The 69,984-nt window shown below is 45.0% G+C and overlaps 6 protein-coding genes across 9 annotated transcripts; 4 read left to right on the top strand and 2 right to left on the bottom strand.

The window, feature by feature from the left end:
• The first annotated feature begins 1,114 nt into the window (after positions 1–1,114).
• Positions 1,115–8,390, top strand: LOC307238053 (solute carrier family 22 member 13-like). Its single transcript, XM_080010898.1, has 10 exons — positions 1,115–1,741; positions 2,864–2,967; positions 3,124–3,278; positions 3,665–3,833; positions 3,964–4,084; positions 4,751–4,845; positions 4,945–5,159; positions 5,373–5,481; positions 6,925–7,131; positions 7,495–8,390. The coding sequence occupies exons 1-10, from the start codon at positions 1,367–1,369 to the stop codon at positions 7,568–7,570; spliced, it is 1,626 nt and encodes a 541-aa protein (XP_079867024.1). The 5' UTR covers positions 1,115–1,366; the 3' UTR covers positions 7,571–8,390.
• Positions 8,391–11,749: 3,359 nt separating this feature from the next.
• LOC307237706 (solute carrier family 22 member 13-like) lies at positions 11,750–17,492 on the top strand (the record flags this gene model as incomplete). Its single annotated transcript, XM_080010469.1, has 10 exons — positions 11,750–12,124; positions 12,925–13,028; positions 13,144–13,298; positions 13,856–14,024; positions 14,211–14,331; positions 14,591–14,685; positions 14,883–15,097; positions 15,181–15,289; positions 15,803–16,009; positions 17,420–17,492. 10 exons carry the CDS (start codon positions 11,750–11,752, stop codon positions 17,490–17,492), a joined length of 1,623 nt encoding a protein of 540 aa, XP_079866595.1.
• A 6,841-nt stretch (positions 17,493–24,333) lies between these two features.
• Positions 24,334–35,568, bottom strand: xirp1 (xin actin binding repeat containing 1). Of its 3 annotated transcripts, XM_080010830.1 has the most exons (5): positions 35,435–35,568; positions 32,749–32,900; positions 32,464–32,505; positions 27,277–31,752; positions 26,690–26,828 (listed from the first exon to the last, which is right to left on the bottom strand). In XM_080010830.1, exons 4-5 carry the CDS (start codon positions 31,750–31,752, stop codon positions 26,826–26,828), a joined length of 4,479 nt encoding a protein of 1,492 aa, XP_079866956.1. In that variant the 5' UTR covers positions 32,464–32,505; positions 32,749–32,900; positions 35,435–35,568; the 3' UTR covers positions 26,690–26,825. The 3 variants fall into 3 exon arrangements, with proteins under 3 accessions (XP_079866954.1, XP_079866955.1, XP_079866956.1); XM_080010828.1 differs by having other exon boundaries at positions 24,334–31,752; XM_080010829.1 differs by having other exon boundaries at positions 24,334–31,752; positions 35,468–35,566.
• An 11,747-nt stretch (positions 35,569–47,315) lies between these two features.
• LOC307238155 (cysteine/serine-rich nuclear protein 1-like) lies at positions 47,316–54,165 on the top strand. 2 transcript variants are annotated; one of them, XM_080011034.1, is made up of 5 exons: positions 47,316–47,443; positions 49,930–50,120; positions 51,137–51,399; positions 51,516–51,818; positions 52,216–54,165. In XM_080011034.1, exons 2-5 carry the CDS (start codon positions 49,937–49,939, stop codon positions 53,248–53,250), a joined length of 1,785 nt encoding a protein of 594 aa, XP_079867160.1. In that variant the 5' UTR covers positions 47,316–47,443; positions 49,930–49,936; the 3' UTR covers positions 53,251–54,165. The 2 variants fall into 2 exon arrangements, with proteins under 2 accessions (XP_079867160.1, XP_079867161.1); XM_080011035.1 differs by having other exon boundaries at positions 47,346–47,443; positions 49,908–50,120.
• A 420-nt stretch (positions 54,166–54,585) lies between these two features.
• On the top strand, positions 54,586–59,503 carry LOC307237995 (Golgi reassembly-stacking protein 1-like). Its single transcript, XM_080010827.1, has 9 exons — positions 54,586–54,766; positions 55,664–55,744; positions 55,885–56,088; positions 56,185–56,271; positions 56,504–56,634; positions 56,833–56,971; positions 57,081–57,189; positions 57,310–57,453; positions 57,851–59,503. The coding sequence occupies exons 1-9, from the start codon at positions 54,704–54,706 to the stop codon at positions 58,354–58,356; spliced, it is 1,464 nt and encodes a 487-aa protein (XP_079866953.1). The 5' UTR covers positions 54,586–54,703; the 3' UTR covers positions 58,357–59,503.
• A 143-nt stretch (positions 59,504–59,646) lies between these two features.
• LOC307237994 (WD repeat-containing protein 48) lies at positions 59,647–69,542 on the bottom strand (the record flags this gene model as incomplete). Its single annotated transcript, XM_080010826.1, has 18 exons — positions 59,647–61,229; positions 61,364–61,556; positions 61,739–61,815; positions 61,966–62,053; positions 62,545–62,650; positions 64,320–64,415; positions 64,508–64,604; positions 64,763–64,870; positions 64,980–65,077; positions 65,185–65,287; positions 65,546–65,620; positions 65,805–66,029; positions 66,148–66,249; positions 66,345–66,433; positions 66,558–66,770; positions 66,932–67,010; positions 67,166–67,306; positions 69,471–69,542. 18 exons carry the CDS (start codon positions 69,540–69,542, stop codon positions 61,134–61,136), a joined length of 2,058 nt encoding a protein of 685 aa, XP_079866952.1. The 3' UTR covers positions 59,647–61,133.
• Between the last annotated feature and the right edge of the window lie 442 nt (positions 69,543–69,984).

The raw sequence follows: 69,984 nt of genomic DNA, 5'->3' as shown, positions 1-69,984 counted from the left end.
TCGGCTCGCATCTCCATCGCTTCCTCTGCCTTCAAGTTGGATGATGTCACAAACCGCCCCGCTTAGTGGAATTGGGTGATGTCACAAACCGCCCCGCTTAGTGGAATTGGGTGATGTCACAAACCGCCCCGCTTAGTGGAATTGGATGATGTCACAAACCGCCCCGCTTAGTGGAATTGGATGATGTTACAACGCACAGAGTGGCCTGCTGTTCTGTTGATTATTCAAAGTTTATTAACATTGCACGTGTGGTGTGTCCAAATTGCACCAAATTCGACACCACACGTCCCCTGGTCCCCAGCGATACACCCGCCAAGTGTGAAGTCGATCGGATGAACGGTTGTCGAGATAATCAGACATACATACAGCATAATCCTAGAATTATAATTAGATATGGAGGAATATAGGCCATTTGATCACAGTAATAATACAATACCAATTGCAATGTGTCACGTTTTAGGATTATATGTATGATAAATCCTTTAAAATAGTATTCCTATGAACCCTTCAAATCTAAATGCAGTGAAATGAAAACATTTCACTCCATATATGTATGAATGTATATGTATGTGAAAAATAAACCTCTTGAAATCTCTCAAGGTCGGTTGCTGAAAATGTTACATCTGAGAGTAGCAAATTTTATTATTATTATTATTATTATTATTATTATTATTATTATTGTTATTATTATAAAACCATGTGACACGGGGCGGCTCTCGGGGTGCACTACCGCCGCCGGACCGTAGAACGATCCCCTTGGAGCGAACCAATGCGTTTCTTAAAGGATCCGCGGGTGGACGCTCAGGCACCGGGCGCCGGACCGTGGAACGGACCTCCCGTTGCCAACCACCACCTTTTTTCAAAGGTGTCGGGGGCGGTCACTCCGGCACCGGCCGCCGGGGAACCTCCCGCGCACGGCTTGGATAAGTTACATATAAGCTGTATAGACTGGCACTCAGGGGCCCGCGCCGACTGTCTCAAGTCGCCGCCGGTCGCCCCCCGACCACCGCCCCGCTCACTGGGTCCAAACGACCGAGTCACGAGTAAAAGAGTCGAACCTGCCGCCACACCGCGGGACACACCCACCGCGTTCCCACGGCTCGTATTACTTTACGTGTTATTGACTGTGATAAGATAGTCGCACCGCGTGACACCGGGAGCGTTCCACCAAATTGTGTAAATGTCTTTGGCGGCTCCTGGCTCCCCGGGCCCCCGCACGCCTCACTACCTTCTCTAAAGGGCTCCTCCCAAAGCACCCCGCTGGTGGCAAACACGGCTGTTAAACATTGATGGGTGTCATGCGAAGGAGCCACGTCGAGGCCCCCCGTCAGACGCGCCGGGCCCTTCGGTCCCCTCGGGTCCCATCATGGCTGATTTCGCGGAGATCCTCAGGTCCGTCGGGGAGTTCAGGCGGTTCCAGAAGCTGCTCCTCGTCGCCCTCTGCTTCCCCAACCTGCTGCTGCCCTTCCTTTTCGCCAGCGTGCTCTTCGTCCAGTCCGACCCGGACCGCCACTGCCACACGGACTGGATCCTCCGGGTGGCCCCCAACCTAACCGGGGAGGAGCGGCTCAACCTGACGGTGCCCCGGGACCCGGGGGGCTCCCTCAGCCGGTGTCTGATGTTCGTCCCCGTGGACCGGGACCTGGACTCCATCCGGGAGTACGGGCTCAATGAGACGGTGCAGTGCCAGGACGGATGGGAGTACGACAGGAGCGTGTACCAGGCCACCATAGTGACGGATGTGAGTTCCATTCATTATTCGTTCATTTATTAATTACCTTTTTTTTGCTATTTATTATTTTTTTCAATCATTTGTTTATTTATTATAATCACCATTTGCTTGTTTATTATTATTATTACTACCTTTTTTTTTATAATTTATTTATTATTATCACATTTATTTATTTATTTATTTGTTATCATCACCACCATTTATTTATAATTATGATCATCACCATTTATTTATTATTACCACCATTTGTTCACTACCATTTTTTACAATGTGTTTATTACCACATTCATTTATTTATAATTATCACTATTATGAACACCATTTATTTATTTATATATTATCACAGTTGATTTATTATTATCACCGTGTATTTATTCCCATTTTTTTACCATTTGTTTATTCTTATCACCATTTATTTATTATAGCCATTAATTTGTTATCAACATTTATTTATTATTACCACCATTTATTTATTACCATTTATTTATTAATATTATCACCATTTATTTATTTATTTATTTATTTATTATCACCATTTATTTATTTATTTATTATTAGCACCATTTATTTATTTATTTATTTATTATTAGCACCATTTATTTATTATTATTATTATTATTATTATTATTATTATTATCCTCACCATTTATTTATTTATTTATTTATTTATTATCACCATTTATTTATTTATTTATTATTAGCACCATTTATTTATTTATTTATTTATTTATTTATTTATTTATTATTATCGCCATTTATTTATTATTATCACCATTTATTTCTTAATATTATTACCCCATTACGGTCACTTTAATAGGAATTGTCACAAATATTAATTCATTCATATGCCACTTTGCACATTGCTCATCTAATTTCTATAAATAGTCCACAGTATTCTGTTTTGTATTTCATTTAGAATGACCACACTGCACATGCTTGACCTGTTTTGCTTGTTTGTTCCTGTTGAGTAGAGCTGCAAGTTGCAGCTCCTGAGCACAGGATCACTAATATACCATCTTATTTTATTACACATCGACATAATCCAAAACTATGTGCAAGTGATGTGATAATAGTGCTATTCAAATATGGATGTGTTTTTTAAATTTTTAAATTTTTTAATCGTTTCAACAGTTCAATCTAGTGTGCGACAAAGCCAACTTAGTGCAAGTGGCACAGGCAGTGTTGATGGCTGGCATCCTGCTTGGCTGTCTGTTATTTGGACCTTTAGCAGAATCGTGAGTGTTTTATCCATATTACTAAAGAACTTCACTATTTATCCATGCTGTATGGTTTGGTTGGATCACCCATCATTGAAGAATACAATTCTCTAAACATTTATTTTTTTTAACTCCTATCCATACAACTAATGGAACACGTTGCATGTTTTACAGGTTTGGCCGCAAACGCACAACCCAGATCCCTTTGGTGCTCATATTCATATTCACCGTGACATCCGGGCTGTCTCCAAACTACTACTTCTATTTGGCGTCCCAGTTTATGGCGGGGCTCGGATACGGAGGGTTCCGACTCAACTGCATCCTGCTGGGTACCTTATCCTCAGCTGACGTCCCACCGCTGGTTAAAAGCTGCCACCGAAAATCCTGCAACCACCTTGCATGAAACCCCGACCCTTCTATCTCTCCCCTCCTCCGTTCCGTACACTTCCTCTATGCAGTCGAATGGCCGTCATCCTCCAAAAATCTCCATGGCAACCGTCAAACTTGACATTCTCTATTCCAAGCATAATTATCCGTCGGAAATTATTGAGTCTTGCGCCGATTGCCAGTGAAGGTTAAAGTGCTGATTCATGTGCGTGTGCTTGACGGACGGACCCTGAACAAATCATTCATTTGATTGATTATCATTTTGTGTGTGAGAATAATGTCAATTTCAGAAGCCCGACACCTTAAAAACCACGTTCTTCCCCCGCAGCTACTGAGTGGATCGGGGCGAAGAACCGCTCTCTCGGCTCGTGCGTGAGTCAGATGTTCGCCGCCTTTGGGCAGGCGATACTCGCTGGCGTGGTCTTCCTCATCCGAGACTGGAGAGTCGCCCAGTGGGCCATGGCGGCGCCGATGGCCATGGTTGTTCTCTACATATGGTGTGCATTCATCCCGATATGTCGTTCAGTAACCGCAGCAGTGTTTTTACCGGTGAGTTGTCGATGTGTGATCACCGGGGGGGTGGGGGGTTTCCTCCCGCTTGTTTTTTTTTTTCCGGGCGCCGGGCAGGTTCATCCCAGAATCGGCCAGGTGGCTGCTGGACAGAGGACGGACGAAGGAGGTGAAGCAGCTGATCCTGAAAGTGGCGGCCGTCAACAAACGCACGGTTCCAGAATCTCTCCTGGAAAAGGTATGATGAAAAAAGCGCCGCTTGCTTTTACATGTTCTTGACTTGTAGTCTTTGTTTTATTTAAACGTTTACCCGGCCCTTGGCGATTATACTTGTATAAAATCAGAATTATTGAAGTAAACAATAACTATCCAAGATAAGACCTGTATGAGGTATGGCCTTAAACAGGAGGTGAAGCAGCTGATCCTGAAAGCAGCGGCCATTGAAATTCGAATTGAAACATGTTGTGGCTCAATAATCAAAACAGGCAGTCAAAAGTTAAAGTTTCCCATTGGTCATTACAATATTTCATTAAAAATGAACCAAACAAGAAAGGCAACACAAAAGGTAACTCTGTGCACTCGCTGGGTTGCTAGCCAATTTACCGGTTTCTCAAACAAAATTGGGTTTTGGCGCCCTCTTCTGGCATTCTGGGCAGGCGCAGTAATAGTCCGTCATTGCCCGTACGACCCCCCTGTCCAGTGGAACCCATTGATAATCCTCTCCTTTGTTTTTGTTTTTTTCCCCCCACACCCAAACGGGGCCCCCCGAGAACACGGCTGTGGTCGAGGGTGTGAAACCGTCGATACACATCCTTTGGGCACCACGAGCGAACGCCTCACTTGGTTATTTATCGTTTGGAAAGCAATGTGATCATCGAATCCGTCTTTGTCTCGTCTACAACAGATTATGGTCAATAAAAGTGTGGAGAAAGGAGGAATCGGAGCTCTCTTCGGATCGCCCGTGCTGAGGAGGCGTTTCCTGGTGATAACGCTGGCATGGTGAGTTCGAGTTGCGCCCGAAAAACAGCTTCCCTGCCTGGCATCCAAAAATGTGAGTGTTCTGCTGATCAACCCATTCGCCCTGTTTGTACATCTCAGGTTTTCCTTGAACCTCTCCTACTTCTGCGTGACGCTCAACGTGGGGAACTTCGGCCTGGACATCTTCCTGACCCAGACGGCGTTCGGCCTGACGGAGGTCCCGGCTCACCTCCTCTGCATCTGGCTGCTGGAGGTCCTGGGCAGGAAGCGGAGCCTGATGTCCACCCTCCTGACGGGCAGCTCGCTCTGCATCCTCATCCTCGCCGTCCCGCGCAGTAACTTTGTTTTCCCATCTTTTTCCCCGGCACGATAAAAACATTGTCACAGCTGCGGTCCGGTGGTGGTGTTTTTATTATTTATTTTTGGCTGTTCTTGTTTTTTTTTCCCCACACATCTCTCTCTCTCTCTCTCTCTCTCTCTCTCTCTCTCTCTCTCTCTCTCTCTCTCTCTCTCTCTCTCTCTGTCTCTGTCTCTCGTTTAAATTCCAGGTAACGCCGTTGCCGTCACCATCCTGGCGACTTCGGGGCGTTTCTTCATGAACTGGGCGGGCTCCATATGCAACGTCTACATCCATGAGCTTTTCCCCACGTCCTGTCGGTACGCGCCGCCCTCCAGTTCAGTTCAAGATTCTGTTTATCTTTAATCTCCAGTGAAAGTCAGGTTAACCTGGATCCTACACCAATGACAAACACGTTTTTTCAAACATACTAAGAGCTACTTATTTGCCATGGTTTTAGGATTTGGTTACACAAGGCAGTGGAGCAATTGAGAGGTATGAACCAGGGCTTTTCAACTGCATTCGGTTGGGGGTCCGATTTTCACCCAGTCGGTGGCGGTCAAATTCAATAATCCATTTTTTTATTGTCGAAAATGAAGCTGAACTTGTAAAACGAGGAGGGGAAAAAAAATGAACAAAATGAACCAAATACTTAAACCTTAAAATGAACGAGTACATCTCCAGATAACGTTCTCTCGGGTTTTATATCCTGAAATAAGCACGGCTTCTGCACCGCGTGGGGGGGAATAACTCGGTTCCTCTACTATTCAATGTGGTTAAGGGGAATTATATTTATTTCATATTTAGTCATTTAGTAGATGTTGACAGAGATAGGACGTGAGAGAGGCTCTTGTCGCGCCTCCTCACTGGAGACACACAGACATTCATACCCTGTCCCCGCTCGAACAAAGACAGCCGTTGTAGACAACAGTGGGTTTTTCCCGGGCGCACCGGGACACCGGGCCACGCCCTCTGCCTCGGTTTCATACCGAGCGGAGGAGCCTGGGAACGGTGAAGGTCTCCTCGGGTTTCGGGGGGAGGGAGACAACGGGGGGCCGTCGTCCCGGGGCTGATTTGAATGCCATGTGTGTGCGTGTGCGTGTGTGTGTGTGTGTGTGTGTGTGTGTGTGTGTGTGTGTGACACACACACACACACACACACACCCACACACACACACACACCTTTGATCGACCGGATTTCCAGACGCTGTTGTCCTGGATCGGTTGTTTGGAGGTTGGTACTTTAATTATTTCTGAAATAAATGTGACTACAATTCATTGCCAAACTTGGAATTTAATCAAACAGTCGGTGTGGCAGGAATAGGTCGGGCCCCATTTTGCCCCTAGGGCTGTCAGTTGAATAGGACTAGTTAATTCAATAAATATATTAATTTATTCATAATAAATTAAATAAGAATAAATGAAAGAAAAAATAATAGGCCTGGTGTAGGTGTTTTGGGTGTTCATTTTTATGAAATGCATTCTGCTTGTTTGCTTTGCTTTCATTGTTACTATTGGATGGCTTTCTATCAGTGTAGAGCACTTTCAGTGAGTGCAAGTAAAGACTGTCATTACTGTATTATTTTATTCATTTTCACTGAGCCATTCGATCGGAACTATGGTGATGCCGAAAAACCTGCTGAGCCTGAAACTTCATCCGTAGCTGCCCTGAGGTCCTAACGAGAAACCACGACGGTGCTTGTGATTGCCTGAGAGGTTTGTGTTTATTTGAGCGTCTGACTCCTCTTGCGTGCCGCTTTCAGACAGACCGCCTCGGGGTTGGGCTCCATAGCGATCCGCGTCGCGGGGCTGTTGTCTCCGCTGCTCAACCTGGCGTCCGTCTACCACTGGAGCGCACCCACCGTCGTGTTCAGCGGCATCACGCTGGCGAGCGGCGCCCTGGTCTCCCTGCTGCCCGAAACCAGGCGGACGGAGCTGCCCGACTCCACGGACGAGGCTGAGGGGCGGAGGTAGAGCGGGACTTGTTTAAAATCCGCCGGTTGGTCGGAGGGCGTCAACCAATCATTTAATAATAATAATAATAATAATAATAATGACAACGATAGTAAAAATAATCATTCAGAATCTGGAACTCATGCAACTAAGCAATTTGAAGTCTTTCTGTTTTTTGGTAAATGATGGAAGATATGATGAAACATGTTCAAATATGTGTTTCCCATTAGGAAAAACAGCACATATTCACATATTCTGCACAGCAGGTCAAACAGCATATAAGCCCGAATCAGCTGTTTATGTGAATAGTTCTATGGGATGTGGAGGGGGTGATAACATTGGGGCTCCACTGATCTACAGTATCTTCCTTTTCCCTACAGAAATGGTTTCACCGTGAAGAGTGGAAGCGCCTTGATCCTCGACAAACCCGGTCGTATCGAAACCACCAAACTGTAGTTTGAAGGTTTTAGTATTATTAAAAAATTTTTTATTTTTTTTTTGTTTCTGTGTGGAAACATGTGCAATATTGCAATTAACAAAACCGAATCGATCAGGACATTCGGACTTATTCCAGAATACAGTCTCACACTGTCGTCCATGTGTAGAATGTCAGGTGAGCCTGTGTGTGTGTTTAGGACTCACTGTGCGGATGCCGTGTGGGAAAGGCTTTGCTTTCCCTTGACTCGTTCCGTCAAGATATTCAAGATATAAGTTTCTTGTTTTTTTGTTCGCGTAAAGCCTTTGCTCCTCATTCAACCGATCATCATTTTCTTTCTTTCTTTTTATTTTTATTTTATTTTTTGCTAAGTTGCATGATTCACATACGCATACATCCACACCTACAGTACACAGACTAATCAGAAAGGACTCGGCTGCTGGGTCACAGGACGAGCGTCTGTCTCTTTGCACCCAGCAGACGTGGACTTGTTCCTTTACGTCTCTATACATAATTGTATCGACGTCCGGATAATGAAGCAAACGACAGGACTTGCATAGGCACAGATTATGAAGCAGAAATACTTTGTTATTACATAAAATATTACCTGTAAAGCCTGCTTGGAGCTGTTAGAGCACAAAATACTTACGTAGACGTCAGGTTTATAAAGCGTTTAACTCCAACACAGCGAAGACGTCATAGACGTCTAAAAACCATCGTTGCCGGATGAGATGACGCTTCATCGATCCCCACAAAGGCATTCCGGATGATCTGCCGGTGAGAGGGATGCGCTCATAATCAAGGAGAGAGTGGGAGAGTGCAATATTTTATCACTGAGAATTGTTATTTTAAGTCCTAGAACTGTTGGGATGCGTTTGAAAAATAAAGATTTCTTCAATGAAAAGTCAGTTTCTTGTGCAAGTGTTTGACGATGGCGGAAAAGCCTTGGAACAGTAGCATGGTACCGCAATAGAGGAGGCTGCAGATTCTGGACTGCAGTCCTAGGATCCCTGTAGGGCCGTAGTTTTTTACAACAGCACCACCTAGTAAATGAAAGTTTTAAAGGTTTATTCCACACAAATACTACTTTCTTTCAAGTACTTACAGTTTTAGGTATAACGTGAGAGATGGTTAAGTTTAAGTATAATGTTAGAGATGGTTAAGTTTAGCTATAAGGTTAGAGATGGTTAGGATTAGGGTTAGAACATCTCGGCTCCCTGGACTGCAGCCTCCTCTGCTACTCCCTGGAAAGGCCCCTGGACATTTTCCGAAAGAAGTTTGGTGGAAGCTGCATTTTCTCCCCTGAGATTGTACTTGTTTCTTCCTTCTTTCACAGGGTCTTAATTTCAACCTCCTGCCGTAGCACTGAATGGGGGTGAAATCCCTTTTACAATTTACAAATAAAATATTCTCCATCCGTTTGGCCAATAGTTTATTAAGTAAAATACATAACATTTTGTCTGTATGTTTTGGTACAACAGCATTATTTGGCCACATAGATAGATACCCACCTACCAGACCTGAAGGGAACATGCTCACATATGGTACATTTAGGTGTGTGTGTGTGTGTGTGTGTGTGTGTGAGAGTGTGTGTGCGTGCGTGCATGCGTTTTCATCTTTGCTGGATCTGTAATTGTGGACATGGTGTTTTGACGCTGAGCCCTTCAACTGCTTGCCTGGGTTTAAATCCATATCTTATATATTTTGTGTGTCATGGTGTCTGCTTAGTGGAGCCCACTCCCACCCACGGACTCCCTCTCAAATCATTAAGTAAACACAGAAGAGAAAGGGTAAGAAAAGTGAAGGTGAAATGGGTTTCATGTTCACGATGCTCTGATTGAATTGGCTCGTGTATCCATGTAAGATATCGGCTGTGGATTTTGGCTGTGGACCCTCTTGTCAGTTTTCAGGTTGGTCAACGATCACATGTTTTCTTTATCTCTTTGAACCTTGGTGTTTGTTTCTCTTCGTCTTTTTACCTTTCCATTGGTTGACTGTTCTTATTTTTCTTGCTTCACATTTCTTTTAGATCTTCTGACTAAAGTTAAGTTAATTCTTAAAAATGAATGTGTTTTTGCATTATGGTCTTATTTTGTATTATTTTGATGATTTAGATCCTCACATAACATAATATTTGTTCATGCAGTTTTATTTCTACCATTTTCTGGTGATTTATGATTGTATTGTTAATTGTATTATTAATATCCCAAATAAGTCATTTTTGTATTTTTGTACATATTGATTGTTTGGCTTCTAGTGTGTCATCAAATTGATTTTAAGATTCCGCTGCTCAACCGCTCATACTCAGTGGTTTGGGGCCAAAATACATCTGTGATTTGCTCTTCAAATATGAAGTGTTCAGAACTCTCGGGTCTTGGCTCATAGGTCTACTTGCTTTATCTAGAGTTATTATTCTTACAAGACAGTTATTTGTCACACGCAGTCAAGTACAAGTATGCTGCAGTGAAAGGATAAGGGGCTGCTTTTTCAAAGGCTGTGCAAAATAACAAGGTAGCAGGGAAAATAAATAATTACATTAAAAAAATCATTATCAGGAAAATAAATACAACCATGAAGCAAAAACATATAAGCATGTGTGCATGCACAGAATGCAAATTGTTCAACAGGGAATAGCTATGTAGGCAACAATGTGCAACGGGGAAAAATAAATAGTGAGATGCACAGCGGCAGGATGTACAGGCTTAATGTACAATAAACATGTGCAATGATGCAGCTTGCGAGCACGTGGTTAGGAGCCCGTTTTCTCTACAGGACAACGCGATAGCGCCCTCTGCCGGCCACCGCGCGGTCACACAGGCCTATCACATCATCAGGGCTATTGAAGATATTATTAGCGACTATTAATACTAGTTAATGGTAACTTTTCTACCTAAATGAAGGTGGAAAAGTCTTGAATTAGAGCCACTGAAAAATACATAAAAAAAAAAAAACAAGTGCAGCAACGGTTTACTTGATTCAGGGTGGATTATCATTATTGTAATGACCAATCTGAAAGTAAACTCATGTTGCACTTGTTTAAAAAAAAATCAATTTTGGTTAAATATAATTTTTTTTTAATATAATCAGTAAATGTAAAAGTAATCAGATTACAAAAAGTAATAAGGGCACGGTTTGGAAATCCGAGACCACAGTTTATAAACAGGGGCACAGTTTCCGACCGACTTTTTTTTTTTTTTAACATGACCCCAGTGGGCTCCCTCCGTAATCTGCCGATGTGGGCCGGAAATTTGCAAATCCATGATAGGGGCCCGCATTACGTCTTTTATAATGTACAACAAAATCCTTTCACTTGACACTTACAAAATTGGGTCCACACATCCCTTTGCCAGGTGAGCGGCATACACTCGCCCTGGGCAAAATGCTTAAATTGGGATTGAAAGTGGGAACGCAAAATAAGCTATTGAATGGTGTAGACTTACACAGTATTCGAGACTGTAGTCAATCATTCACATAAATCAGGCTCTTACTCTTACTTAACATCAGATGTGAGATATGCTGCATGTGCGCCTATAGGTGTTGCAATTGTTTTGTCAGCGTTTTACAGCAACATTGTTCCTGCAATTAAAAATAAATGTAGGATGAACCATTTCATGAGGTGAGCAGCTAAAATGCAATGCGCCTCGAGTCGCCACGCCCCTTATTTTAAGGAGTTGATCGCCTGAAGTATTCAGGGTAACCCTTGATGGGCCGTGTGTCTTAGTGGGTTATTTTCCTCTCCATCCCAAATTAGAGGCACGTATATAGAACCGTTTTATAACAGCGGGCCGCGAAATCCACAAAAGGTTGGAAATAGAAACTCGACATTTCTCTCCGTTACACAGAAGCACACAGACCTGGCGGCAGACCCTCACCCTTTATTCAAGATTTTATTCTTATTCACAATGCAACTTGATGTTTATATAATCCCAACAGAGAACCGCGGCCCCTCGTTAATGTTTGTCTCCGCAGCTTTCTCTGTCCACGCAGTGGCTGCGAGGGGCCCGAAACGTGGACCTGGGGCCAATCACAGAACGTACTAAAGCCATCCATTTTACGGTTCCTTACGTGACTGAGTTTATAAGCAACATTCAGTCATCTCGCCCGCTCGCAACTATTGGTTTATGAGCTTCCAAAGCGTTAAACATTGATGGACACGCTTTAAATTTGAAAATTAGGGCTGAGGCGGCAACACAAACCTCATGGCTGATTTTGGAGAGATCCTGAGGAGCGTGGGGGAGTTTGGACTGTTCCAGAAGTTGGTTCTTTTTGCTCTTTGCAGTCCATGTATCATCCTGCCGTTTGACTTTGGTAGCTTACTCTTCATCCAGTCCGACCCGGACCGCCACTGCCACACGGACTGGATCCTCCGGGTGGCCCCCAACCTAACCGGGGAGGAGCGGCTCAACCTGACGGTGCCCCGGGACCCGGGGGGCTCCCTCAGCCGGTGTCTGATGTTCGTCCCCGTGGACCGGAACCTGGACTCCATCCGGGAGTTCGGACTCAATGAGACGGTGCAGTGCCAGGACGGATGGGAGTACGACAGGAGCGTGTACCAGGCCACCATAGTGACGGATGTGAGTGGTGCTGTGAGGAACCATCGTAGGGTGGTGTTCACGATCCTGGCTGTAATAAGATAAGAAGACTATGAATCCCCCATAGGGAAGTTCAGGCGTTACAGCAATGCAGTCGAGAAAGAGATAAGACATATACAGTCCTATATTCATACAGTATATACATATATACAGTACATATCTATCTAAACAGGTTAAGGTAAGTTAAGATAAGAAGCAGTTAGTCCACAGTAAATACTGTACACGTTACAGTATTGCAGCAATACAAATAAAAGTGTGTATGTGTGGAGGGTTTCTCCTTGGGATGAATAAAGTATCTGCCTGTCTACCAGTCTATCTATCTATCTATCTGTCTGTCTGTCTGTCTGCCTGTCTACCAGTCTATCTATCTATCTGTCTCTCCGTCCATATTTGCTAAGTTGGACTTAGATGTATTTTTTTTATATTTTCTTTCTTTCTTTCCATCCTTCCTATCCTCCTTTCCTATCCTATTAATAGATAGATGGGTACATCTATCTATCTATCTATCTATCTATCTATCTATCTATCTATCTATCTATCTATCTATCTATCTATCTATCTATCTATCTATCTATCTATCTATCTATCTATCTATCTATCTATCTACTGTATCTATCTATCTATCTCCTGTATCTGTCTGTCTGTCTGTCTGCCTGTCTGTCTGTCTGTCTGTCTGTCTGTCTGTCTGTCTGTCTGCCTGTCTGTCTGTCTGTCTGTCTGTCTGTATTTACCAAGCATCTAGTTGACATACATGTACTGTATATTTCATATTTTCTTTACAGTTTAATCTTGTTTGTGACAAAGCCAACCTGGTCGCAGTGGGCCAGATGGTTCTGATGGCCGGGGTTCTCACCGGCTCTCTCTTATTTGGACCTTTTGCTGAATCGTGAGTTAATTCAAAGTCAAACACGTCGTCCTTTCCTTACGACTCATTCGAGACTGACTCTGACCAAAAAGTGTTTTTTACTTTTTATATTTATTTTTGTACATGTTTTTTTTAGATTTGGCCGGAAACGGGCAACACAAATTTCACTGGTGCTGTTGGTGTTGGGCACTGTGATTGGAGGACTAAGTCCCAACTTCCCTGTGTATTTGGTGTCCCTGTTTGTTGAGGGGGCTGGAGCTGGAGGCTTTCGGGTCAACTGCGTTGTACTTGGTAAAGTGTTGTTCAGCTCATGATTTTTTTTGTAAAATTCTCAGTAAAAAACATATATAGGAAATATGACTGGAACATACAGTATATTAACAAATATATCAATTATGAGTTGTATTCCTGCCCGATGTGTGGAATATTCTCTGTGAAATAAAAAAAGTAATAATAATAATAATAATAATAATAATAACAAGAAGAATTAATTATTAAAAGTAGTACTAACTGATTGACTATAATTTATCACTTTAGTCATTCTTATATCATTTGTTTTTCACAATAGACCCTTCTAAGTATAAAAGGACCTTTAATGTACCAAATTCAAGTCTTGAAACAGAATTTCAAAGTATTCATCGACAAGTAAGTTCTATGCTGTTTGTGCTAAAACAAACAGACATAAAGTGGATTGAATTCTCAAAAATAGAACAGTAACCAAGGCTTTGGGGAGTTTCTTCCAATAAAACGTTTAAACAGATATGTTAAAAAAAATGACTTTGAAATGACATTGCTTCTCTTCTCTTCATCTTCCTAAATTTCCATCCATTTTTTTCCCTTCTCCCCAGCCACTGAATGGATCGGGATGAACAAGCGGTCCCTCGGTGCTTGCTTGAGTCAGATCTTCAATGCGGTGGGAAACTGCGTCCTGGCCGGAACAATCTACTTCATCCGTGACTGGAGACTGGCTCAGTTCATCTTTGTAGCTCCGATGGTCCTGGTTATGACTTACATATGGTGTGTGTGTGTGTGTGTGTGTGTGTGTGCGCGTGTGTGTGCGGGTGTGTGTGTGTGTGTGTGTGTGTGTGTGTACATATATCTGTATCACATATCTCCATTCATGACCCTTTTAGAGTTCAAGGAGTGCTTCCATTATGGGAAACCGTTAAAGACAATTATTTTTATTGTTGTTTTTTTTACCAGGTTCATCCCAGAATCGGCCAGGTGGCTGCTGGACAGAGGACGGACGGAGGAGGTGAAGCAGCTGATCCTGAAAGCGGCGGCCATCAACAAACGCACAGTTCCAGAATCTCTCCTGGAAAAGGTATAATAATATATAATACAGTTTATTGCACTGTAAACTCATTATTTTATTATATGCCGCCTCTGATGCCCCTAAACGGACATGTCGCTCGAAAGGAAGTGACAAAAACAAGTGCAATAACATGTACATTATATAGTAAATACCTAATAAGTGGATTTATTACACCAGAGTAAACTTTCTAAGGTTTTGAAATGAAATGTCGATAATTAGAAAACATTATTGGCAAACGGGCAAAGTTGAGCCGTGTCCTCCTTTTCAGATTGCTGCAAAAAGAACAGTGAAGAAAGGAGGCATAAGAGTTCTCATCCAGTCAGCCGTACTTAAGAAGTATTTTTTGGCCATAGCATTGGCCTGGTGAGTCACATTTTCATACACTTGCAGCAAAGTCAACGTAAATAATGATGTAAGGCCTTCAGGAAAAAAAACAACGCCAATAATCCAATGAATTACCGTTATGTTACCGCTATAGCCTTTACAGCTTAATATGAATATGGAGAAATATTTGAAATGTGTTGTCAAACTTTACATCATTTTCCTCCTTTACACCGCAGGTTTTCAATAAACCTTTCCTGCTTCTGCCTTTTATTCAACATTGGGAGCTTTGGCTTGGACATCTTTCTGACTCAGCTCATGTTCGGCCTCACCGAGTTACCGGCGTATATTCTTTGCATCTGGCTGCTGGAGGTTTTGGGCCGAAAATATTCCCTCATGTCGACGCTGCTGCTCGGGGGGTCCCTCTGCATCATGGTCCTGGCCGTCCCCCGAGGTTCGGGTGTCTTGCAGAATGTGACGGAGCCTCGGCAGCCGCCGGCTCTTCTTTTTGATAACGCCGTTGTGTTTATTTTGCAGACCAGGCCATCCCTGTTACAGCTCTCGTTCTCACGGGACGTTTCTTCTTGTTGTGGGGGGCGTCCATTTGCAACGTCTACATTCAGGAGCTGTTCCCAACATCGGTCAGGTACGGTGACCGTGGACTCCCACTCGCTGTGTTTCCTTTATGATTTAAGTATTGAGCTGGGAGTGTACTTACTGCAAGTGTAAATCATTGCAAACTTTCGCCAAAATTTGAGAATGAGCAGAAGGCATCTGAATGGCTATTCGGGTGTGTTTTTATACTTTCAGCTTATAGCGTGGAAATGTCTTCCAAACTGTTCTACAACAATAACACATGCACATCAGGTGGGCAAATATATGTTTAAACAAATCAGGGATGATACACGCACGTTTCTTGTATCCAGAAATTTGAGGATGCATGCGCAGCGCGAGAGGAAGAAGGGTCCGGATGTGTTATCTGGACCTTCTGGATGTTGTGATCCCTATCAGAAATGAATGGAGGTTTTCCGCATTTAAAATGCCTGCAATGTGTGTGTGTGCCTGCGTGACTGCGTGCGTGTGTGTGTGTGTGTGTGTGTGTGTGTGTGTGTGTGTGTGTGTGTGTGTGTGTGTGTGCTCCACCTCCTCCTCCCTCCAGGCAAACAGCCCTGGGGTTAGCGTCCGTCGTGACGAGGACCGCGGGGCTGTTGGCTCCGCTGCTCAACCTGGCGTCCGTCTACCACTGGAGCGCTCCCACCGCCGTGTTCAGCGGCATCACGCTGCTGAGCGGCACCTTGGTCTCCCTGCTGCCGGAGACCAGGGGAACCGAGCTGCCCGACTCCACCCCAGAGGCCGAGGCCCGCAGGTAAGCAACGGAAACTACCCTATACCGATATATGTGCATGGTAGTGTCATCTTTATTCATTTTTAATTGTGTGCCCCCATAGGACTTCAACGAGCACAGAGATCGATCACCCGATGGACGTTTGTTGGCATCAACATTCAACTAAACTGTAGAGACGTGTCCTGTGGTGTCCTGCATCAGCACAACAGCCGCCCACACTGTCTGGGTAAACATTGCATATTATATAGTTTAATACTTGTTAAATAATGCTAATAAAGTACCCCGATGGAATTCCCCCCTTTGACACTGGATGAAAGGCTTTATAAATAATATTGACTTCTTTACATAGTCCCATTGGTGTTGTGTAATGTTGTATAATGACCATGAAGTATAATTATATGTTATATGTACAGTGATCTATTTGATTATATTTAATGTTTTATTTTTTTTTAAGATTTGTTTTGGAACATAAAATGTTGCATTATATCCACTTTTTACCCATCATTGACATTTTTTCCTTCTTTTGTTTTCCTCTTATTTTGTTTTCCAGTGTAAGTAATGTTTGTGATGTATTGTTTCTACAGTGTGAATGATGATACTTTACCATAAAGATCCTTAACAAAGTATTCACGAACTGCAGGATAAACAGCAACCAGCAGTAGCTTATTTTTGGGTAATGAATGAAGTAAAGCCGGCTTTATAGTCGCTGCAGCCGACACAGACTGGTCAGGGGGTGTATAATTTGTCCATTAATTACTGTAATCCTTCCATTAGTGCGACACATCTACATCATTACTACATCACTCACCTTCAATGACAACTTGCTGAGATTTATTATTCTGCCACTGAACCATCTTTCTCTGAAACACTCCCTCAACATGAATCATTCCCAGGGATTAATATTATGATTATGTAACTCACAATTTGTCCATAACTAGCGCTATTCATTGGCGCTTCAACATTAGCTCCTGAATTAATGATATTACCACACAAAACGAGCACAGACGACGGATTATTCATTATTCATGAGGAGCGCTTCATCACAGTCACATTTCATGTAGGAATCAGTGATGAGATTAAGCTCAGGCTTCTGCTATAGGGAACATTTGAAAAAAAAAAGTATTATTTGCGACTGTGATGGAGTCCAACAGCACTCCTCAATACACATATGAAACTAACTTTATTCAGCCATGCTGAACAATGGTGGAGAAAAATATAATATATACTGTATATTGGTGTAAATTGCTTGACTGTCCTTTGATTGGTCATATTTATTCCCCAAAATTCTGACAGTTGAGCGACCTTCCCAGATGTAAACAACAGCATCAAAAACAGAGCATCAACAGCATGTATCGGTCATGGTATTTGTGGCCGTTCTTTGGGTTGTACATCAGTGTTCGTGTAGAAAATGCGTCCCCTTCCGGTTGCCAGAGCTGGCCCTCCTCACCTGCAGATGGCGCCGAAACCACTCCCCACTGCCGCCATCATATCATGCGTCGCGTGAGCACGTTGTTCCGATTTATTCCAGAATTGCGTTCCCACTGCAAGCGAAGCGGCGCTCAGCACGTTTGGAAACGCGGCTGGTTCCGCAACAGTGTGATTGCTGTGTTCTCACGTGGTCAAACGAAAAATTGATCCCTTCCCATGCAATTGAGCCTCATTGCAAAATAAAATACAATACAAACACCCGTACAAAAAGTCACACGCATTTAGAGTTACGTTATTAAATCATGGAGCGGCTACGTTTTGTATGAGCATTATTACTGGACATTTTGACCGGCAAGTTTATAATTGATCCTTTTTTTTTAATATATATATACATTTTACCAGGCAAAAAAACTGCAATTACCAGAAACCAAACATCAAGCAAGTGATGTAGCGCCGGAAAGTGTAACGCACTCTTCCTGCGGTTTCGAACCCAAACACAGAACATAGTGCAAGAAGAGGTGTCATTCTCCATATTAAAAGTTATTGTACCTTCAAAATGATTCAAAAAGCTGTTATTTTAAGGTGAAAAAGTTACACAGTGTTGCTTTAACTGTCATAATTTTAGGTAAAAAAAATAATATATACAAATTGTATGAAGGTAATAAATGAATGTGTGGGAAGAATAAGTTTTATTAAGGATTTACTTATACTATTTAAATATGTTATAGTCACTATAAACCTAAAAATAATAAGTACATTTTAATTGAAAAACAGAGTGTGTTTGAATCCGCACATCTCTGCGGATCTGCGATCAGATCAGCAGCAAAACTTAAGGCCGTGTTTGCACAGTGATATCATTAGCACAATGTCTTTTATGACTCGGGCGCTGAGACGGTGCAGATGGTGGACACAAATTGATGCGCAATTCATGGTGCTATTATAAGCAGCCGCAATCCATTCTTTGTGAATTCGCCCCTGAAAGTGCTGAACGAGAACTCGAACATTGATCCATCAAAGAGGAATCATGTTGTGCTCTCCGAGGCAAATCATTGTCGTCATCCTCTTGATCAGGGGTGGGCAAAAATATTTGGCTCGAGGGCCACATGTTTTGAAAACTGACTGGCGGGTCAGACCATTAGTAGATGAGGTGAAAGATGAGCAAACGTGAAGTGTAAAATATAGGGGAAATCAATTTCCTCTTATCCCATTTTTTTATCAATAAATTCATTTTTAAATAAAAAATACAACAACCCACCATTGATTGGATGGATTTAAGAATTAAGTATTAGGAATTCTCCATGCAGGTCGTCCAGCGAATAAACTATATTTGCCCGCATGTTCGGGGGCTTCTTTCAGCGGCGCTATCGTGGGGGAAATGCGTAAAGGATTTGTTTGTCCTTTGTTTGGAGAACAAAGTCAGTTTTACCTTGAAGGCTTTCACATTTGAATACATACCATATACAAACTGATCTTTCCCTTGTAGCTTCATGTTCAGCTCATTCATGTGTGCCAGTATGTCCACAGCCAACGCCAAATCACAAAGCCAGTGTGCGTCGTTCATCTCGAGAAAATCATCGGCTTTCCCCATTAACTCTAAAAATGAGCCAGTATATCCAAAATATTTTGCAATCCAATCTTTGTTGAAAACCCGACACTCGCTGTCAATTTTGCTTTTTTTGTCCGCTCATTTTGTTATGGGTGACGCATAAAGTGAAGAAGAGTGACTTGACATCAGAGAAGGCTGGACAATGCGCCCTCTGGCAAAATAACAGTGAAATCAATACTAAAAATTTAAATATATTATAAGATTGTTGTAAATGCCTCGCGGGCCGGATTACACAACGCTGTGGGCCGGATATGGCCCGCGGGCCGTAGTTTTCCCACCCTTGCTCTAGATGATCAACTCATGCAGGCGGTGCCAACACGGAGGCAGAATATAATATCATATTAAAAACTTGGGATTAAACAACGAGGACGAGTAGGCCTCAACAACCAGTGATTAACAATGGACCAATAAACCCCCCTAAATCCCCCCTAAAATGATGTATTGAGTGTTTTGTTTTCTAACTTCTCCCGTAGTGAACAAGCCTGGACTGGTTGCTGCAACGAGCCACTTGTGGTGAAGAGTGTGGTGCACCCACATAACTCTCCATAAATGTTTCGCTTTCAGGCTCGGTGACTTTTTATGTGCACAAATATCGGTGCCTGGAACGGCCACAACCACAGCAAAACTTAAACTTAGCTGAACCCTTTATTTAGGTTTCATTACACGTTGTGCATAACATAGAATGTCAGTTTAGTATATTAAGCAACGCCATCTAAACGACATCGACTTTAAACGGTGTATTAATTAATGCAAGTCGGTCAGGTTGTGTATCAGCTATTTTTTGTTTGAATCTTTTATTTGGTTTAAACGTTGTGGTAAATACGCAAGAATCAGCCATGGTTGTCGTTTGCATCTCAACTCCGTCAGCGACCGTGAAGGTAGTAGGCCGCCTAAAATACAGAAGTTAAAACACATTTCCAACATTTGTTTGACATTTCCACAAGGAAAATACTGCAGAGATTGTGGTAGTTATTTAACAGAACAAAACCAGAGGAATAAAATGTTTGGCGGCAAAATTTGATTTTATTTCAAAATTTTTATCAGTTGTTTAACAAGCAAAGGTCCTTTTCACAGTAGCACACCTGCACTTTCTACCTTTTTTGAGACTCATCATTAGTGTCAGAAATACATCATATTGTAGCGTTAATTATTCTAATTTGCTTTTTCAAATGCTCTCATAAAAATTGATTTTCTATTCATTCACTTCTGAAAAAACATTATTATTATATTCTAATTATTAAATAGTATTTTTGTTTGTCAAATAATTGAAATGGTCCTGATTTATTTATTTATTTATTTGTTTGTTTGTTTGTTTGTTTATTTTTTATTTTTTTTTACTTCAGTACAGGCATTTATAACCAAGGCTGTGCCTTTTCAACCCAATGTCTTCAAACAGTTGTTTATGGCCAACAATTTGTCTCTAAATCATTTCTGAATCGTTTCTGTAAAAGGTAAGAGGCCAAATCATGTGACGTATGATTGAAGCATTTTCCAGTCAAATTTAAACTGGACTGAGGCGCCGCATCTATTTAATATGTTACAAAAATCAACACGTCACTGGTGTCACTGGTCACCCAAACAAGTCATCCATCCAGCCGCTGTTTGCAGGAGGGTTTTCGGTTTTTCGGTCACTGCTGAGGCCAACAGGCTCCAAAAGCGTGTCCAGCAACACGCTTGCATCAGTTGGTTTAGATATCGCTTCAACTTCTGGCACTAGCGTGGATATGTCGTCAGCAAAAATATCTCCCTGACCCGGCTCTGCCAAAATAGACAAGCTATCCAAACCCAAAATATCACCGAAAGTATCGGAACTAGTGGGATTGTGTGGCCACGCGGCAAAAATATCCGCACCCGTTGAGACGCCGCCGACCCCGAAAATATCACGGCCGTCATCGGGAACGGCGGGGACCTCAGAGCCCGGAGACGCATCCGAATGACACCGATCGAAAACATCGATCTGCCGACCAAAAAAATCGCCTGCAGAGCTGAAGGGATCCAAGTCGTCTTCCTGCTGTCCTGCGTTTGTGTCCCGGGTTGAACTCCAAGTGGAATCATTTGCGGTTTGATTTCCCTCTTTATCTGCGGTGGCGAAATCGATGCCGATGAGACGACCCGCGACTCCGGACACGTCGTGATTTTCGTAGGGCTCGCGTTGAGAATCAACAGCGCAGAGAGCTTCGCCCTCGGGTGGATTTGCGGTCAGGAGGCTTGCGGTCGCGGGAGATTCCGCCAACGCGGCGTTCCCAGAGCTCTGCTGAGAGTTTGAAGGGGTAGAAGGATTTTTGGGCTCTTGAGCTCTCTCAGCGTCCGGATCTACAATCGGCGCTCCGTCACAAAGGTTTCTTTCCGCCACCTCTGGTGCCTCCTCCATCATTTTGCTCTGGGTTTGGACGGCGTTGATCTGAGCGGCGAATGAACCGGGCGGAAAGTCTTCAAAGATGTTTCGGGGTCTCTCCTCAAAGGAATCAACAGGAATTTGGTCAAAGCTGTTCAGAGCCGTTGACTGGTGGATGGAGGACACCTCGCGTGGGTCGGTCGACCATCCCGCGGCAGCAGAGGTGCCACGAGAGACGGCCTTTCCATTTCCGATAAGAGCCAGGCCGATGATTTCCACATCCTCCACACCGGCCGTTTGTTCTGGAGCTGTTAAGATGGGTTCTGCAGCGGTTTGGGTATCAACCATCACCTCACTACATGTTGGTTCGAGCCCTCGGGCGTGGTCCGTATTCTGACTCTGGACCGCGACGCTCTCCAGAGGTGTCGGGGCGGTACGGCGGGAATCGTCCATCATGTCAGGCAATCCCTCCCGTTGTGGAAGTGGCTCTGGAGGTGTATCTCGGAAGTTTGCCGTTTGTCTTGTGACCCCTTCACCCTCCTTCCCTTCCTCTGGTTTCTCTTTCAGCAGAATTTTTGGGACTTCCCGTCTTTCCTCCCGCTTGGCCGAGTTGGCCTCGTCGGTTTTCCTCTCGGCTGATTGGAAGAGTTTTCCAAAGATTCCCCCCGATTTGCTTTCTGGCTTCTTGCCGTCTCTGAGGTGGCTGCTGTTGGTTTTCTCATCACCGACGCTCGATGGGAACAGTTTAGACAGAGGACTCTTCCCCTTGGACCACGAAGCCCTTTTCATGGTCTTCTTGTCATTCGGTTTGTCGCCAGAGCCCTTCAGGGAATCAGATCTCTCACTACCCGCGTTCTGTCTTTCGTCCGGTTCTTGCTTTTTCAAAGAATCTCCCTTTTCGAGCAGATTTGGACTCTCTTCCAGAACCCCCTCTGCAGAAGTAAGGCGTGGCTGCTGACCCTCCACCTTGTTTGGCTCTGGAGAGTCAGTTGCCGTCGGTTTTGCAGCTTCGTTCTGTAACTCCTCTGGTGTCTCTGGGTCGTTCGCCGCTTTTTCACCACGGTTTAAACGATCAGTCTCACCGCTGGCACGTGATTCGCCGAGGTCACAGTTCTCAGGAAGCAGACTCACATTTGTATCAATGATCTCTTTACTATGTGGGATCTTTTGATGGGTCAGCAAGTTATCCGGCTCTCGATCTGATGCGCCGGCCGTTGCTCCGCGGCACTTCTGTTCATTGGGGTGACAAGTTTCTTCCCTTTCTTCCTGCTCTTCCCTGAGCCCAGATGTAAGATTCCCGGGCTCCATTTTTGAAGTGTCGTCGGCCATTGCTTTTGTGGCGTTCAGGTCGGATAGGCCGATGACGTGCTGTTCGCCGTTATCTTCACTTCCCGTTCCTAACCTGGGCGCCGCGGGAGGCTGTTCATTTTCACCAGTAGCGTCCGTGGCAAACCTCACAGTTTTCCTGGTTTTGCTCTGAGAATCTTTGTGCCCATCGGGCGTCGAATGATTGCTCCTCATTATGGCCGCTCTCGTATTTGCACATTTTGTGATGCCCGTGCCGTCTCCCAAGTACGGTAATGCAGAGTCCGCCTCTGTAGAAGGGATGTGTTCTTGGAAAAGTGCCTTTTTCGTCGAAACCCTCCATGAGTTTGTTGGGCTTGGTGGCGGCTTCTCCGCTGATTCAATGCTTGTGCTTCCTATTCCTTCCTTTGCTCCAGAAATCAGAGCGCTTGGCCATCTCTTCTCCCTCTCTGTTTTCTTCACCTCGCCTTCAACAATCCTATGTTTGTTTCCTACCATGTCGTGATGTTTTGCATGGAGGATAGGGAATCTGTCTATTTTGTCTGGTGTTTTCACTCTCTCGATGGGCAGATGTGCGTGCTGTGCAGGACTACACACTGTGCGCTTTCTCTCTGCGGGGGGCCAAACCATTTTCAGCTTCCCTTTAACATCGTCGGCTGGTCTTGCAGATGACTTTGCCGCCGGCACACCCGCAGTGGTTTCTCCGGAGCCGGCACTAAGGCCTGTGCCTCCCGTTGTTGTTTTTTTGGGGGGGATTTTCTTTGCGTCCGGTTCGTCAACGTCAGTGCTTTTCTGAAGCCAACGATCTTTGTGTTGCTTGTGTCCGAATCCTTCATCATAATTGCCTTTCCTTTTGAATAGTTGTTGGTAGTGAAAGATGCAGTAGAACTCTCCGTAAAGAGATGAATAGTTGTGCATGCTGCAATTAGATAAAGTTAATTATTTTGCAATATAATATACAATCTGAGACAATCCCAGAGAATTAATCAAACATTAATTTAATTTGAGATGAAAATATAACAAATTAAGGCTGGTAGATGATTATAATGCAGTTGGGACAATCATTTACTGAATCATTTTAATGATTTAATCTCATTGAAATTCCAGTATTTAAAGGGGCCTGCTTATTCAAACAGTTGATGGATTTTGATTATATGTGTACTTTATGCATAGAAATCTCACCTGAGTATCTTTTTACAGTGTTTACAGCAGAAACAGTTATTATGCAGGATGAGCTTGTTGGCCACCATTTTCTCCATCGGATAAACCGGAGTCAAACAGGCAGAACATATTTCCTTGGAGGGTAACTGGAACTATAATGATAAATATTTTAATTTAGTGAAAAACAAACATCCTAATTTAATATCCTCCACTCTTTATTTCCACTTCCTCGCTCCAGTTTATCCTCTATTAAAAAAAATTGCAGTTGCATTTTAATGGTGTAGTATTACTAATTACACAGCAATATATTCACAATGAAAGCCTACCTGTATTATCATTATAGTTGGAAAATTTGCCAACATAATTGAATAAGAAAAAAGGCACAATCCTTGCATATTCCTATTGGTTCATGACATTTCTTATGGATTACATTTCTTATGTAGTATTCTAAATCCGTGCTACAAATGTTGATGGTCCGTGCACAATTAGTTACTCAACAAAAATGCATGATTGGGGCTTCATGGTGATTTTTATTTTCAAACTATAAAATAATCACTTCCTGCACATCATAACACATTTATTTGGCTTTCTCTACTGGACAAATTTGCTGTATTGTTGATATTTAATAAAAGAACTTAACATTTTACAATATAGCTAGGGTATAAAATCCACAACACATCTGTCTTTTATTTAAAGTATTTAAAGTTAACATTGTCATGTTTTCATGAGAGGAAAAATAATTAATATGACACAAATGACAGAAGCTACATTAAATACATGTATTCATTTAAAAAGTACATAAAAGTGATAACTATTCTTTAGATAAAATATAAAAGTGCCATTTTAGTGCTTGTCCATCATTGGTTGGCTAAATGTTACTGTGACCGTCTCTTCGTCTTTAGCATTTTTCGGCACATTTTGGGCGAAAGGGCGACCGGATCTCCTCATCAAGGGGGATGTCATCACTTCATATCTAGTGGGACTACCCACCACTTCAAACAACGGGGAGGATTTACTGTCTGATTGCTTGGTGACGAACGTTGACGTTTTGGAGGACATGAATGAATTACCGAAGCTATCCGTCTCCTCGTAGGTTTCACTGACAGTCTTGGTGCCGATTATTCCCGTGGGAGCTTCCGGGATGGCTTTCACCTCTAGCACGCTGACCTTGCGCCGTGGACTCGTCGGGCTGTGGAAATTACCCGGGGACTCGGCAGCTGCAGGCACGTGGCCAAGGTCGCCATTGGCTCCATTAGAAGAACTGCCTTCCGTTTGAGACTTGAATGTTGACATGGGTGGCTGCGGTTGTTCTCTCTGCTTCCGTGCAGCAGAGTGAATGGAGATGAACGACGGGGAGGACGGGGCGCTGGACTGTCTGACGAGCGGCTTCTTGTGCACCGTTGTCACCGCACCTTCAGATCGCCCGGAGGTACCCTTTGGAATCGCTTCGCCCGTCTCCTTGTTTTGGTCCGGTTTGGCTTTGCTGGACACAATACTGATTTTCCTGATGTTGTTGGAAATTTGGCCACTTTGTTCGGATTTCAAGGACTCGTCGAATAGTCCCGATAATCCTGCAATGTCGGACTCGGATTTCAGATTGGAGACAGAGTACAAGGCCTTTTTAATTGCCTCTTCGATGTCGATGAGTTTGGCCAAGGTCTGTTCCTTGAGCTTTATTATTTCCTTGCTTGCCTTTTCCAGATCTTCGAATGCCGTCTCGACTGAGGACGTGCTCTCTATGTCGTCGTCGCGGGTCTCCATTTCAACTCTGCTTCCCTCCCTCTTGCTGCTTTGCTTGGCGGTTCGACTCGGCACAGCCATCCAAGTGGGGACGTTCTCAAACAGCGTCTTCAGAGAGCCGACATCTACCTCGCTGGTCTCGCCCTCCATCTCTTGCACCTGCGACAAGATTGTCTTGAGTTCCTCTCGCCTTCTTAAATTGTCAAAAATCTCCATCGCCGCCTTGACGTTCCCTTTCATGATCTCCTCTTTGTGGACCGAGAGCCGCTGGATCCGCTCTTCTTCCGTCTCTTTTGCTCTCTTCTTCCTCAAAACGACTTTATCCGCAGGCTTCTGCTGTTCTCCCAGACAGACAGTTTGCTGGATCGGACATGTATCGGCTCGAATGTGGGCCGCTCCTTTCTGCGACTGGTGGTCACAGTGTTGTTGGTTGAGAGCGTTGGCTCTTGATTTCTCCTTCAGTCTGGTTGCTTTTTCGTGCTCTTTTTCTTGGCTGGAATTATCATTCACCACTTTGACCTTTTTGGACAAAACCGGGGCAGTGTCAGCAGTATGCTTCTCTCGTCTTCCAAAGGTCTCCAGAGCAACCTGAAAACCCACGTTCAAGTCTTTTCTTCCATCTTCTGCATAGCTCTCCATGCACATCCGTATTTCCTCGGCTGCATTTATTTTATGGATCACGTTTTTGTCCATTTCACTGCTATGCCCGGTGGTTGGCGAACAGGGGGATTTCCTCTCAACATGAGACTCAGATATCTCATCCTTATGTATTGCTGCACTCGTTTTGGCATTCATCTCTTCGGTCTTTAAGCATTTTGCCGGAGTTTCACTCGTAGCACTGATGCAGCCTGAGCTTTGTATTGTTTCGTGAGTCAATTTATGGTGGCATTTCTCATCCAATGTCCCTTTGTTTGGCATCCTTGTGCTATCCTTGGCGTTTTCTTGAAGGGTCTGTGAGGATAATACTGGGGACTGATTACTTTGGTTTATATTTTCAGAAACCACAGGGTTTTGTTCACTATTTTTGGTGTGGCAAGGAACTTTGGGAGCTGGTCGCATGCTCTGTCCATTGACATCTTTTGATTTTGTCCATTGTGGCTTTGGTGGAAGAGCTGGTCTCTGGTCCTTTGGTTTTTCGCAAGTATTTTCGGGGGGTTGAGTTGTTACACCTTCAGAACTTGGGGGCGTGGGGTTTCCACTGAGGATTGCTACGGGGTCTGGTGTTGTGTTCTGTGTTGTGAAAGGCGGTGCCTCTTCATAAGTTACTGAAATCGAAGGAGACAGTTCATTGTCAGACAGAGGCATAGATACTACAACACTCTGCTTTTGAAAACTCTTGCTTCCTGAACAAGCTCTCCCTGAATTCCTGTATATCATTGCTGCTTTAAAGTCTCCTTTGGACACATTTACACTAGATTTCTCAAGGGACTGCAGAGCCAACCGCATGTTACCTCGCACAACATCTTCTTTGTCTGGGAGCCTTTGCTCTGTTGCAGCACTCTGCAGTGACCTAATCGCTGCCTTCACATCACCCCTGACAACCTCTGTTTCTGTCTCATTCTCCGACGTATGAACATCACACTCAGATTTTACAAAAGGTGGCAGCGCATCTGGTGCACAACAAGTCAATCTAACCGCACTCTGTGACATTTCATCCACTTGACAAGACTGAAATGTGGCATGGCTTTTCTCATCTTTCACGGCATCACTGACCTTTTTGTAAGTTGTTCTGATCTGCTGGCCTCTGGAGGAAGAGCTCGATGTGGTCTGCGTCTCGGTTGAGGAGCATTGCTCTTCTGCTGAGACATTCACATTGTATATTTTTCCAGGAGCAATAACTTCACGCTCCATGCGCAGGCTTTGGTTTTTTGCCATTTCAAGGGACTTTTTAGCTGCTTTTATGTCTCCAGATATAATTTCCTCCTTTTGGCTTTGGTTTCCCTCCATTTCGGGTCCTTGTGCTGACAGATCCATGTCATAAATTGTTCCTGGTGTTATGACCTCCCGCTCCACATACATGCTCTGTTGCTTTGCACGTTCTAAAGACTGCAATGTTGCTTTGATGTCACCACTAACAACTTCCTCTTTTTCAACAAACATAGGTTGCTTTACTGCAAGTTGTTGCTTTGCCGATGAGATATTGCCAGGAATGATTTCCTCCCTTGGGACTGAATTATCAACGTCGCAGGAACCCTCTGACGAAAAAACCTTTTTGGCGTTCTTTACGTCCCCTGGCAGGACATCAGAAATGGTTCTCTCGACCTGGTCTTTTTGCTTGTAAAGGCTTCTTTTTGCTTCTTTAACATCTCCCTGCACTATTTCAATCTCGTCTTTGGCTGAAAGGCACTGACTTTCATCGTCCTCCACCGACTCCGTTTGAAGGCTCTTTAGGTATTCAAGATCTCCCTTCTCAATGCAACTTTTGTATAAGTTCACATTTCCTTTTTCCTTTTCATCAATCCTACAGAACGATTCAGTCCTCTGATGACTGGCGGTAGCTAAGAGATTTCCAATGGCAGACTTAATGTCACCCCGTTCTACATCTTGACTCTCAATTCTATTTTCACAATTGTGAATAAGTGAGTAAACGGTCATCTCAGCCTGTCCCCCTGTGGTCTCTTGCATTATGATTCCTTTTTTCAAAGGTTTGGTTTGAACAAGTAAGCCATCAATCACCTGAACAATGTTTTGTATTCTTTGATTCCTGTCCACCTCAATGCCTGATAATGGCCGATTGGCTGGGAGCTCTACTACTGTGGTATTGACTTCACCCCTCGCCATCTCTCTGAGGAGAGTAATCTGAGGCTGAAGTGATGGCTTGCATAGTAACTGTAACATTATGTTTCTGATGTTTCCCTCAATAACCTCTTCATTCTGTATTTGAATACCCTCTTCGCTGGCAAGTTGATATTTTGCCATGGTGACGTTCTTTATTCCATTTGCTTCTATTATAATGCCACTTGAGTGAACATGCGCCATTTGATGGAGACAGCTCAGAGTCTCAGCAACACTGTTGACTGTGATTTTGTCCAGCGGCGTGGTTTCGAACAGCCAGGTAGTGCTCTTCACATCGGTCTTTGGTCTGTCTTCCTCAACATTGTGCACGGTGGTGTCATCGGCCTCCTTGATCTGGTCCAGTGGCCGTGATTCGAACAGCCAAGTGCTGCGCTTAACATCCCCTTTCTGGTTGTCTTCTCTGAGGACAGTATTTACTATGCTTTGATCCTGGGGCTCCCCTTTGAGGCTGTCAATGGGCTGATTCTCAAAAAGCCAAGTGGAGGTCCTGACGTCACCTTGCTGGACATCGGTAACACTGACCATTCTCACATACTTCTTGTTGGTTGACTGGTCGGATTCAAAAATCTGTTTGTTGAGCTGCACGTAGCTGCTTCCCATTTCGTCTACAACCCTGACAAAAGGCTCATCGTGGCTGGCGAAGGAGTCCAAAGGCTGCGTTTCAAACTTCCATCTGGCTGATTCGACGTCTCCTTTCTTGATATCTTCTTGGGTGACAGCTCGGATCACATAAACTTCATTATCCGCTTTTATGGCATCGAGAGGCTTCGTTTCAAACATCCACCTAGCTCCCCTTACATTGCCGGTCATTAGCTCCTCTTTCTTCACAGTTGTTACCTCGTGGAACTGGCCTTCTTTGTCTCTAATTGCATAAAGTGGCTGAGACTCAAACATCATGGTGCTAGACTTGACATCAACTTTGCTCACAGGCTTTTCCGCACAGTCGGACGTCTCTGCCAAAGGCTGATCGTGGATCTTGTCCAACGAGAAGGTTTCAAATATAAACTTCTTATTGTTTACATCACCACCCTCAACACCGTCGATTCTGCTTGTGACTGTGTCGTTATCGTCCTTGTCGTTGATCTTGTTGATGGGACGGTTCTCAAACATCCATGTGACTTTGTGAACCGATCCCTTCTGAATGTGCTCATCTTTATCCTGTCCATTCAATGCCGTCGCCATCTCTGAGCCGATTTCATCCAGGGACTGGGATTCAAAAAGTTCCTTGACTCGTGAGACATCCCCAGACTGAACGTCTACCTGGCTAACATATCTAGCATCCTGTTCTGAGTTTGTCTCCTTTCTAATGCTGTCTAAAGTCTCCGTCTCAAATAGACGTTTCACTGTTTTGACACCGACCTCGGATTTAAAAGAATCCTTCATGGTGCATAACTTCAGATTTTGCTCCTCAACATCTTTGATGCTGTCGAGCGGCTGTGATTCAAAAAGCCAAGTGAAAGACTTGACATTGGAGCTTTTAATGGTGTCTTTGTCATTAAGCGTTTCTGATTTATACAAAATGTCCGTTGGTTGTGTCTCAAATAACCACCTACAGGTCTTCACGTCACCTTTTTGAGGGTCTTCTGCTGCGGCAGAATGATTGACCTCTTTCTGATTGAATTTGGAATGGATTCCATCAATTGTTTGGGTCTCAAAAAGCCACTTTGCCATCTTCACATCACCAGCGCTGTCTTCCTCTCTGGTAATCCCTTTAATGACCTCAACATTTCCACTTCCATCTGCAAATTGGTCAAAAGGCTTGGTCTCAAACTGCCATTTGTAATTCTGAACATTGCCTTTGATGAACTCTTCTCGGCTGACTGTTGTGACCTCATGGAGATTCCCAGAGCAGTCCTTTATGGCATATAAGGGAGTTGTCTCGAACAGCGCTTTGTTGCCTTTCACATTCCCTCCCGTGATGCTCTTTTCCCTCAAATCATCCATGTCGTCCGCATGAGCAATGTTGCTGAGAGGAATCGTCTCGAAAAGATGTTTGAAAGATTTTACATCACCCTTTTCAATCTCTCGCTCCCTGACTGAGATGCCCTTATTTGTGCTGTAGTTTTCAAATATCTGCTTTTTGCCTTTAACTGCTCCGTGTTCGCCTTCGGAAAGGGTGATTTTTTGCAGGCATCCAACCTCATAGCTATCACTAAGCGTCTCTATGGGTTGAGTTTCAAACAGCCAAAGAGACGTCTTCACGTCTCCCCCAAGTACTTCTTCTTTTTCCAAACCCCCCTCTTTGGAGTCTCCTGTTAGTGTTGCTAAGGGCTGTGCTTCAAAGAGCTTCCTGGTGTTCTCCACATCAGCCTCTCCGCTGCACTCTCCCGCCGTTCCTTCAAACCTGTCCACCTGTTCCATGCCCTCTTGTATCAAGTTTAACGGCTGTGTTTCGAACATCCACCTCTTTCTGTCCACTCCCCCCCTCTGGCCTTCTTCCAGGGATATACCCCGTATTATTTTAACTTCATCTGAACTCTTGTTAATGATGTCAAAGGGCTGGGTTTCAAAGAGCCAGCGTGCAGTGCTGGTGCTGCCGCTCTTAATCTCCTCCCTGCAGATGGATTTAATCTCATGCATATTCCCGCTGTTGTCTCTGATGGCACAGCAAGGCTCCGTCTGAAAGAGTTTCACGGTCTTCTGGACGTCTCCCTTTTGCTCCTGGAGCTCGGACTTCAGTTTCAAGAAGTTGTAGTCTTCAATGGAGTTACAGCGCCCAAAGTCACCCAGCGGCTTTGATTCAAACAGCAGACGGGCCCCCCTCACGTCCCCTCCCTGGACAGGTTCTTTCAACACTGCTTCGACCAGTTCACCTTCGTCGGTTTTTAGCTTGTTGAGGGCATCCAAGGGCTGGGTTTCAAACAACCATGTAGATGTTCTGACATCCCCTCTGATGGATGTCTGATGTCGAGCAAGTGCCCTTTGTGGGTGAGTTTCGATGTGCTCAAACATGGAAGAGGTGCCTCTGACATTGCCACCTTTCAGTTCCTCCTCATCCATCAGCTTCTTGGTCGCATGGGGATCCCCAATGTTGTCCAGTGTCCAGTTCTCAAATATCCACCTCATTGACTGCACTTCCGCCTGGTATGCGTCCGAGGCGTGCATGGTTTCAGACTGCATCGCCTCAACAAGCTCATCGTCCACGGCATCATTGAGGTTTTCTCGCAGATCTGGGTGAATGTGCTTGAAGAGCCTCTTCAGCTCACTCTTCTGTCTTTGCTGGTAGAATGTTGAAAAGGTTTCCTTGGGTGGAGGCACAGGGAGGCCGCTTAGAGGAGAAGCCCCTTCGTTGTCAAGAGGTTGGGTCAGAACGGGGGGAGGCGGAGGAGGCGGTAAGTCATCGTCCTCATGAGGTGTGTCTGAAACCGTGATTTGTTTGCCTACGTTGGCCATCTTGAAATGGAAAACAAAGATGGGAGGGGGCCTGTGTTATTCTCATTGTTCAGTCATCAGACGCAGTATTGTTAGATATATAAATACTGTTAGATTGGCATGCATTAAGTAAGTGAAGCTATACTTTACCTTTCTTCTGCTTGCTCGTTTTCATGTTTTTCACAGCACACCATCCTCTATTTCACCAGGGTTAGCAACACCTCATCGCTGTTAGTAGACTGTACATGTACTGTATCTACATATAAGGTACTCATAAAGTGATCAGGTCCTGGAAAGGTTTGTGTTTCACTACTCTTATTTTGGGGAAAAATCACTGCTGAAAAATGATTTTAATGAAATGCCTGAGAAATGAGGAAGGACAATATATATATAAAAAAACAAGCTATATTGTTCCCTGATATGATTATTTGGTGTTTTTATTATGACATGGGCTGTAGATACTACATATATAGATAGAATTATTAAACGTTGAATTGGACGTTTTAAAGGAGGAGCATCAATGGAAATACTATATGTCAAATATTACTTTTGCTATCAGGAATTGTCAAAATGTTTAATTCTCTCACTTCAGTGTAAATGCTCGTGGTCATAGCCTTGTTTATGTAATTATGTAATTAAGTGTAGTGCATTATAGGCCATTGAAAGACACGGCAACACATGGAACAGCAACCGCAATCATGTTAGTCACGCACAGTAAATCATACACGGTACCTTGCTGGCTTTTTTCCTCTGTCCTGAAAGTCCGATGAATTCCTAACAAGACACAAAATAAATAAAAGTGTTATTAACATCGCAGACTCCATAGGTAATCATTACATTATGTATTATATAGTCCTATAGCCATATACTGTATTGTTCTATCTGCTGTGTCCTGTACATCAACAGAATGCAGCAGATTAAAGGTACAATGGCTCAACTCGTCGCCATTGTCTATAGAACAGCAGTCATTCTCCAACCGCATCACTGTGTGGAATGGGAGATATGTCAGGAACTCACTGGTTGGGCTGAGTTTCCTGTGGAGCCCGCGGCTGCCGCCCTTGAAAGGTAGAGAGCTGATCTGTCTTTCACCGAGGTGGACGAGAGCCCGATGCGTCTGCCTTGTTTTGCGGCGTCGTCTCCGTCAGTCAGCGGGCGAGTCTTCCTGACATCTGCGATACAGGAGACCAAATAAATGTGATACGGCAATTCCTGTTCTATATGAACACATTTTAAACCAGAAAATAATAATCCAGGGAGCATTCAGTGAACACACTTCTTTGAGTTTACGTTGTAGTAAATGGAAAGTGCTTTGGCCCACAAATAAGACTTAGATCTGCTGTTATCCCGTGGTATGCAAAGCAGAGTTCTGATAAGATGTGCATCACGTGTCAGCGACACCACCTTAAATGATAGCACTAGAGTATTTTTAGTGATGTCGGAATTTCTGCTGTCGGCCGTTGTTGCTGCCGGTTAGGAGAAACGTACAAAACATGACGTACTTAATTCTAGACTAAGTGAAACAATGTCCGTTAAAAGCTGCGGACCTGAGTGCATTTATTCAGCACTTCAGACACACCGCTCTGAGGATCGGCATTTTAGCCAAAAATAAAACCAGACGATTTGTGAGACCTAACACACATCACGGCTTTCCAGCTGCTGAAATTCTCCACAAACAGCATGCCATGGATGGACCGTGAAACCCTAGAGGAGGGGAAAAACAACAACAACTGCTTGCTCAGCTGGAGTGACCCCTGATTGTTTGCACATTGTTTGGTTTGAGCTCCCGACCATCAAGCTGTCAACACCTGACCAGAGGAATGCCGGTGCCCGGCACCATGGAAAATGTGAATAAATGACCCCAGGTTAAAGTAGGCCGCATGACCGAACCCAGGGCTGCAACACAAGTCAAATTTCTGGTAAAAATAAATCATCCAGTCTGAGAGGCATGGGTGAAATCATTTAAAAGACAAAAGCAGTCAATGCGGATTTTGTTTTTTTCCGGGAGAGAAATATGTCGTATGGTTACTGTTTGTAACGACAAAATCAGCAAAATAACGCTCAGCCTGGGAAACCCCAAGTAAGCAGGAATATTGGACACTCGTCCACACACGTTATGAGCTTCAAAACAGCCTAAAATCAGCCCCGGTTTGAGATGTCAGCAGCTCGGCTTCTCGCACCGGCCAACCAGCTGTGATTAATGGCCACATTTGAACCCAGCTGCCTTTTCACAAAGTAAGCTCTAACAGGACAAAGAGATAGACCAGCAAGCTGGCGCCTCTCACGAGCCTGGACTTAAAGCATTTTCATAGCTGGGTGAACAGAGAGAATGAGGCGACAGAGCGCCATGCGCGCTCCGCTGAAGTTATAGCCCGGAAGACCCGGAGGTCAGACCCATCAATTACCACCGCCGCTCACTGAAAACATGTTTCCAATATGAGCGAGCGAAACATTTAGCCATAGAATTCAACTTCGTAGAGGACGAATGACGTCTGGAAAAGGGAACGTTGTTGATGTTGTAGTTGATATGGGAAAATGTAATTTTGCACGTCACTTTGAAAGACCGGTATGTCTGCGAGGATGTCAAAGATGTCTGCGAATTTCCTTCACAGACATCCTATTAGTTATTCCTCATTTAGCCGTGAGCTCCCCTGGGCTTTTTGAAGTGCAGGGCAATTTCAACTGAACATCTATTAGGGCTTGGTGGATTCTCTCGCCGGCCTCTTCTTCCCCTACCTCTGCTGGAATGGAGTGGAGCTATTAGGGGCACGGAAATGTGAGGGCTTTTGGCCCGCAGACAGCTGTCCAAATGATTGGGAAATGCAGTTGGTATTTGTTCTTAGCCACCACCTTTAGTGTTATCAGCTGCTTGATGATTGCAGCCACATTCACAGACTGCAATGAAAACCACCATCATGCCAAAGGTGGCCCCCTACCACACAGGCGGGACCTCCCAAAAAGTACGCCAAAGACAGCCGCTGGCCTCATTCTGAACAGATGAATGAAAGCTCATCTCAGACAATACAAATAAATGAAAACAAACACTTTGATTTGGTCGATTTACAGCTGATACATGCACTCTCTCTCTCTCTCTCTCTCTCTCTCTCTCTCTTTCTCTCTCTTTCTCTCTCTCTCTCTGCTTTATAATGCATCGGGTGCAGTTATGACTGGAACAATAGAAAGACCGAACTCAAGCGGCTGATCTCATTCTCTGACCTCCCATTCCAGGCATATCCGTGGATTACGAGCTGAGAAACGAGAGCCACTTAGGCCATCCGGAAAATGACCTTGGCTATCTTTATTACAGAACCGTCGGTCATAAACGTTGGCGCCCTGCCAAGGGTTGGACGTTCTCTTGTCCTTTCCGACATTAAAGTTGATCATTTTCAACCTAAAGTCCCTTCCTATTCTTTTGGAAAAGAAATTAAAAAATAAAATAGTTTTATATAAATTTGTATGAGTGACCTTAACGGCAATGTGTACACCATCACAATAATTCACCCACAATATGAAATAAATACAATTTTAAATTAATACAATAAACACAACAAATAAACAACAAATTACTGGGGAAAATTGCATCAGTTCGATTCAAACTCATAGCAACAAAACGATACAACCTTATCAGGAAGAAGCGGTAAGAATAAGAATTTGATTTACAAAAAATGGACCCTTTTTTTTTCTCACGTTAGCTTGCCGTACTCACATGAAGGTTCTATAAAGCGCGGGGCTCACTCACATAAACGTGTCCCTTAAAAGCGTGGTTGGCCTCAGAGGCTCTGGCCGCTCCGCTGTGTGCGTCTATCTCAGTGATTCGCTCTGCCTGTCACTTCCCTCTGCTCCCCTGGCCTCGGCGGCAGCTGATTTTTATCAGGGCCGCTGCCCCAGTGGAAAGCGATCGACTATTTTGGGAGGGAGGCTGGCGGCAGCTACTCGGCTGAGTCAATCGCCTCCTTTAGTCACCGGTTGGGGGGGGGACTGGGGGCACCCCCCCCTTACCTCCCATTCCCAGGACCACATTGTCAGTGCTCTATAACGGGCTCCGGGGTGGGGGCTGCTCTGTGATGTGACTCCGCGTTCAGTTGGGGGGGAAATAAGGAAAAACGGGGATAAAAGACGGAACCAAAGTCCTCGGCGGTGCGGGTACGCCGGCACGGCGGCGCTCGGACGAGATCGCCAAAGTGCTTCTTCCCCATGAAATTTTATGAATGAACATGAATATCCCATTCCATAAGCCAAACGCTTTGATTACGATGACGGGCTCTTCAAACATTGTTTTGACCGTCGCCGGCAGGCCACGCTGTCAACAAACCGAGGAAACTCGAGTCAGGTCACCTCAGATGGATGTCCACCTCACTGCTTCGGACCGCGGATGAGTCAGGGCGAACCGGAACAGTGACGGGGGGTTTGGAAGAGCCACGTGCGATTTTGCGGCTAAAAGTGTGTCGCCCCTACGCCAGCGGAGCCCCGTGGCCCCGCAGCGCCATGGTCTGTTTCGCGGTGATTACCGCCACCCCCGGTCCTATCTCGAGAGCGTGTGCCGAACACATAGTTATGCATCTACCACCGTTTGGATCCAGATCTTTAAATATACCCCTCCCTTCAGACTTCCACGGCTGAAAAAACAGGACTTACTACTGACTGTTTGTCACGGTGCTCTAAAGCCGCCGTCTAAATGTCTCAGCGATATTCTATATCCCAAATGCCACAGCCATGACACCTCTGCCCCGGCAGTGACTTCAGATTGATTGATTCAGTGGGTGGTTGTGTTTGGATGACCACGGCCATGGCCGCGACGGAGAGTGATGGGTATGTTTTCAGTCAAGCCCCCCACCCCCAAAAAAAAAAGAATGCTTGTGACATCAACTCAGCATTTGGTCAGGGAAAAGTCATTTGACAGGGGCGCCAACGTTATACAGAAAATTTTGAAAAAATGGACACAGTATAAACAAGGGGGAAAAAAATGCTCTTTTCAAGTGGACTTTGAATTTCCATAAAAAGCTTTTTCCTTGATGCGGTCACATTTTGTGTTGTTTTTTTTCAAGATCTGATAGCATTTCACAAGAGGGTGATGGATATGGATATGTGACTTTCATCTAATGTTTATTGACCTCCTGTGACCCACATCGTGAATTTAGGATTTAAGAAAAATGATCCAGCCTTTACCAGGAATTTAGCAAAGTCCAAGCCCATTTCGATTGCATCGTTTTAAATGAGGCTCAAACTTTCAAGACTTGGTACAAACTTTATAAACAGTAAAAAAAAAAAAAAAAAAAAAGCTTCATAACAAACAGTTTTAAGGGTCCTGTGGTTATGATGACAGATGATCTGTATTTGGGAGAAAATACATGACATACGTGACCTCATGCACCGGTCCCATCTGTCCAATCAGATTGCACAGATCCTGTAAACTACTCACCACATGGGTGTCCGGCTGCAGGGAGCCCAATTACTGTTGTTTGCTTTACTCCCTTGGCAATTCTCTGAAGAAAGATGGAGGTGGTGTTGAAAAACAACTTGGTTCTTAGAATGTGTAACAGAAGTTAATTCTTCAAGCATGCGGGCAATCAAGATATATTTTGAAGGGCTTAATGCAAAACACACAACTTGTTTTCATACATACATATATACATATATATATATATATATATATACATATTCATACATGTACCGCATCTACTTATGTGAGTATACACTCCGACACACACACACACACACAGACACACAGACACACACACACACAGACACAGACACACACACACACACACACACACACACACACACACACACACACCTGATTGCCGGCAGCCTTGCCCATGCTATGTTCTCTCCAAACCACCGGGGCGCAGTCTTTCCCTGGTGTGCCGTTCAGTCTCATGCTGCTGGACGAGTCGTGCTGCGGCGGGGCCTTGGACTCAAACAGGGCGCGCAGGGCGCTGGCGCCGGTGCCCGCAGGATCCCTGGGAGGCAGGCGGTCCATGGACCGGCTCCTGGACAGTGGGAAGCTTCTTACCGGCCCCAGGTCGTCGTGATAATTCCCCCTGCTGTCCCACTGCCTCCACTGACCGTTCACCACAGGCCCCTGGAACGGAGAATGACAAACAGATCGATTTACACGTCACAGTGTTACAATTCTATAATGAATAATCAATAATAAAGTGATGCGCTACCTGGGGTTTTTGCTCCTCATTTTCAGAGAACCGTATATCTCCCAAACTCTGGTACCTGTGATGAATGAAATGGTCAATAAATGCCCAGTGGAATAAAAATGTTAGGCCTCGTTTGTCAAACTTCTCAAGTATGCGTCCGCTGATCTCCGTAGCACTTACTGCTGCACCAGCTGAGAGACGGACTTCCTGGTCTGCAGGATGGTGACTGGCATGACCCATGACCCCTCATGAACGGACACACTCCGCAGGGACTGGCTCCTCCTCAACGTGTGTGTTTCCATGGCGTCTCCCTTAAAATCGGATCCGTGAAAAAATAAAAAATAAAAGATTTTCTTTCCTTTTTACAGAAATATATTGCAAAACTCAGCATCACTGAAAACAGTATGGTAATTCATTATTTTTGGTTATTTGCTCTAATGCACTTAGATTCAGGAGTGTGTATTTCCTGACATTTGAGCAGTGCTGGTGATGATTGTAGTGATGTTGGTACTACTAGTGGGAGTATTGTAGTAGTACTTAGAATTCTTAAGGACACATTTAAAATGTCCTTATTCTTGATCATTTTCGAGGAAGTCGGCAATCATTTAAAGAAGAATTCACTTGAATAATACCCGTACTGCATTCCCACTCATTTTTCATTTGTCAGGTATTTCTCATCACGTGACAGCAATTAACGGCATCTGGAGAATGGGTTGAAATTCAGGCAGGGGCTGTATCATACAAATACTAAAATCATTATTTCTCTTTTATTTGGAGCCAGATAAGAGTGTTTCAACTGTGTTTGTGTTTTCACACACTCAATCACACCATGTGTCATATGACTCTGTTAATGTGTACGATATCCACAGCTCAGGTAGTAAAACTCAGACTGCGGAGGGCTGCATGCATTAAGAGACAACAAGAATAAAACTGTGTTGAAACCCGACAATGTTCTGATTATTGTCCTATGTATCACAAACACAATACAATACAATAAATATTCTTATATCCCCCTTTTTTTCCCCAGAAAAAACTGTGCTCCTATGTCATCAGCTTCAGGTGGGGACAATCTGTGTCTCTTTTAATCTTAAAGTTACAAAAAACACCCGAGCCACGGATATGGTCGTTACGATCAGAGGCTGCTGCCACTCTGATTTTGGGAAATCTCGAGATTGACACTGCCTACCTGAAGAAGTCACCTGCGCATCTCTGCCTGGGCTCCCGGCTTGTGATTCAGGCGAATCTCTCACGAGACACAGCAGTCCTTCGAGGCCAAAGTCCTCCGTCAGCACCCTGTGATTCCAGGCTCCCGTACGGAACTTCCTGAGACATGGGCTCAATAATCATAAAGCTGTAATTTCAAATCTTATCGTTTCATTAAATCCCAGGAAAAAAATAAACCCGGTCCCATTGATATATGTAACAAAACCCACTTCATCTATAAATCTAATGAATTTCTTCCCATTTATGCAAATAGTGCAGTAAAATAGATGAGATTATACCCTGTAAAATATAGATATAGGTATGTATTAATTAGTCTAGATATGTGCATGTGCTATAAGGACATGTAGTAGAGGGGGTGGGGGTCAGAACCAGGGACAGAGACAGTGGGGGGGGGGCCTTGAGAACCATGACAGCTGACAAAGTCAGATGTCAGTGTTGGAATACCTTGCATAGCTTTGCTGTTACTTTATCTGGTGCCAAACACTCAGAGCAGTAGCATTTTATCTATACTTCACATACCTTTCCAAATTCTTTATTTTTTTTTGTTCAGAATATTTATAAAGGTAGACACCGGCGCTGCATAATGTGCTTAGACGGATAACGGCGTGCTAATCCGCCCGTGTGGCGGATAAACTACTGAATTCCAGGAGCAGGACAAGGTGAAAGATGCCTGTCCAAACTGACATCACAACGCGTCTTAATTCTTTTTCCGGCGGATGATTCAGCCCGAAGGCTCCGCGTTTGGAACGGGAAGTCAGAATCCTCAGCAGTGGTTTGCGTGCGACATTCTTGTGTCACAAAGCGAGGATTTAAAGATCTTTCACTGCCGTTGGCCAGCGGCAACTGATGAAGTGTTGCGTGCTGTTTTGGGGAAAAAACAAGTTCAACACACAATAAACTATAAATAATACGCAATACTATCTTCTGGGATTGTATTGATTTTAATAAAAGAACGCTGATTTTCTTTTTTCCGCCCCCATCACAATTGCCCATGACGACCTCCGGCGAACGAAGCGATAAGAACGACATGTTTACTGTATTTACTTCTCACAGCCAGCGGACAGCCGGCCGCGGGTGGCAGCGTCGGGACCTGCATCGCGCTGCGCATCTCAAACATCGATTGCGTAACGATCCAAGATTGAAAACTTTATGGCCAAACCGACATCGCTGTGAGGAGCCGCTCACGGCTCGGAACCACATCGACAAAACAAACAAAGACGGACACTATGAAGGCGTGAAAGACAAATGGCCGTTTGCCTTTTGTGAAAGGGTGTGCAATGCCTCTTGTTTAAACAGGTTCATCGAGTCTTTACAATACGCTACTATTTACGGGCTCTGTGAATAGAGCAGAGCGGAGTGAAACACCCCGCAGAGGAGCCTTTCAGCGCCCGATCTACGGGCCTTTTCCGGGGAGAATTCCTAATTCCGTATCCACAAGCTGTATTGCCACAGGCGCGACACACAACTGTTTGTCTGGCACCTTCGCAGCCGATGCGCGTGCATGCGCAGAACCATCCGTAGCGGTGGGGGTGATTATTCGACGGCTGCATTACTTGTGCATACAGTATCGATGCCTGCCGCGGAGAATTCGCCAGGTTTTTTTTAGAGGAATTTCTCACTCCTGCAAGAAGCAAGGCGGAGGCCAATTCTGCTGCCTGTGTTTTGCCAGCTGCAAAGAAGGAATAGACAGTCAAAAAAAAGGGGGGGGAGGGGGGGGGGGCGGAGTTGGACACGCTAGACAGAGCAGTCAGTACTGGATTGTGCAGCTGAGAATGGAGCAGGTCTCCTTCCGCCGTGTGCCCCAGCAACGGCTCACATGGGGCCACATGTGACAGCGAGTGCTTGGAACAGCAGGATCCTCTGTGCGGGAGGAACTCCCTCGGCGCATTAACCCTTAGCAGACGAGGCAAGGGAGGCGCACACGCCGTAAGCACAGATCCCGGGTAAAGTGCAGTGCAGACTGCACGGAGCACAAATACAGCTCTGGAGACTGTTATTTCCTTCGATGTGAGCCGGTCCATCTAAAATCGTAATGAGTGTCGATAGCAACTTGGGCCCTGTTTTTCCACCATTTACTGTGTTATTGGGTGAGGTCGAGCTGTGTGTCAGCGTCTCTGCGTGCTTCATCAGAGCAATTTGGGGGAAAACTTCAGCCTCTGAAAAAGAAAAATGCTTTTTTTTTTTTAACTAAAACAGTACAGTATTGTATTGTATAAGTACTTTCACATCTTATTGGGAATCTTATGCCCCTTCATTTCTTCTTCTTCTGCGCTGTGGAAATGCAGTTTGTCCCGATCGGGCTTGCAAATAAGTTCTAACTTGCAAATAAGAACTACAATTCCGCTTATCATAACTTAACATTTGATGACATGCGACAATTTGTTTTTGGTAAAAATGTAAATTCCTCCAAATGACCCACGAGCGCAACTTCGATAAGGACATTTGCGATGCTTTTTGAAAGCTACCGTGCATCCATTGCCCTGGTTGCGTGCATCGAAGCTCACGTTATAAACTAAAGCTCAACATTAGTCTGTGAGCCTGTAGTTTATATCAGACACAGTTTAAATATGTTATAAACACATGCACATCCCCCTGCCTCTCCGTCCTGACTCCCTCAGGAGCCTCCTCTGCTGCCTGTAGGACTCAGTGTGCACGCAGGTAGTAAACTGCACCAGACATTTTGTATGCTGGATTATTTTGACATTGGGGATCGCTTTTGCTGAATAATTTTTTTTTAAATTATATTTTGACATACTTTCCGATATTACCTGTGCCTTTACCCCAAGTCTTTGTCCGATGCTCCTTTTTTTTTTTTTTTTTTTTTTTTTTTTTTTTTTTTCAAAACAGGGCTGTTCAACTTAGCTCACCTCAATGTGATAGACGTTTGGCACGCACTTCAAAAAGAACCTACACCTAGAACACTAATCTCGGAATGCTTCCAAAATGTCTTTGATTATTTCTACTCTGTGTTTTATTGAGGAGTATTATGAACTGGAGTATGAACTGAAATGTTCTTATATAATAATAGTTATAATATTCTTTACATTTCCAAACCATTTTTTTTTACTTAGGACACATGTTCATAATGTTCTAAAACAGTACACAGATTTAAAAAATAATGTCACATCTCTTTAAAACGCAAGGAGATTACATTTATTGCAGCCAGGTTATTAAAAAAGAAAAATTATATTAAGTTTAGTAATAAGCAGTAAAGCATTTTCAACAAGGTGGTACCAGGCCGCAGATTGAACTATAGGTTATATAATGGGTATATATTGTTTGTGATGCGCAAGTAACCCTAACCCTAACCCTATCAAATATATATATTAAATAGTTATTATTTTCATATCCTAGGATTTCTACCCTCCCTGCCAGCAGTGGTTGCCTATATTTGACACAGCCAAAATTAATAAAATAAAATAACAAGAAAATAATAAAAAACAGTGTGCCAACGCATCAAGAGTCATTTTTGACTGTCAATAACTGAAACAAACCAAAAAATAACAAAAAACCTAAACCCTAACCCTAACCCTGGATTTCAGCTTCACTCTGTTCAAACATCTTCCAAAATAAAAATAAAATTGACTCAAATTGACTTGTAAGCGATAACGTTGTGACCTCAGCAGCAATATCACACATCGTTGTAAAGGTTTGAACTCACAATGAAAATACAGTAATGTCAAAACATGAAAATCAACGTTGAATCTCTAAAAGTAAATATGTCAAATAGAACTGAATAGACACGACGGGAAATGTCATTCTCTACCATGTATGACGCTTGTTCATTTTATTAAAATGTGCAAATCCATTTCACCGAGAAAACAATAGGATGTGTGTGTATGTGACAAATAATCTCTTTAACTTGAACTTGATTGAGCCCACTCCCACTTCAGGGAAGCCTCTTCCATCGCAGCGGCTGTTGTTTTTCTCCCTCGTCCGCCGTCAACGTGACGTACACGGGCAAATTCGATCGGCGGCTTGCGCATCCTGACGCGTCACCGCCGCTTGTGATGACATCACACCGCGGGAGACGCCGCTCCACGGCGCAAGACGGTGATAAATAATCCACGGCTAAAAACAGCGGCGATTATGGTTTGCATGAGAAACCTTCAAGTTTCTGACCGTAAATGGTAAGACATGAGCTGTTTCCCATGCACTGCCGAGCGTGTCGGTGAGCCTTTCAGAAATGTTAAAATATCGACAAAGTCAAACAAATACGTAAAAAAAGAGCCGTGGGCCCCATTTAAAAGGGAACAGCACTCGTAATTCTGCCCTCATCCGCCCAGTCGCCCGGCGTACGTGTGATGAGTCACCGTCTTTCCACTAATTCCTTTTGTTGCCATTTTCTAGAAAATGGCAACAAAGGCTTGGACACCGGCGCCATGGCAACCTCTTCCAAAATATGACATCACAGCGTGTGTCGATCGGGGGCAACACACCGGGGGGGGGGGGGGCATGGATCATCCTCACTCACAGTAGAGAGTAAGATGTCGGGGGGGGAATGAAACGCAGAGAGAGCGAGTGAGACGGCGTACGAGGGGTGGTGGAGGGCGGAGGGTGGCCCGTTCTCCGTCTCTCCGTCCGTGTCGTCTGGAGGCGGGCGACGCCCTTATCCTTCCATCTCTTGCTCACCCCCGCCGCCGCCCCCCCCCCCCCCCCCCCCCAACCGAGCCGGCGAAACCCATCTCGCCGCGTCGGCTGATGCGGAGCCGCTGCCGCGTTTGCTGGAGGAGGGAGGATGTGGGGGGGGTGGGGGGCTGTTCCCCGGGGGGCTGTGATGGCTGTTACCCCCCATTTGAGAAGAGACGTCTTCTATTTCCACATCTGCATCGTCCCTCGGGCTGGGAGTCAAATCAGCGCTGCTGAACACTGAAAAAAGGAAAAAAATCTGCGGCTCCCGATGCCAAACTTTGCGTGCGTGAGTAATGTGTATATCTGAAGGGTTTTACAGGAAGAGCCGTTTTTATTCGATGACCTTTCAAGTCAGTGTGAACAAAACAGTCACAGAGGAAGGACGAGAGACGCCGTCTCGCCGCAAAAACCGTTCAGTGGTTTGACTTCCGTCCTCGACCTCCACCGGGTATGACTGACGGACGTAGCCGGCGTCTGATTGGACTTGCAGGAGAAATGACACCAGAACTCATTTGGAGCAGCGCGTGTCTGCATGGAACAAACGCCGACGCAACAGTGCCTCTGGTTTCACGGCGAAGGTCTGAGAACCGGAGGCTTCGCTATTAAAGAGGTTTCGCAATGAGATAGCAAGCGAAACTTCTACTCTTAGACGGTTGTTGGCTTTACTTCCTGCGCCTATTTTAAGACTTTTTTTTTTTGTGATTCCTAACCCGGGGGGGGGGTTTCCTCATAGTCGCGTGTCGGTTTGAAAAAAATCCTGTGTTTGTTCAAACATAAATCGTTGCAAAATCCATGACGATGTGTTTCTAATGAATTGTGTGCCCTAAAAAAAGCACTCGCTCTACCATGAAAATAGAACCCATTCAGAGGCATCCATTCAGCGCGTCCGCCGCCACCCGCTGACTGGCAGCCTGTGGCTCCGTGGTTGGCGCTGTGGCCTCGTAGCGAGGAGGTCCCGGGTTCAAATGCCGGGGCCGTCCCAGGTCTTTTCTGTGGGTGTCTCTCCCCCCCAATCAAAGACATGTGTGTTGGGATTAACACTCCTGTTGGTGACCAAGGTACCGGCAGAAGAGCTGGAGTGGGTCCCATGCACCCTCCAGGTGTAGGGTGGGTCAAAGGCAGAGGACTCACTTCCCCCAGAGGGATCAAGAAGAAAAGAATAGTATTGCATATTTCAAGTAGAGGCAGCGTTGGGAGGAACACTGTAGTTTGTGAACCCCTGCTGTCTACTAAGGTGAAATTCTTTTTTTTTTTTTTTTTCAGAATATTGTTCAGGGATCAGTATAAAAGTGAAGGTACAGGTTACTGCATCTGCATCGAACGTTTTAAAACAATACCCAAATATGGTCATTTGGGAAACGCGTTCCGGACAACCTTCCCTAAAATATACAATAAAACTATAAACTACACCGCCAATCAGCGCGCCGCTCTTAAGACCAACACCTGCTCAGCGGGCAGCGTTACGCAACGCTATCGGACACTTCCTGATTCTGCACGTCCTCCGCTTTCCCGCCGAGGACGCAACGATGGGGATCTGGGCCGTCCACACGCCTCAAGCTTTGTCAAAAACTTCGTCAGAGCGCGGGCGTATGTAGGCCATCGCTGGCGCAGCTTGACCGAGAAAGTGGGGCACAGGGGCCGGTGGCAGCAACCTGAGAGGCAGCGAGAATGTAGGTTAAGGAGAAGTTATGCAACGAGGCTAACGCCGCCAACGCCGCCGCTGCCGCCGCTGCCGCCGCCGCTGCCGCCGCCGCCCTGATGATTCGGCGTCCCCGGCAACGGGGGGGGCGCGAGATCCGAGCTCATCCGGTGATCGGCGACGTCGAGGAAAATGGGGGCTTTGATTGTGGAGTCGACGGCGGCGGGGGTCGCGTCAATTTCGGCGGGGAAGGCGGCGCGTGTCAGGCCCGTCGTCGTCTGAAATGCATCCGCCGTGAAAGCGCGGCGGGAACTCGGTTTTGGAGGCCGTGTCAGCTGAAGGGAACAAAGCCGGTGTCATTGTGAGCGCGCAGAGTAACCGAGCTGCTGGTAAACAGTCCAGGCTGAACGTGAAGGTTTCTGAAGGTTTCCTTGTGACTCATCTCTTCTCCCTCAACGCCACCCCGACGCCCAAAAACACACCAAGAGTGAACATGCACAGCACGCTTTATTTTATTTTTTAACATTTTTAAATGTGCTATAAATAGCTGTGCAGCCCATCATAGTGCTCTGATCATGTGCCGTCACCCTACCATTGCTCAATGCGTCGCACAGAAAACACGCACACACACACACACACGGACTCAGAAAAAAATCTGCTTCTCAAAATAATATAATCTTTAAAAGCAGTGGGAGAAACACTGGAATGTTAATCCTGTCATTTTTTTTTCAATAGATGAAAATACAAAATACAAATGAACACACGCACACGCACGCACACACTCAGACTAAAACACGACGATCTTTGATCTATTGATAGCTGACGGTGAACGCTTTATATTTAAGCTTTTAATTATTATTGAACAAATGCTGCCGCAACAGCAGACACGTAGAGGGGGAGAGTAGGTTTCGAAGTATAGCTCTTCAACGTCCATCCCCTAACTTGGACAAGCGTCTTTCTGGCAGTAAATCATCCTTCATGCCGTCGATTTCAAACTCGGATGAAGAAGAAAAACAAAAAAAAAAAGATAAGACATCGAGGCGGATGACTTCTCTAAGACTGGAGGCAAACCCCTAAAGCCACATCCTAAAGCTGCATCCTACCAACAGATGTCCGTCCTCACAGACACGACCCATAGACCAGCAGCGACTTTCCACTTCCACTCCACCACTTTATTTGAAAGCAAATATCTCTACGTTTCACTCAACAACATTTCTAACATAGTCACTCAAAAAATAATATTAATAATAATTATATATATCAGGAACTGGGTCTATCAAACTGCTGATTTAGGATTGCTCATAAATTATGTATTAGGTCCAAATCCTTGAAATCCTGCATATTATTCAGGGAATCGAGGACTTTTACTTTAACACGTTGAGTACGTTTGAGCGCAAGTACTTCCATGTGTATCAGGGGGTCTCAAACAACCGGCCCCGGGGGCCACATCTGGCCCCGCGGAAAAATTCAACGGGGCCCGCTACATCTCCATAATACACTGTACACACTGTTCCGAAAATCAATTTTCAAAATCACGACGCTGAACCAAGCCGCGCAGTTGTACCTGGTGTGTTCAGAACGCAAAACGCAGAAAAAAAACAAAAAACGCGACGCAACGAACACCGCGTCTATTGACAGACATAGCAGCTCGTTAATGTGTGGCGTCAAATAGTTCGAGGTCGTCTGAGCCTGAGGGTGAGCGCACTGAATAATAAACTTTCACTTGAGTAGAAACGTCAATATAGTACTTTCACCGCGACCGGGGTCAATTTTGGACCCGGGCGCCGCTCCCACCGCCCCAGACAGGAAGCCGCGCGGGCGCTGGGGGCAGCACCGCGCGTTGCCCCACCTCCCTCCGGTGTGACGTCAGACGCACGGAGGGGGACGGGGGTGTGACGTATTCCGCCCTGCTACTGTGCAGCTTCTCGAGAGGAAGGGCAGATAACATGCAGAGCTGCGCGAGACTTGGGGATCCTTATCACGGGCAACGCTGATAATAACATCCCACCGCGACCCCCGCGTCTGGCTTTAATATTGTTACCGTCGTTGTTGTTATACCAAGTCATTCATGGTGAGTACAAATTAAAATTGATTTCCATTAAAATGCATGACCGCGTATGGTCTTCATCGAGACAACTCAATAGACGTTGAACATAATTTAAATAAACATCAATTTATTTACTTTTATTTTCGAAATATTCAATGTTAATGTATTTATTTATTTTATAATGTGAAATTAATTTACTTTTTTTTTTTTTTTTTTACAAAAAGTTTGCATCGTGATCATAAACCCGGGCTGTGTCATTGAAACTTCCAGATCTTCGGAGGCTGTTTCGTTCGCGTTCCGTGCCTTGCGTGCGGGTTTTTTTTTTTTTTTTTCTCTTCTTCTTTTCCTGGGCCATGTTTTTAGAAAGTATAAGAGGGGAGAACAATGTTGTCATTGTGGCTGCAGGAGCGCCGTGTCTCCAGGGTGAGGAGGTCAGCTGCTGAAGTGTGAATGGCGGTTCTGTCCAATAGGAAACAGCCTCAGTTCGGGGAGCGAGCGCTAAATGTTTCATGCAGACCCCGCTCCGAGGGCGTGCAGCTGGACTGGAATGCGCGTTATTAGATATAAATCCATGACCGAGCTGCGGATGCGCACGCACTTAACGCGTGTGCGTGCGTGCGTGCGTGCGTGCAGGAACTTCTTTGAATTATTTATTTGCTCAGAGTGTAAACAAACACGTGTAGCCATCCAACTGTAATGTCAGTGCCACGAATGATTTTTATTTGGGAGGACACTTTCTCTTCACAGCAAGTTGCCTTTGCAGAATTCTAACCAGACTAGTAGATTTTGGATGGTAGAACTCATACATTTTCACTATTGCATGATACATAATGCATAAAAGTGCATAACACTTATGCACAGTTATGCATTTTGCTTGTTTGCTTTTTTCTATATTATTATTATTATTATTATTGCTGTCATTGTTGCCTCCCATTAATGCAATGCACTTTTAAGTTGCGTATGAAAGGCGCTATACAAATAAAGCTTATCAGAAGGGGAGTCTTTTTCAAATACGACGAGTTTGTCTTATTGTTAAAGGTTATCGGCTGCCTCGCTCAGAGCGAGGTGAACTCAAAAAATGCAGGTCACGACACGAGAGACTGTCACTGGTTCCTCCGGTGCGTGGATGGATCCAGGAAGCTGGTCCGTGTGCACACTTGGGCCTGCCTGGTTAAAGTATTTGCTCACTGCTGACAATCAGAGGCCCCTTGTCTTATCCATCCTGAATGACTTTCTGTGTCACGCCTCGGTTGCCACAGGGCTTTGGCAGTGTCTTCTGGAGGACAGCCTGTTCTCGCCACTGCACACTATCAGTAGTAGGCGGAGACGGGAGCCAGGTAGCCCGTGGTTTCCATTGTTCCTCTCGAGCCACCAGCCAATCTCCTCCTGCGACTCTGACGCCCCTCGCCGTTTGCGCCGGCTCGACATGCACGCACGTTGTGCTGTTTCAAAGACTGGTTTTGGGTGAAACATTCCGCCTAACACCTTCTCTGGGGCTTTAAAAGTGCACGTCCATGCACACAATCTCACGGGAGAACAAGCTACAGACCCCTTCAGCTGTTCTGGCTGTGGTTATTTCCCCTTTCACTCGTACATGTATTCAACAGGGGTTTAATGGCACAAAGTACTGGTTGGATTGCCACGCATGTATTTTCCATGGCATGATCCAAAAATGGCACATCAAACATTCAGCCCCTTCATTGTGCTGACTGTTTCCATGTATTCTTCATAAAAAAAATAAAAAAAGACTCAAGGAATCATTGGAATGTTAATTACTCCTTGTGGAACGGGAGAAAAGAGCTATTGATTATTTATTTTTTTTCCTGCTGTGTTGAGTCTCCAACAAGTGTTTAGCAGGAGTGGATTTCGATTGACATATCGATGCAAAGAACGTCAGTTTGGAGGAAAATCGCTTTAAACATTCGATTATCCTAAACAAGCCGATATCCTGAAACTGGCTCAACCAGCAGGGCCGCAGAACTCCACTGGGCCCCCACGCCCCCACCCCACCCCCCGCCGGTGTCATGAACTTAAAGCAGCATGTCGGTGACTGAGCCTGCGCGTGTCGCTGAGCCACCGGCTGGAGACGGAAAACCTCGTCGCCGCAAAACCACAACGTTCGGGGACGACGGCATTTGCATGAAGCCTCGGTGTTGAAGGCGCTCGGGGTTATCTTTTGGCTTTGCGTTCAAGTGGATCCAGCCACAACTGCTCGTTCGACTGTTTGCTTTATTTTATTCGTCGGGTTGCCAGACTGGTATGCCAAATATTTATGTAAACAGGAAAATAAACAAGCTCCCGCTGTCCTGACGGAGGTGCTGGCGTTAAAGGGTATTAAAGAGTTTGATCTAGAACAAATAGGAGCTGCACACTCTGCTGCGTCATAGATTTATTTGAAGGCTGCAGCATAATAAACACCTTGTGTCAAGGTAATATATGGATATTTAATATTGCTGCCACTTTTTCATATGTATTTCCCGCCCTACAGAATCTTTTCTGATCATCCGCAGTCGAGCAATGCGAGGGATCCTCAAAAGAAAGTTTGCTGAGGTGGATGATGCTCGCCGCCACCCGCCCTCCCCCCCTCCCGCGCCCTCCCCTCCTCCCGCCACCCCGGGGCGGGGGTCCGACGGGGAGAGGAGCTCGTCCTCCGTCCGGGCCTTGGCGTCCGGCGCCCCCTCTTCGCCCGCCGCTCGGCCCGGTGAGTGTCGGCGTCAGCGCCCGGCGAGTAATTCAAACCTCTTCCTTATCTGGCGTGTGTGTGTGTGTGTGTGTGTGTGTGTGTGTGTGTGTGTGTGTGTGTGTGTGTGTGTGTGTGTGTGTGTGTGTGTGTGTGTGTGTGTGTGTGTGTGTGTGTGTGTGTGTTCTAGGAGTGTTTCCTTATCGCCCTACGGCAGAACTATTATGAGTTACTGATATGGAAAAAGGTTTCTCTACAGCAGTCCTCCAGCAGCGCACAGAGAGTGACTTGCATCTGACATTTCCATCCAGTGCTGTTGAAGAGCATTTCTTTGAGCGACAGGATGTTGTGGAATCATTTAGAATAGCAGGGTGCTTCTGACTAAGTAGTGTCCGGTAGCTTCATTAAAATAAAAAATGTAATTCTGGTTTAGTCTATATACTGTATAGTTATTGAATGCATGCCACGGTGTTAAAGGCACTACTTGTTATGGTTGAGTCACGGTGTAAACAGCGCCCTAATGTGCAGTATTATTTTTAGACACAACAGCAGCTGAAACCAGCTTAGTCAGCCGGTCAGAGTTGCGCACGCAGTCTGACTAATCAAACTGAGATCCCTGAAAAGTGAGTCTTATGTGTGCGCCGTGCGTACGCGTGCTCTGGCCATGCGCACGTAGGCTTGAACGGTTGGTCAAAACCGAATGTTTTGAGCCGGAATCCGTCGCTTGACGGCTTCCGAAAATAAGGGCGGGGACGGAGGTCCTCGGGTTAAAAATGTGTCGGCCGACAGCTGAAAAGCAGTACTTTGACCTGCTCTTGTTTTCCCCTCTCCTCTCTTGATCCCTCTGCTGTTGCAGCAGACCGTCCGCCTGGCATTTCCTCTCCACGTTTATGTTAAACTATTGACCCATAGACAGCCGCTCGGTGTGTCATCTAGTGGCCACACAGGGAGCTACACGACGGGCCCCTTCAAATTGAAATAGAATTACTTAGCTGTTTTTGTTTTGGTTTTTTTTCTCTTTCTTTCCCTATGTCCAGCCTGCTCCGCCCCGAAAAGGCGCAGGCTCGCGAGCGGGCGGGGCAGGGTGCGCTTCGACGCGGTGACGGTGTTCCACTTCCCGGTGTGCCAGGGCTTCACCAGCGTGCCCAGCCATGGAGGTGCCACCCTGGGCATGGCGTGGAGGCACAGTTCCCTCCGCAGGTACACCCTGGCGGAGCACGCGCTGGAGCGGCGGCGGAGGTGCCGCGAGCGGATCGGGGAAAGGCGGCGACAGGAGGGACTGGAGGCGTGGCGGCACAAGGTGAGCGGGCTTGAATTTCCGTCTTAATATAAAGTATATCGGAGGTGCGCCGACCACCCGGCTATACCCGAGCAGCCGCGGGGAAAAGATTAGTAGCGGTACTTTGCCTTTTCCAGTTGATCGCCAGCGGCGCCATCGACCAGAGAGAAGCCGAGAGACTCACGGCGGATCAGGTCCCGAACGGGGACTGTGACGCTCCTATTAGTGACGCGGAGCTGGAGGAAGGGGGTTTCCCGCAGACCTACTCTTACAAACACAGGCAGGCCCTGCTCCGGGCGGCGGGGGTGAAGAGAATCGACAAGGAGGAGAAGAAGCAGCTGCACGCCCTGCGTCTCTCCAGGGAGAACTGCGGGTGCGACTGCCAGGATTTCTGTGAGCCAGAGACCTGTGCCTGCAGCCTGGCGGGGATCAAGTGCCAGGTACGAGTCATTAGTACTAAGCCAATATTAATTTATTTATTTATTTTCATCGCTGATACAGATTCTGAATCCCACACTTTAGGCATCAGCAGGTATCCAGGGCCGATCCGATCGATTGGAACCGTTAGTTCTGGCCCATTAGACCACAAAAATTGGCCCAACATCCAGTTTCTCCAATTCAGGAGAGCAGAAATTAAATCATTTTTCTTTAATATCTGGCATCTGTAATAAGTCTCTTGGCATTATATATATTTTTTACTGGGGTTACCAATACTGTATCTCAGCCTGGTATTGGACTGACAGGCAAGGTTGCATATTTTTTTCTGCTTTAGCTTTGAATTTATTTACGATGAAATTATTATTTATTTACTATTATTTTGCCGATGTTGTGCTTCAGATGGACCGCTCCAACTTTCCCTGCGGCTGCACCAAGGACGGCTGCGGAAACGCTCAGGGACGCATCGAGTTCAACTCCCGACGGGTCCAGACGCACTACATTCACACGATCATGAGAATCCAGCTGGAGCTGAGGCTGCCAGTGGAAACGCCGGCCCAGGCGGACCGGAGCGGGGATCCGGAGAGGCTGCGAGAGGAGGAGGTCGAGGACGAGACGCCTCCAGAATCGGGCGCCGCCCGGGACAAGGGCTGTCCCTTCTGGTGCTGCGTGGACGAGGACGGCCCCCAGTTCACCATGCCCTGCTCCCCCACCTTCCACTTCCTTCCAGAACAGCCTGTCGCGGAGGAGAACAGCTGCAGTAGCGACATGACGGACTCCTCTTGTTCCTCCACCCACAGTGAAAACGGTGATGCAGGGATAAGCGCGCCGGTGCGTAGCGTGCCTGAGGCGGCTGACGGAGGGTCGGCCCCTGTCCTCGGCCTCTCCGACTCTAGAAATGCCAACTGTCCACTGAGCGGTGACGCCCACCCGAAATGCATCAGACAACCACTGCCCCAGAACATCGGCAACGCTGGCCTTTATAGCACCGCCACTGGCCCGGTGGTGCCTATCTGTACGTCCAGCGCAGCGGGCCAACTCAAAGACAACGCCGGTCGGGCCGCTCCAGCAAATTACCTGGACGAGAACGCCAACGAGGCCACCGACTTCTTCTGTGACGGCTCCCTGGAGGACCTCCCCCACGCGGCCTCCCCCTCCGCAGATTACTCCTCGGGCGCCTACGTAGACCTCAGCCTCTCCTCAGACTCGGACCTGGAGTTTTTTGACTGCGACTACACCTCCGGGCTGCTGCGCGACCCTTTCAAAGGGCGCGGTCACCCGGGCGGCGTCCGCCACGTCCAGATCTTCAGCTCCCCCAGCCTCCCGCGGTACGAGTCGGCCGCTTGCCTCCTGGAGTCTCTGATTGGCTTGTGCGAAACCGGCGCCGAGCAAAGTCATCCCTTCGCAGATAACCTGCTCTTGGAGGTATTACAGTGACGGTTTCGTCCCATGGTGATCAACTGTTAATTCCGCAAAACATCGAGATTGCTGTTTTGTATATTTAAACTGATATTTAAAGTACAACTTTATGTTTAATAAAATACTCTCTTTTCCTACGGCGGGATATTTCATAGGGACTCAAAGCTGTCTTTGTAGCAAAGAAGACACGGATAACTGTCAACCCCCCCACGTCACGTTTTTCCTTTTCACCTTTTATGTGCGGGGTTCCGACGCATTATTTAATTTCTTTGCGCTTTAAAAGTATTGTATTTTGTATGTTGCAATGATAAAGGTTTTGGAACTGATTAACTTATTTACTGATTTTTATTTTATTGTTTAAATAATTGGCTGTTTCAAGTTGACCAATGTCAGTACTCAGGAATGACTTGATGGACCCGGGACTGAGCAGATATAAGGGTGCAATGAAACAGGTTCTATACTTCTTTACCTTCACTATGTTGCTCACGGTGGCATTGGAAAATAAACATTGCTGAGATTCCTCTCATTTCTGTATGTTCTTCTGGCTTTGCTTTTGGCACTGTGCTGTATTCTCATAGTTCTGTATTGGCTGCTGCTGCAGCTTATAATACCATACAATACATTGTTTCTTGTTCTGGAAATAACTTTTGTAACCCAAGATTGCAGCGGGTTGTATTGTATCACGGCAAACAAGCTGCCGAGCTGTAATTGTACATTTGAAATGCGACCGATCATATATCACAATCGTGCTCTCCGAGGGTTTGTTCGTTTGGATATTATTTTCAAACATGTTATTTATGGGGAGTTATAATGTTGCACCCAAGAATATCAGTTTGCGAGTTTCCTTTCAAAATGAAATTCAAAATCACATTCTTAAGTCAGGTATCACAAATCTCATACAATTATTGCCAAACTGGCACCAAACATTTTGTATCTGTGACAAGAAAACAAAATTAAAATGTACTTGAAATGTGTGTGTGTGTGTGTGTGTGTTTGTATATATATCATGAAAATTGAAACATGCCAATAATGTTTCTGTACATTTATTTTAAAGATTTATTTACATGATTTCCACGCTTTATGCATTTTTAAAAACTTTTTTTTTTTTTTTTAATGAAATAAAATATACAAATCTATCAATAAACGTTTACACGGGGTTGTTTTTTCCTCTTTTGCATGCCCTGGGCTCGACCTGACGCTGGCCTGCCGACGTCACCCGCATTCAGATGACGTCGGCAGAGTACCCCGATCCGCGCGCTGAAGTCGATTGCTCTCGCCTGAGCGCGCGTCGGCCTCGTCGCTCGGCCGCTCCGGTCTGGCTGCAGCCGCTCCGTGTGCGCGGCGTCCGAACAAGATGGCCGCGGACTGTCAGTAAGAGCCCCGGGGAGGCGGGTCCGCGGCTGAAATTACAGAAGAGGAAAAAACAAAAAAAAAAACCAAAACCAAAACATTCGGGATTCACTGTTTCGCGATGGGCTTGTCTCAGAGTTCGGACGCGGCGGACGGGGGAGCCTACGGATACCATGTGCACGGGGTGAGCGCCGTTGCAAGCGGGCGGCGTAGCGTCGCGGAGCGCGGCGGGCGTGTGGACGTCGAGCTGCTCGCGGCGCCGGCGGCCGAGATGTGTTGAGGTGGCTCCTCGAGCCGACAGTTGACGACGTGCGGCGACGGCAGGAACACGGGTCGCTCTGCCGCCGGGCTGACACGTCGGACAGGGGGGGGGGTGTTACAACGCTAATCCCTTGCCGCGCCGTCCGTGGCGTTGTTGTGTCGGTATCACCCATTTTGTTTGCCACTTGGGTCCAAGCGGTCTATACAGGTTTTTTTTATCTCATGTGTACGAGGTCGAAGTTTGTACGTAAACCCTGCGCAATCTCTTCCATTTGGCAGTGCGAGTGGTCGAAGCGGAGGATTTTTTTTTTCTTCTTAAAATTGGGGTTTATTGTGTATTTCCCTTTTAAATTAATTTTCAGGTTAATCGATATTGCCCATCCTTTTTTTTGTTGTTGTTGTTGTTGTTGTTGTTGTAATTTTTAAGTTGATTGCAATTACCATTTAATATCATTCCTATTACTTTGTGGTGGTTGTTGTTGTTGTTGTTGTTGTTGTGGGGTGCGCTGCCGTGCAAGTTGCATCCGGGGACTAATAAGGATCTATCTAGCTGTAAACATGGCTGCAGACTCCCGAGACTTTAAATACTTACTTTTAATATTATGTGTACTGTAGAAAAATGTAAACTATTTGCCTTAATGTTTATTAAGTCAAATAAACAGTTTCTATAATGCATGCATTAGGAAGTTGTAATAAGTCAAATCCATCCATCTGCACGGACCAGTGCCCGGCTCACCTTGCGCACCTTGCGCACCTTGCTGACCTGGCTCACCTGGCTCACCTGGCTGACCTGGCTCAATGTGTGCTCCGTGTGTTGTAGGTGCAGGAGAATTCACCTGCAGGAAATGCCGGACTGGAGCCCTTTTTTGACTTCATTCTGTCCCTCGACAACAACAGATTGGTAAGTCTATTGTTTGTAACACAAGAATAATTACTCAAATTCCTCATCCATACGTGGCCTCACGATTAGGCCGACGGTACGGGCAGAATGTCCGATGGTACGTTGTCAACGCGGACATTTCTCTCATTTCAACGCACCAGAACGAAGAGAACGAGCTGCTGAAGGAGCTGCTGAAAGCCAACATGGAGAAGGCGGTGAGGATGGAGGTGTACAGCACCAAAACCCTGCGGGTCCGGGAGCTGGAGGTGGTGCCCAGCAACATGTGGGGAGGACAAGGCCTGCTGGGGGCCAGCGTCCGCTTCTGCAGCTACCAGGGGGCCAACGAGAACGTCTGGCACGTCCTGGTGAGCCGCCGAGCCCCCCGGGGCTGACGCCGCCGCAGCGCACGCCTCGACCCCTTCCCCCGGGCTTAACCGCTGTTGTTCTCTCCTTTCCTCAAGGACGTGGATCTCAATTCGCCGGCTGCACTGGCAGGACTTCAGCCCCACACCGACTATATCGTGGGAGCCGATCAGGTTTTGCAAGACGTAAGTCCCATCGCGATGTTGTTTTCTATATTAATTAAATATTATACGGCGCTGGAAATGATTACAGGTAAAACAAAGACGTTGACCATAATCTTTGCTCCGTCAAAATTAGAATCGGTCAGGTTTAAAGAAAAGGACACTTTTGGATTTTGTAACTCGCTCGGTGTGTGGACGTCCGTCGGGTGTGCGGTTGCAGCGGTTAATTTCGCGGCGTTTGATTGTACCGTTACAGTCAGAAGACTTCTTCTCCCTGATCGAGATGCACGAGGGAAAGCCCCTGAAGCTGCTGGCATACAACACCGAGACGGACGCTTGCAGAGAGGTGGTCGTCACGCCCAACGGAGCGTGGGGAGGCGAGGGCAGGTAGGCGGTGATGTGGAATCGCCCATTGATTTTTATTTATTTATTTTTTCTTTTTTGAGGCGACGCCGTCAGTTTTTCAGGGAGGGTTGTGTGGGGGTCGCACGCTCTCTCACGCCGTGTGTGTTACCAGCTCACCTTACGTTGAGGTCACATGCTTTTGAACCAAAAAAAATATCGGAAATGACCCTCTCGTTTCAGCTTGGGGTGCGGCATCGGCTACGGCTACTTGCATCGGATCCCGGCTCACCCCGGCGTGGCGGCGCCGGCCCCGTCTCCGTCACCCTCACCTCCCGAAGGCGACGCCGCCCCCGTCACACCCACCCACGGATTCACAGAGGTGCGCGCCGCTGCATATCCGACGCCCGCGCTTTTTGATGATGTCACAAGTTTTCACATTTTTATGATGGGACTCATTCTTTTTATTTTATGTTTTATTTTTTTGGCAGGCGTCCTTGATGGCCGCCTCAGGTCAGAGTGAGGACACGTTAGAGCTGGATCAGGTCACCCTCCAGGATAGTCCTCTGCCCCCCCCGGTCCAGAGAGTCATGGACCCAGGTGAGGTGGAGCGTTTGATTCCACCGGCCTCCCGCTTGCCGTAGCAGCTCCTCTGTTCCCTCACGAGCCCTTCTGAGTTTATTTATTTATTTCTCTCTCTCTTCTGTCGGTCTGACCCAGGCTTCGGCGAATCCGAGGCGGTGGTTTTGAACGCCGACCCCGCCGACCTCGCCGACAGGCTGGACCTGTCTGTGTCGTCCATCGATATGACCAACACGGCGCTGGCCATGCACGAGGAGAGGGACGGCGAAATCTCTGGCGTCGGCAAGTTACCGTGGCAACACGTCGCCCTCGACTCAAGGGTCTCTTTGGTGCTGGGCGATAATTTCATATTAGAATTATTTTCTCCAGAGTTATTATATTTTTTGGGGAATTTAAGATGTAAATTTACGCGATGAACATTTCTCACAACATACCATATTTCAGTGTGTTTGAACCTCCTTAACATTGTATTTTCTAAATATCTGGATACATATAACTCTGTAAAAAAAAAAATCCATGATTATCATGCGAATGATATTTGAGAGAAGAGCAGAAGAGCAGATGGATTACAACTCCCAGGAGACCCACCGAATGGATTGTTCTGTTGTATTGGACTGAACAACAGTCGCCACCTTCAATCCCAAACTAAAAATATGTTTCCTTATTCACTGTCCTGCAGAGGAGCTGGAGGACAACGACCAGACACAGGACGAGCCGGAGGCGCCGAGCCCCCTGGAAGCCGTGGATCTCTCCTCCCCTCCCTCTGCCACCTTGTCCGAGTCGCCCACCCCACCCTCCGCCCCCACTCCTGCCCCCGAGGAGCCCGCGGACCTGAGCCGCTCTGCCGCTGACTGCTGTGAAACCCCGGGCTCTCCTTCTCAGATAGACTCCCTAGAGGCCCCCTGCGACCTTCCCATCCCTCCCCCAGAGTCTCCCCGCCCTCCTCAGGTCGATCTCCTCCCGGCCGGGGCGCTCGGCGACCCCGCGGCGGACGACCCTCTCGGACAGGATTGCGCGGACGCGGCGGAGCCCGACATCGTCGTCTCAGCGGAGCGGTCACTGGATTGCGAGCCGGCGGCACCTCTTCAGCAATGGGATGATGATTTTGGTGGTGATGATGATGATGATGATGATGATGGTGGTGCCGCCGGCGGCGATGGTGATGATAATGGGCAAGAGCAGTGAAAATATCACGGAAACCCACCGTTAAGCGAACAGGCGGGGAAGCCGGTGGAAGAAACAAAGGGCAAAGCCAGGAAACAAAACGCGCTATCCTATATGGTACGTTTGTTGTAAAATTTTACTTTTTATTTTTTGCTCCAGTATCAATCTTGTTACATTGCAGAAGCTTCAAACATCTGGGTATTACTAGGATACGATTCCGCACCCGTCAGTTAACAGGGTTCAGTCCGTTCTGGTCATATCTTTTAGTGTAAAATAGTATGCAAACGACGCAACCTTGCACGACAATCATTTCATACAGCAGTGGAATTAATGACAAGTACTTCCAAAGATATATGCACATTTTATAACACTACGTTGCATAATACAGGCACACGTTTATGGTGATGAGTTGAAATCTATTGTTTTAAATTTCCATGTGCGGAATGATCAGACTGTTAAGGAAAAGTCTGAGTTATCGTCTATTTAGACCTCCTTGTTCACGGCACAAAGGACAAGAGCTCATTGTATCGGTGCAATTTTAAATACTTTTTTTTTTTTTTTATTCTAAGTGAGGCATTATCTCAGTTTGATCAATTCAATCAATCAGTGTTTCAAAATAACTTAATTAATTATAATTTTATACAATGGCTTGTTGGGTTTGCGGCGCATACTGGATGTGGGATTTGTTGCGTTTCCAGTGGAAATACCGAAACGTTTTAGTTTAATTTGAAAGGTCAATAGGTACCATTATAAACCAGATTTTATGGGGTCATTATGTGAGGATCATAGACGCAGTTCTAACAGTTCTGTTTTGCAATCTATGCAAGTTCATCACACATGTAGACTGCAGCTTGACCCTATTCTGCCAGGCATTAAGCTTGTAATATAATACATTAGATTACATTTTATATGTACACAATTTCTGACACTAGTGATACTACTGTTAAATAATTTCTTTTACTTGGGACATACTTTTTTCAACTTTTAATGTAGATGTTAGTGTTAAAACAAAGGAAAAAATATTTTTGCAGGTGTTTCAATGACTTGTATGTTTTATTAGGAATGAGTGCAAACAAAGATTCTGCTGTTGAACGCAAGACGAGTGAGCTTCCTTTTGATGGTAAAAATATTGTGAAATGAAAGGTGAAAATAAACAAAATACTTTGTCCCTTGTTCTCTTATTCAAGTCAACTGAAAACATGTTAAATTCAGGAGGAGAAAGACATTTTAATTACAATAATAAATCTGTAATTGTTAAACAATTCAAATTTATTTCTTTGTTGAATGCCTAAAATATACATCATTCACAAGTTATTACAACAAGGATAGATATATCTATATAGATATATCCATATAGATATATAGTGTGTTGGCCTAATTATAATGAACCATCCCAAATTGTGGCTAATTACAGCTTGGTGAATGCGTGCCACTATGAAAAAAGCGCATTCTTAATGGGAAGAGTAAGTCAATAAAATTTACAATGGAAAGTATGTTTTTGTGCTCAGTGACATACCGAGCGAGCAGCTATTACTATATATTTCACTTTGGTGGAAGCACCACAGTAAAGATTTGAAGATAACTACAGTTTTTGAGATTCCCCTTCAAATTGTATGACACTGAATTACTATTTAATCTAAATGAAATTACCACAGTAACAGCTTTTCTTATGCCAATATAGTCACTGTTTGGAATCCAAGCACAGCATTAAGCGTGTGTGTGTGTGTGTGTGTGTGTGTTTCTTGAAGATATATATACCTTATATAACATCCTGATTGCTAAGATGATTTGGACAACTACAAACATTTAGTTAACTGCATTCTGGGTTGTAGCAAAATCAAATGCCATTTTACCAACCAAGTCTATTCATGTTGTTAATAAATGTGCTCTTTTTTTTGGGATTTGGAAGAATAATCTGTTAGTTTTTTTTTTAAGTTTTAAACTGTACAACAACAAAAGAAAAGCTGTAAATCAAAAAAAAAAGAAAAATAATCACCTAAATCCAAAATGTTGTACATATATCTACAAAAAAGAACATTCAGTTCATTGATAACAGCACAGCTAAAAAGAAAACGCTCAGACAAGTGCTTCTGTCACTGAGGTTCAAGCTATATTCAAGTTAAGATGGATGATGCAAAAAAAAAAAAAAACACAAAAACAAAAACAAAAAAAAAAACAGCTGATGTCGATCGCTTTGAGGGGCCGTGAAACTACCCAGAGACCAAGTGTAATCCTAAGTGGTGAGAGAGGGGTATAGACGGTGGAGTGTTGGTAGTACAAGGACTGGAATGTACTAGAACAAACAGTCTACTACATCCATGTGCGCGCACACGCACACACACGCACACACACACACACAAACACGTACTGGATATCGCTCTTATTAAAATAAAAACGTCAATCAGGAGGAGAAAACCCCCCCCTCCCAAAAAAAAAACCTCAAAGCAGTCAAAAGATGTAAAAAATAATGAGTGCTTGATGACACGCTCGCAATATATCCTTCGGTTTGTACATACGGCGACGCAGCGCGTCCCAATATAAACCCCAATACTTTGCGCTAAACTCAATTTCCTGGTGTCCCGCTCTGGCCAGTTCCCTACGTCACACCCGCGAGCCACGTCATCACAAACCTCACGGGGTCCTCAATGATACTGGGACTCTTGACCGCACAATAGGGTTGAGGGTACAATATGTCAGAGGTGGGTGGTGATTGGCAAATGACAAGGAGTTCGGGGTTTTTTTTTTTTGTTTGTTTGTTTTTTGTCGTCGTCTTTTTTTCCTTTTCAGAGTCACGACCCTCACGTCGACTTCTGCCTGTAGTGAAGCGTTAAGTCCCCTCCACTCTTCCAGATAAAATGTTTTACTGTTCGCAGGTCCATGTTCGGATCTAGAACCTGAATGAAAATAATAAAATAAAAAAAAAAAAATAAAATAAAAAAAAAAAAAAGCCACAAACAAGTCAGTGACATTTGGGTCATTTCAACAAAATCCAACTCGGGAGTGAAGGGATAAAGGAGGCGGCGCCCACCTGGTCCTGGCACATGAGTTCTATCTTCTCCTCCGCCAGCATGGCCATGTCCTCCTCCTTCTCCTGCTCCCCCGGCTTGTCGTTGGCCGAGGAGCTGGTGGTCTGCGACTCATTGTCCAGGTTGATGATCTTCTCGTAGACGTGCTCCATCACCTTCCTCACCTGGAGCATGTCGCTCGCCGACAGACGGTCCCTGCAGAACACAGCAACGTTGAAAAACAAAACAAAAGAAACAAACAAAAAAAAAAAAAAGCTTCATACAGAGGGATTTGGAACCGAAGTAAACCAAGAGCAGAAAGTACAGAGAGTCACTGTCCAATTATGCAGGTGGTGTTTTTTTTAACATTTATATTGCGGATGTGAAAGGCAACTCACTTCTTTAGAGTTTTTGCACCGGAAGAAGAATGAGGCTGGAGGTAGAATGGGATTTTGTTGAATTTGGGCATGTTTTTCTGGAGGAAAGAGAGAGAGAGACACATTTATATGAATCTAAGGCATTCAAATAACACAAAAGTAATGATCAAGCAGAGAACTTATTATTTCCCCATACCAGTGTTACAATTTATGACACTTCAAATAAGAAAAAGTCATTGAATACTTACATCTACAGTAATGTCGATAACCCACTGTGGAACCGTTTCATTTAGCAACATCGACTCCGTCTCTCCACCAGAATCCCTACATAGCAGCCTGTAGTGCAAAACAAGAGTCATCATTCTCTCTCTCTCTCTCTCTCTCTCTCTCTCTCTCTCTCTCTCTCTCTCTCTCTCTCTCTCTCTCTCTCTCTCTCTCTCTCTCTCTCTCTCTCTCTCTCTCTCTCTCTCTCTCTCTCTCTCTCTCTCTCTCTCTCTCTCTCTCTCTCTCTCTCTCTCTCTCTCTCTCTCTCTCAGACTTGCAGAGAGGTCTATATCACTATCCACACGAGCCAACTCAATGACTGATATAATTTATATAATATAAAATCTTTTAATTATTTCCCATACCTTATATGCCTAACATACTTTAAGCTCAATATACCATGATATAGTATCTTTACATTTTGTTCAGATTTTGTTCCAGTATATTGTTTCCTATAATGTCATCACAATGTGAAACACATTTCATGCACATTGCATAATTTCCCCATGTTGTGCAGCCCTAGTCATTAAAATGTTCTTGGCAGAGTGTTGGAGAGACTTTACCTAAACAGGGTCCTGCCCCCAGCTTCGCCAAAAATGACGGGCGTGTGTGGCGGCACCTGGAAATAGCCATTTCCTTTCTGGACACGGTGCTCCTGCTCCCCATTCACTGAGGAAGTGAGAGACACGTATCATGAGACAACCTGACGCCCAATGCGGAAAATACACAATGCACATTGGCTGCTGACAATGTAGGAAAGTTGATCACGTTTGAACAAGCCACAAACTACCTGAGCCAAGAAACTAGACTCACTAAACAAGTTGACCATCTCACACTAAACAAGTGCTGTTGACAAAAGCGTGCGCAACAGAGGGCACAACGCGTTCGGACAGAGATATTTGTCTTTGACCTTGAAATTGCTTTAAAATGTTGTATTGTATTGTAAAGGAGAATGATCAGCACAAGGCTGCTAACAGTCACTGACAAAGATCCAAACCAACAGATAGAGAATCAACAGAGGCCTGTTGATGAATAAAAGCAGGCATGGATGACACTGGAACGCAGGAATGGAATGCGGGTCCCATAGCAGTCTAAATGAAGGTATCAGTATCGAGTAATATCTCAAATACGAAAGAAAAGACATGCGTGTCAAGATATTAAAGAGGCGCATCAAGATATTAAAGAAAGGCCCATGGAAATGTCTTCTGAAATGAGTTTCGCAAAGTTGCGCTTTGAGTGATATTTGAATGTTTGAAAGCTGCTTTTCATGTTCTAATAAACACAAGTCTATATTGTTGCAATGAAATGACTGGATCAAACTGACTCCTTGACACACCAAACAGCCCCCAATTAAAGCAACAAAAGAGTGGCACCATGCGTAAAAATGGACGTCAAACACAAATATGAAAATACACTTCAATCCTGGGTTAAAAGGCCCAGGAGCTTGGTGCATTAAAACGTTTGACCAATAAAGGAAGCTTGATATACCGGCTGAAATGTTGATAATGGGGAGGGGGACGACACCACTTTTTAATTTCTGATCTAATATAGATACCCCAACTTTGAGTATCTGCCAAATCCGACCAAATCTTCTTTGTTTCCCCTCACACAACTACTAAGCTGTTAATTTGCTTATGATAGCCACATAAAAAAATTATCACGCTTAAGCTGTTCTCCATTTCCTCATTGACAGAAATACAAAGCGCACAACATGACTTGTAGAATAATGCTGCTTGATTTTATTGAGATACACTTTTAAATAAAATAAACAGTTGAAATCAGCTTTCAAACATTCAAATATCACTCAAAGTGCAACTCTGCAAAACTCAATTCAATTCAATAAGATAACAAAAGTGCTTTATCATGTTTGTCGTCCTTTGCCGCCCCTCCAAATGCTCACGTTGCATATATTGCATTCCGTTTTCGGTTTCTATTCCATCTTGTCTTAAAATGACTCCACACCGCAGACTTGTCTTGCTCAATCAATGGTATTGTTGCTACTGTTTACCACCTGACTTCTCTTTATGGTACATCGCGCTGCTACTTTACAACATGTTGTGAATGATATGCTACAGTTTCTGGGGGATATCCATCAGACGCTGGTATCAGATTACAACATACGTATATTATGTCTGATATCCAATCCAGTTGCTTGGCCCATATCACACCCGTTACCGATCCTGAATATGGGATCGGTACAGCCGGAGTTGATACTGAATACTCAATCAAAAGTTGCAAATGTTTGCAATTGTAGCATAAATTCCACACACAAGAAAGCATCAACAAGAACACACATTAAATCAGCCTCGTCAGTTAAACTCCACCACCACCGTCTTACCGTGGTTGACCTCATTCTCCTCCTCGTCCATGGGGTTGATGTGTGTCCTGGGCCAGAACTCCAGTAATGCCTGGAGCAGCAGCCCACCCAGGTTCACTGCGGACAGTGAAGTGACAACAGCTTTTATTGCAAGGTTTAAACTTAAAAGACACATCTTGGCACCTAAAATATGAAATCGAATATCATACACTTGGGGTCTGATCCGTCGGAGCTGGAAAATCCCGCGTCCTTTGCAGATACCCAGGCGGCAAAGCAGTCACTCTCATCCAATGTGATAGTGAGCATCTGTTAAACACCAAACCAAAGGTGGGGTGGAGGAAAAACAAAACCGAAAATGTTCCTGTCTCATAATGTTTCCATTTTCTAAATTCCCATTACAGTTGGACACAGCCGTAACTGAAAACAGACGCAGAATCTTTTAATCAGCTTGGCTTGAAACTCACTCCGGTTTTGAGGTCCACAGAGAACCAGTTTGGCACATAGACCATCTTGAAACGCTTTTTGATCTCTTCGTCAAACTCCACTTTCCCTAGATCCTCGCCCTTGCAGGCCTGTTTGTCACAACAGAGATTATATTCAAAATAGCATACAGACTTAAGTCATACACAGGTTTCGACAACGGAATCACTGAAGCCTATTAGACTGCAGTCAGGAGGTTACCTTAAGAACATCCCAGAAAGCCACATTGTTGTTGGTATCTTTGGTGAGTATGTGTCTCTTATCATTCAGGATGTGACACTGGATAATACTTGCACCTCCTAGGAAAAAAACCAAGTAAGGACAAGTAAACAAGTAAGTAAATGCATTCTATAACATCCCAGAGAAATGGAACTGCAAAACACTCAAATAAATCAACACAGTATACCCTTTATGACTTGCTCTGGTTGGGTGCACAGTGGAGTCAGCGGGGTGCTGCAGTCATTGTCATATTCCCCTGAAGCTCTGAAGTTATGCATTCCCTTTAGAGACTACATTGAAAAACATAAACAACAGGTCACAGAACATCAAATTATTACCTCTAAATTATGCCACGGAAACCGTGTAGAGCGATTAGTACGAAAGCCGCCATCATAATGCATCCCCCAACTTTTCCGCAAATTACACCGGGATTACCATTAGACGGCATTATGTGCAGTCAGACAGGCAGGACTCTATCTGCTCTGATCTGCCGGAGCCATTAGCTTCAACAGCAAGTACACCACCACAGAGGTGTCATGCATGCTTACCCATTTGTTAACGGATGACTTAGTGGTGGAGACCCAGATCGCTGGAGGTGGGTCAGCAGATCTGTCCAGTTCCATCTGTGCAAGAGAGAGCAAAAGGTGCAATGACTGAACGGTTAGAACGACGGCTGCGCAACAAATCAGCCTGGTCATTTCTGTACACATTTACTGGTTCTGCAATGAAACATGACACAATTAACTAACTGCTTATCTGGTGATTCGCATTTCCCATCTTGTGTAAGAGCAACGCTTGAGGACTCACTTTGAGCACCGGAGCCTTCTCCTCGCAAATGAGCACGCGGATGTCTGGGTTGCGCAAGTCAGTGCAGTAGATCTTTTTGTCCCTGCCTCCGGAGTAGATGTGTGTGAAGGCCTCGTTGACCTGCAATGCCCAAACCCCTTCGTCGTGGACCCGATAGGTTGCGATGCACCTTTGTTGCCCGAGCGACCATAGGCGGATGGTACCGTCAGAGCTACCCGATAGACACTGCAGCACACGGGGGGGGGAAAAAGATCCAGCTCAATCACACTGGGAGAATAAAAAAAACGATTACCCGTGCGAAAAAGCAACTGATAGCTGCACATCCTCAGCCATCCTAACTCACCTGAGTGCCGTCTCGATTCAACAACAATGATTTAACGTTGTCCGTATGACCTTTCAGCTTCATCAGTTTTGCACATGTACGAGGGTCCCAAACTCTCAGGACCTTAGGAAATAATCAGAATTAAATATTAGCCAAATTAGAGATTTCATCGGCTTTCATGGAGACAAGACTCTGATGGAGACGCATTCAATTCAAACCTTTTCTGTGGATCCCGACACGATGACTGTACCCATTTGATTCATAGCTAGGCTGTAGATTGAATCTTTATTTCCACTGAGCGATGACGCTGTTGAGACAGAACGGTAGCAGTTCAGTGGCCTGGACAAAAATAGCACCTAGGATGAACACATAAAACTAAAAACAGAATTGTTCAACCAAAAATCAACACGACTGTGAACTGGAACACATACTGGTGACAGTATTGTTGGATGCCGTTAGTGCTGTTAGTGTGTTCACATCCCAAAGAAAGATCTGTCGGTCCAGTCCGGCTGAAGCCACCAGCTCCTTGTCCTTAGCGTAGGCCAATGCTTTTACATAGTCTTTGTGTGTCCGTAACGTCGACATACAGAACCCTTTATGTGCATTCCACACTTTCACTGTCGTATCTGATGAAGCGGATATCACTGAAAGAGAAGATCATTGATGGTATTCACATTGTCAAGTAGGTCTATGGTAGAATAATAACATGAGGGCAAATGCAAGTTGCGTGGCCAGACAACCATAATACCATACAAGACAACCTCAAAAGAGCCCTGATTTAGTTGTTGTCGATAATCAAACTCACATGTTTTTCCATTGCAACAAAGAACAATGTCATTAACCCAGTCTGTATGGTGCTCCATCGAGGCAATGTATGGGTCCTGCTACAAAGAAAGAAATCAGAGACTTGTGACTCTTTCATTGTTGATAACTGATATACTATTCCCTTACACTGATATATTACTTCCAGCACTTGAGCAAAAGCATGACAATGTTTTAGAAACAATTGTTTATTTGACGTGAAAGATTAAAATCGTACTTTGTGCTGGTTGACGCTCCATATTCGAATGATAGAGTCCCTTCCCGCAGTAAAGAGCCGATTTAGTGCAGGGTCCAGTTGGAGTGCATTCACCCCATTTCGATTGTACTTCTCGACCTCATCTCTAATAACATAGGAAACCTGAAAAAAAATGAGGATGAGCAATGAGCTCGGTCTGCCCTTCGCTGAGCCGAGACTCAAAACACATCAATGGACACCTTCACCTTTTCACTTTCATTTTCACTCTCATTCAAGGGTTGACATCAGAATCAGGCTTTACTGTACAAGTGTGCTTACACATACAAGGAATTTGACCCTGGTTGTAAAATGTAAGAAATATTTTTACATAGCGTAGGTAGGATCTGTGTGGGCAACAGAAAAGCAGCATATTAAAAGAGGGAGAATGGCAAATGGTACTGATAAAATATTGAACGTATTATTAATTATTATCGAAATTGGCCCATTCCATCAAAACATCTAGTCCTGGGAAATAAGTGCTCTATTCATTGGGTCCCTCCTCTGCAGAATCTTGGCTTTAGCCCCATCCCTTCACTTATTATTTCTCTGCAGTTATAATTAGGGGTCCCGCTGAATGTTATTATTATTATTCTCCTAGCCATTCTCCGACTGGAAGTGCCGGGCACTCAGAAACCGTGGAACCCACGTACAAGAAACAAAGTAATTGTATTGATTCTCCCTGTATATTTATGGGTAATATTGTCCAACATGGTCGCCGGGCGGTCAAGATCCACTGGTAAACAAATGCAGTGTGTGCTGGGGCATGCGGGCTCCTCCACAACTTTCATGAAATTTGGTTCGGAGTTCGGCGAGCTGTGGTCAGCTCCGCTGAGGGGTCTGCTGCGCTGCATCCCTCAGCTAAATATTCTCATATTTTTATTATTATTCAAATAAAAGTTACTCATTGAGAAACAAGTGTTTTTCTTTACAAATCAAGACTTGATAGTCTAACAATTGCATGGCCATCAGTGCTGAAAAAAAAACCCCTACATGTTTAAAATCGAAAATTGAATCGTGACCTTAAAATCAAAAGTCATATTGAATCGTGGATTTGGAGAATCATGACATCCCAAGTGTTTACAAAGATTTGTGCTCTTGCTCACACTATTAACAGTTAAGAAAAGGCTACAAGTTTGTATCCGGTTGACAAGAGACAGCAGGAAATGATGCTGCGTTCCATGGGAACTCGGAAAACTGTCATTCGTGTTGGTAGGAAGTGATGCTGCATTCCACGGGAACTCTGAAAACTGTAATTTGTGTCAGTAGTCTCTAGGTTCCCCCGTGAAGCTGTGAAATGTTCGCAAGAGTTTGTATAAGCTAACATAATATTTGTGGTCAATAGTATGTTAGTTATCATTTATTTCCATTTTTTGGTGTTTTTTTTTACATTGGTGCAATTCCTGCGCCTAACCTGGGCCCTGTGTATTGCTGTCTGTAGCTATGCACATTATTATAAGCTGTACAACCATAATTATTACTACTATTATCACTGTTAGTGATAATAGTAGTATTATAATTATACAGCTGGTATTATAGTCATGCCACATTTTTTCCTCTAATACTGTATTTTACCTAGGCGTAACTTCCCTCATAACTGACTCATATTGGGCTCATATGTGTTTTTTATGTTCTGTTTTACAATCTCTTTCTTGCACTGTTTTCACTGCTGTAACACCAACATTTCTCAGGGGATTAATAAATAGTTTTCTTATCTCTTATCGTGCACGTTCATTTTCATCGACAGTGCAATGGTAGACATATGGCCCAAACTCCGTAGTAATAAGCCAGCTGTTGGTGTATTATTCCGCTGATGACCCGTGACAATAACAGCTGTTTCCATGAGAATATTCGTGATTACACGAATTGTGTTATTGAACAATTGCATTTGTCACGTTGGATCCACCGTTGGACGTTGGTCGCCCCAGGTATTAGACCGAGCCAGAAGCACCGTGAGAAAGCTAAAGCAGCCGAAGCTTTACGTTAGTGATAACATAGTGGGACCCAGTCATTACGCTGGTAACCCAACGCACTGGGTGCAAACTATTTGTATTTCACTCGTGATGATGGTGGAATTGGTAGTGCAAGCGTAGCTAACGCTAGCTGAGCAAGCTAGCCTTAGCTAGGCTAGCAAGGGTAGCCGGCTGCAGACCCGGTTGCGAACAGTCATTCTGCTTCTTGCAGCGGCATTTTCCAGTCTCTCAAGTGTCCTCTGTGCACGTTGTTACATGGAAGGTTGCTCAATCACCGTCGTCAGACATTAAGTAATAATGGAATAATTTCAAATTACCTGTACTTTTCTCCGCCCAGCAGCATTTTGCCGATGATGTGTCGCCATCTTGCATGTTGACAGTGAGCGCATGTGACGCCACATCCGGAAAAGAAAACTCTCGCACTGGGGCATTGTGGGTAAGGAGGTTTCTGACTGCGCGGTGTAGTTCTGACTGGGTAATGTAGTTCTGACTGGGTAATGTAGTTCTGACTGGGTAATGTAGTTCTGACTGTGTGGTTCCAAGTCCTCTTAAAAAGATGTCAAATGGCAGTTTGAGTCGTACAAGACGGACAAAACCCGATTATACACAGTATAGTAGTAGTAGTAATAGTAGTAGTAGTAGTAGTTGTTGTAGTAGTAGTAATAGTAATAGGAGTATTAGTAGTAGTTTGCTATAGCATGCATGCTACTACTAATAACACTCTCACAGCATCCTGGACACATCACCTACTCTCTACTTACATGTTAAGATCATAACAAATAATCAACTCAAAACAAATACTTCCTACATTTTGCGCCGACGACCAGAAGT

Source organism: Zeus faber (genome assembly GCF_960531495.2).
Source record: "Zeus faber genome assembly, chromosome: 12".
Lineage (NCBI taxonomy): Eukaryota > Metazoa > Chordata > Actinopteri > Zeiformes > Zeidae > Zeus > Zeus faber.
Note: the sequence above shows the minus strand (reverse complement) of the source record. Positions and strands in the feature narration are given on the sequence as shown.

Bases quoted from the DNA above. Each gene is read 5' to 3' on its own strand.
- LOC307238053 (XM_080010898.1), top strand. From the start codon at position 1,367: ATGGCTGATTTCGCGGAGATCCTCAGGTCCGTCGGGGAGTTCAGGCGG. The intron at 2,968-3,123 runs GTGAGTGTTTTA...CATGTTTTACAG, and splicing joins TTTGGACCTTTAGCAGAATC to GTTTGGCCGCAAACGCACAA. The intron at 5,482-6,924 runs GTACGCGCCGCC...TGCCGCTTTCAG, and splicing joins CTTTTCCCCACGTCCTGTCG to ACAGACCGCCTCGGGGTTGG.
- xirp1 (XM_080010828.1), bottom strand. From the start codon at position 31,752: ATGGCCAACGTAGGCAAACAAATCACGGTTTCAGACACACCTCATGAG.
- LOC307238155 (XM_080011034.1), top strand. From the start codon at position 49,937: ATGCGAGGGATCCTCAAAAGAAAGTTTGCTGAGGTGGATGATGCTCGC. The intron at 50,121-51,136 runs GTGAGTGTCGGC...CCCTATGTCCAG, and splicing joins TTCGCCCGCCGCTCGGCCCG to CCTGCTCCGCCCCGAAAAGG. The intron at 51,400-51,515 runs GTGAGCGGGCTT...TGCCTTTTCCAG, and splicing joins TGGAGGCGTGGCGGCACAAG to TTGATCGCCAGCGGCGCCAT.
- LOC307237995 (XM_080010827.1), top strand. From the start codon at position 54,704: ATGGGCTTGTCTCAGAGTTCGGACGCGGCGGACGGGGGAGCCTACGGA. The intron at 56,272-56,503 runs GTAAGTCCCATC...GTACCGTTACAG, and splicing joins CCGATCAGGTTTTGCAAGAC to TCAGAAGACTTCTTCTCCCT. The intron at 56,972-57,080 runs GTGCGCGCCGCT...TTTTTTTGGCAG, and splicing joins CCACCCACGGATTCACAGAG to GCGTCCTTGATGGCCGCCTC.